The following is a 72089-nucleotide window of genomic DNA, read 5'->3' as shown; positions in this document are numbered from 1 at the left end:
TTTGAAATTTTCTTTTTGAAATATAGTGAGTATGATATTTAAATGACATGCGTTATTTTGTTTGGAGTAAAATAAACTGATCCATATTTGATAAACATGTTTGAGCTTAATACACGATATGATGACATGAAATAAAAATATAGTAATGTGCATATAATAGTAATGTATGGATACAATATTATACAAGTGAATAACAATGATATGAAAATACGGATGAACCAGTTACAACACACAATGGCAATAATCACATGGCATACGTCACTTAAATACCAACAATCATAATCAAAAGAATGAAATAAATAACAGGAAACCATTTAAAATAAATAATGAATCAATTTTAAATAAGTAATACATAAAAAAATGAGTTTAAAATAGATATTCTAAAAAAACAATTTAAAGTTAATAGTATAATTCAATCTAAAATAATTAACAGACAAAGTAATTTAAAACAATGCAATCTTAAAATAAATAATATGTAACAATTTAAAAGAACACATAGAAAGTCTAAAATAAATAATACATGAAAAATAAATTTAAAATAAATAATATATATAAACAATATAAAAACAGTTTAGTATAAGTAATGTATGAAATCTTAAAATAAATAATAATAAGAGGTTTACGATAAATAAAAGATTTTAAAATAGTTTGCGTATAAAGTAGTATAACAAAATAACATATAAGAAATTTTAAATTAAATAATATACACGTATAATAGTTTAAAATAAAAGATATATAAAAAAATTTCAAAATAAATAATATGTATAATATTTAAAATAAATAATATATGTAAAATATTTAAAATCTATAATAATTTAAAATACATAAGACGTAAAAAAAAGGTTAAAATAACTAATAATAAAATGGTTTAATATAAATAATATAAGAGAAACAAACTTAAAATAAATAATAGTAAAACAGTTCCTAAGAAGCTGAGATAATAAATAAATAAATTAATTAAATAGGCTAGGACTAGGTTGAAATTGAATTGAAATATAAGGTTCGAATTATAAATAAATAAAAGAAAAGGCCACTAAGGATCAAAGTGAAACGCGCATAAAGAACGAGGGATTGATTGGGAAAATATTCCTAGCCCTCTATGCGCAGCGTTTCAAAGCCTGACCCTTCAAATGGCCAAAGGACCAAAATGAAAAGGGACAAAATCTCATGGCAGAAGTTAAAAATGAAAAAAGGACTCTAGTGAGACACGCTGCAAAGATGGAGGACCTAATGCAAATAGATCAATGGTCAAAAAGGTGCAGATCCTCCCCTAGAGTGGGTCGGGTCGCACGGGTCTTGACCTTATACAGCGCCGTTTTGGGGCCACTAAAACAGGCCCTAAACGACGTCGTTTCACCTGTTATACAAGAGCCAAATTTTCCCTTCTTTTTCAATCTGCCTTTTTCCTTTTCTTCTAATTTTCAAAACAGGCTCTCACTCCCTCCCTTTTACTCCAGCCGATCGGGCTCCCTTGGAGATCTGTCACAGCCGTCGACCAACAATGGCGATGACCGCCGTGTATGGCAGAGGAGCACAACCTAGTTACACTTCCTTTAAACCCTTTTTTTTGCTTCTTTTAAGATAGATTTTTAAAAAAAGAAAATCCATGAATAAACATAAAAAAATCCATATAAACAGAAAAATGAAAGAAGAAAAAAGAGAAAAAGAACAAAACTCAACCTTTTAAACTTCGGTTCTATTTCCTTTTTTATTTTTGTGTGCGTGTAATACAATCTTTTTTTGTATTCAAAAACCCCCTCCTCCTTTTTTTTCTACATTCATTCGGTGATGGCTTTTATAGCCAAACGAAATACATTATTTTTATTGTTACTGTTTCGCTTCTCTACTTTCTTTTTGTTTGTTGTTTTCTTTGTCATGTTTGCAGGGTGGGGCAGAGGTCAACGAGGGAAAACCTTGATATTTCAGTGCAAGGAAGCAGCCCTTGGGTGGAAGGTACGCTGACGGAGGCACATGGAGTGCAGGGCGACTGAGGCTACAGCGCTGGGATTGGATAGAAACCCTAGGGTTTTTGAAAATTTTAAACATTTTGGGCCTGTCGGGCTTTGTATTTTTTTGGGCTTAGATTTGGACTTGGACTATTTGTTATTTGGTTTTTTTATGTTTTTAATTGTTTGGGCTGGTTAATGGTTCGGGCCTGGGCAAATTTGGGTACTTACAGCTGCCCCTTTTTGCTCATTGTTGTACAACAAGAATAGAGCAAAGACTATAAAAAGGGTTAAATTTGCTTATCATACAGAATCTTGACTTCTTGGTAGCTTCTCTTCTTATTCTATTGCACTGCATCTTCAAGGGGATAAGGTTTGTTTTGATCTGCTCTACTACAACTCTAGAGAGATAAGATCTGAATTTTAGCTTCAATCTGCCCCACTGCAACTTCATGGAGATAAGATTTGCTACCTTCAGCTTGCTCTATTGCAACTTTAGGGAGATAAGATTCGCCATCTTCAGTCTACTCCACTGCAACTTCAGGGAGATAAGACTTGTAACTTCAACCTGTTCCACTGCAACTTCAGGAAGATAAGGTTTGTGATTTGTAGCTTCAATCTGCCTCACTGCAATTTCAGGGAGATAAAATTGGTGTCTTCAATTGCTCTAATGCCATTTCAAGGAGAAGAGATTTGTAGCTTCGATATACTCTGTTGAACTTCAAGGAGATAAGAATTGTGGCTTCGAACTGCTCCAATGTCATTTCAGGGAGAAGAGATCTGTAGCTTCAATCTACTCTGCTGGAACTTCAAGGAGATAAGAATTGTGGCTTCGAACCGCTCCAATGCCATTTCAGAGAGAAGAGATTTGTAACTTCGATCTACTCCGCTGGAACTTTAAGGAGATAAGAATTGTGGCTTCGAGTCGCTCCCATGCTGCTTAGAGAGACAAGATTTGCCATATTTGATCTGCTCCACTACTGCTTAGGGAGACAAGATCTACAATCTTTAGCCTACTCCACTACTGCTTAGGGAGATAGGATTTGTGAATTTACTGATGTTGCTACACAATCCTCTAGGGATATGATCCGTAACATTGATTTCATGGGCCTTTTTATGCCAAATGGTTAGGATGTCATGATCAGAATGAATCAAATGATCCTAACTAGATGTACATGAATGATGTTTACATGAATGCAAAAAAGTTAATTTTAGTATGGTTCTTTTAATGTTTATGTTGACATTACTCATCATTCGTCGAGGTTTTATCATTGACGTATTATTTGGTCCTTTTTCTTCAGCTGGTATCTTTGACAGAAAACCCGGAGAATAAACACAATTCAGGGCTATCCTTTCCCTGACGTTTCCAACCTTTGAAATTGGGTTAGTTCTAACAAATGGTCCCGTTTCAAGTCCTTGCACTATTTAGAAGTATTTCAAAGTAATATGCTGAACTCCTTTTTTGAATATCATTAGTCCACTAATCATCATTTTAATGAGAAATGCTTGAAAAAGATTATCGCAATGGACAAGATGAAACTTTATTGAGAACAAAGATTGAAATGAATAAGATAATCAAGATAGAAAGTTTTGCTAAGATACAAAATGGATAAAATGATAATACGTGCCCCAGATATCGTAATATGAGCTTCTCTGCACAGAACTTATTAAGGACCCTTTGAACTTGACATATGTTTAGAAGACTAAGAGTACTTTGTTGATGCCCCAAGATGTCACATCCCTCCTTCTTGTTAATTCAGAGAAGACAAGACTACCACATGCCCTATCTTCAATCAAAATTTGAATTACCCATTCTTGGGTTTTCAACTCAAAACCCCTTTAGTCTTAAAGCGTCCTTTTGCGAGTTTTCGCCTTGACCTCTCTGATAATTTTTTTTATCTCAAAGCGTCCTTTATTGGTTTTCGCCTTGGCCTCTCCCTCTTTAGTTGAAACAATTTTTGACGGAATCCGAATTCACAAGATTGGGCAAGTCTTTACCATCCATTTCGGCTAGAATCAATGCTCCTTCAGAAAAGGCTTTCTTCACCACATAAGGTCCTTTCCAGTTTGGCATCCATTTCCCTCTGAAATCTTTTTGTATGGGAAGGATCTTTTTCAAAACCAAGTCCCCCTCATGGAATTCTCTAGGGCGCACCTTTTTATCATAGGCTCGCATCATCCGTTCTTGGTACATTTGTCCTTGACAGATAGCTCTTAACCTCTTTTCTTCAATTAAGTTCAACTGATCATATCGAGATTGGATCCACTCTACTTCATCTAATTTTAACTCCGAAAACACTCGAAGGGACGGGATCTCGACTTCGATAAGCAAAACTGCCTCCATTCTATAGACCATAAAGAAAGGTGTTGCCCCAGTAGAAGTTCTGATTGATGTTCGGTAGGCGTAAAGGGTGAATGGTAATTTCCCATGCCAGTCTTTATAAGTCTCAGTCATTTCTCCTACGATCTTCTTGATGTTCTTATTGGCCGCTTCCACCACGCCATTCATTTTTGGCCAATATGGTGGCGAGTTATGGTGTTTGTAACACCCCGAACCCGAGGCCGTCGCCGGAGTTGAACACGAGGTGTTAACAGACTTCAAACCACTTATTAAAATTTTTCCAGACAAGCTGTCAATCTGCGTACTAGTCGCTTTAAAAATCATATCTTGAGCTCTGGAACTCAAAATCCAGTTCCGTGAATTTTCCCTGAAACTAGACTCATATTCCCATTTACATATTTTTTTCTAGAATTTTTGGTTGGGCCAATTAGTACAGTTTATTAGTCAAAGTCTCCCATGTTACTGGGGTCGACTACACTGACCTTTGTGCATTACGACCTGGATATCTCCCTGTACAGAACTTCCATACTGATGCCGTTTGTTTCTATAGAAACTAGACTCAGAGAGGAATCTATACATATATGGTATGACTCCTAATTATCTCTGGTTAATATATAATGAATTTCCAAAGTCGGAGCAGGGAATCCAGAAACCGTTCTGGCCCTGTCCCACGAGAACCTGATTATCTCTTAACATACTGTCCATATGATCCTTTCGTTACTTCTATATGAAAATAGACTCATCGAACTTCGATTACATAATTTATTCATCAATTAATTCCACTCCTACTATTTTTAGTGATTTTTCAATCTCATGTCACTGCTGCTGCCAGCAACTGTTACGAAAGCAACTATGCCCACTTCGTGTTTACTCCTTGATCTAACTAATAATTCATCATGCATATCACAAATTATGATCATGACTAACCATGCCAAAGGCTAATCATTGTCAAACTTCCCCCTACTACACTATTGCCATATCATGAATTTTAACACCAAAATAATCAACCATGACGTATGGCATAAAAAGGTCGAATTATCAAGATTTGCGACATAACGTATGAATCCAAACCCAACCGAACATTTATGCCATTTTCGCATGGCTAAAAGGTTACATACCAAAGTTCAAACACAACATAATAGCCTATACATGCCGAAATGTTCTCCTAAGCCAACTAAGAAGAAAGTACCAAAACTTGCAATCCGGTGTGATGACTTCGATGACGGCCCGACCACGCAAAAAGAGACGAGTCCAAGAAACCTAGTATGGGTGACAAGGAAACACCGAGTGAGTTTATAACTCAGTAAGTCATAAGCAATACACTACCATCCATTAATAACATTATCACAAGAGGAAACAAAATGGAACGAGGCTAGTTACTCCATCCATACCGAACCATACCATAGTTCCTCCGACCTATCGGCTCAATCTCATACCAAATCATGCATTCACATTCCATATACTCATCAATAGGATATTCGAGGCATTTTCATAAATCATTTTATTTTCGTTACAATCATACAACTAAACGGCCTTTCACCCATTCCACGATAAATCTTATGTACGTGACTTCAAGTATATTCGTCACATGGGTTCAAACTTACCAAGCTCAACTCCAAATATAGACATAGCACCTATTAGCCATGAGCTCAAGATACTTACCCGATCCGCTGTCCGTGATCGACTTAATAGTGTCGCACACTTAGTGTCCATAATGATTCAAGAACATATTAAGTCCGCACACTTAGTGCTATATAATCAACTCGCACACTTAGTGCTACATAATCATACTCGCACACTTAGTGCTACATAGTCAACTCGCACACTTAGTGCTACATAGTCAAACTCGCACACTTAGTGCTACATATTCAATTCGCACACTTAGTGCTGCACAATTTAAACCCGCACACTTAGCGCCAATCTCATGGTCATAAATGTTTATACCCGCACATTTAGTGCCAAGATCAACAACTCAATACATCTCACATCTTTTCTTTTCATTCAACACTTTCATCACCACATACGTACATGCATATATATATTTATTCATTCCATTCAGCATCATTACATAAACGTTATGACCATTTGAATTAATACCAACTATATGCTTAATGACTTACTTTATGTTGGGTAAAATAATTCCGAGTCGGCTACTCGATGACCTTCGATTTCCCCTTGTTGGACGCCTCTCCTTTAGGTTCTTGAGCTTAAATAATACAAATAAGAGTATTCAATGTTTAACCCAATAACATGAATTTATTTATCACATTCGGCAATCACATATCATTAAATTTTCAAACCAAAATGTCATTATATGACCACATATACACATATCCATATACTTAAGCTCAATAATTATAATGTAATATCATGTACCCACTTTAAGTATATTGCCGAATATACTTAATCATACATACACCTAACCAAAACAATTTCCTAAAATCTTTATATCATTTATACACTAAGCCGAATACTCTCACCAAGTTCACCTATATTCTTCAACAATTCCTTCATTGATCAAACACATATTCGGCTAAAGAAATGGCAATTTTAGCAACCTTCGATTTAGTACTTAACTTTTACCACATATCAAATAACTCATTTCCTTACTCATGTGACCACGTATATTCAGTCATGCATACACACATAAAATCAATTTGGAGACTCTATCAATCCAAGATACATTCGGCACCTTCATCCACCATTCTACCAAGCATGTAATATTCAAACACAACCAAACTCACATTCGGCCCTAGCTCATAACAAGGTAGCCGATTCTTTTTATAGTTCAAACACTCCTCTATCATCATTCACCTAACTTTAACATGAAACAACAAAACTCACCATTTCTCATCCAAATAACATGAACAACAACCATTTCTTGAACACTTTCTCATGACCGATTGCTCATGTTACCAACAAGATTCAAGATTTGAACATGGGCTATTTAGAACTCAAGTCAATTACTAAAACATGCATGCATCTCAAGGACAACATCAAACATACCTTAGTCTAGCAAACCACCATAGCCGATTTTCTCAAGCTTTTCCCCTTCCTTTCTTTCCTCTATTCGGCCAAAGATGTTCAAGAATGAACACTTTTTTTTTTGTTTTCTTTCTTCAATTCACGGCAACAAGGGGGTATGGATGAGACCATATTATTTTTTTTTTCATCACCCTTCCTTTCATTATTTAATCACCATGCTCATTATTTTATTTTTCTTAACATACATCACTAGCATAACATGTTGGAGACATGTTTCCACCCATAGCATGGCCGGCCACTATGCTTTAGTTTGGCTAATTTGACATGCAAGGACAACACTTTCCCACTTTAATACTATTTGGTCCTTACTTATTTACCTATCATAATTTTCCAAGTCTTTCAACTAGATCCTTTCAAGCAAAATTCACATTCCTAATATAAAATTAAAACATCAAATTTTTGTACAAGTACTATCACACATATAAGATATGCAAATAAAATTTTAACTAAATTTTATGACTCGGTTTTGTGGTCCCGAAACCACATTCCGACTAGGGTCGAATTAGGGCTGTTACAACTCTCCCCCACTTAAGAAATTTTCGTCCCCGAAAATCTTACCGGTAAATAGGTTTGGGTATCGTTCTTTCATCGAGCTCTCGGTTTCCCAAGTAGCTTCCTCGATCCCATGTTTGAGCCATAACACCTTCACTAACGGAACCCTTTTGTTTCGCAACTCCTTCACTTCACGAGCTAGGATACGTATCGGTTCTTCTTCAAAACTCATATCGGCTTGAATTTCAACCTCTGATGGGCTAATTATGTGCGATGGATCAGATCGATAGCGTCGAAGCATCGAAACATGAAAGACGTTGTGAATCTTTTCAAGCTCAGGGGGCAAAATTAATCGGTATGCAACTGGTCCAACTCGTTCGGATACTTCGTACGGGCCGATGAATCTCGGACTCAATTTGCCCTTACGACCAAATCTAAGCACCTTCTTCAGGGTGAAACTTTGAGAAATACTTTATCTCCAACCTGATATTCAATGTCTTTTCTTTTCAAATCCGCATACGACTTTTGACGATCCGAAGCGGCTTTCAAACTTTCGCGAATTACTCGGACTTTCTGCTCGGCATCCTTAATCAAATCAACCCCAAAGATTTTACTTTCACTAAGTTCAGTCCAAAATAATGGGGTACGGCACTTGCGACCGTATAAAGCCTCGTAAGGTGCCATCTTAATGCTTGATTGAAAGCTATTGTTATAAGCAAATTCAATCAAAGGCAAATATCTTTCCCATGAACCACAGAACTCTAAGACGCAACATCTCAACATATCCTCGAGTATCTGAATTGTTCGTTCAGATTGACCATCGGTTTGGGGGTGAAAAGCAGTGCTAAAATGCAGCTTGGTACCCAAAGCTTCTTGCAATTTCTTCCAAAATCGCGATGTAAATCTTGGGTCTCTATCTGACACAATAGAAATAGGTACTCCATGTAATCTCACAATCTGAGAAACGTACAATTCAGCTAGTTTATCCAATGAAAAATCCGTACGCACGGGGATAAAGTGAGCCGACTTAGTCAGTCGATCGACAACAACCCAAATCGCATCCTTCTTACTTGCTGACAATGGCAGCCCGGACACAAAGTCAATTGTGACTCGATCCCATTTCCACTCGGGTATCATGATCGGCTGAAGTAATCCTGAAGGCACTTGATGTTCTGCTTTCACTTGTTGACATATTAAACATCTCGAAACAAAGTCAGAGATGTCTCGTTTCATACTATGCCACCAAAACTGACGTTTCAGATCGTTGTACATTTTAGTACTACCCGGGTGGATAGACATTCGGCCACTATGAGCCTCATTCAAAATCATCGAAATAAGTTCCGAATTCCTTGGAACACACAAACGACTTCTAAACCTCAAACAATCATCATCATCCATTCGAAACTCCGATTCCTTGTTCGGAACACACTCAGCCCGTTTTGTAACCAATTCATCATCAACTTTCTGGGCTTCACGAATTTGATGAATCAATAATGGTTTGGCTTTTAATTCAGCTACTAACACATTGTCGGGTAGAACAGACAAGTGCACATTCATTGCTCGTAAAGCAAACAGCGATTTCCGGCTTAAGGCGTCTGCAACCACATTAGCCTTTCCCGAGTGGTAATCAATGGCAAGCTCGTAATCTTTCAACAACTCAAGCCAACGTCTTTGTCGCAGATTTAGGTCTCTTTGAGTCATCAAATATTTGAGACTTTTGTGATCCGAAAATACATGGCACTTCTCACCAAATAAATAATGTCGCCATATTTTTAAAGCAAATACGATGGCAGCTAGTTCGAGGTCGTGGGTCGGATAATTTCTCTCGTGTGGCTTCAATTGTCTCGACGCATAGGCCACAACTCGACCTTCTTGCATCAACACGCAACCCAACCCAAGTAGGGATGCGTCACTATAAATGACAAACTCTTTGCCTGATTCGGGTTGCACTAAAATTGGTGCTTCAGTCAAATGAGTTTTCAGTTGATCGAAACTTTTCTGACATTTCTCTGTCCATTCGAACTTAACATCCTTTTGAAGTAGCTTCGTCATTGGTGTGGCTATCATCGAGAAACCTTTGACAAATCGTCGGTAATAACCGGCGAGTCCCAAAAAGCTCCGAACCTCAGTAATATTTCTCGGAGGTTTCCAGTTAAGTATGGCTGAGATTTTGTTCGGGTCAACTCGAATACCCGATGCGGATACCACATGACCCAAGAAGCTAACCTCTCTTAACCAGAACTCACACTTACTGAACTTAGCATATAACTGCTTATCCCGCAAAACTTGCAACATTAATCTCAAGTGTTCAGTATGTTCGATCTCATCTCTTGATTAGACCAAGATGTCATCAATGAACACAACTACGAACCGATCCAAATATGGTCTGAAGATCCGATTCATCAAATCCATAAATACTACAGGGGCATTAGTGAGCCCAAACGGCACCACTAAGAACTCGTAGTGACCGTACCTCGTTCTGAAAGCAGTTTTGGGTATGTCTGAATCTCGAATTCGCAACTGATAATAGCCCGATCTCAAATCTATTTTTGAGAACACTGAGGCTCCCTTCAGTTGGTCGAACAAATCATCGATGCGCGGCAACGGATATTTGTTCTTTATCGTCACTTTATTCAGTTGACGATAGTCAATGCACAACCTCATGGTTCCGTCCTTCTTTTTCACGAACAATACTGGTGCACCCCAAGGTGAGAAACTTGGTCGAGCGAAACCTCTATCCGTCAATTCTTGCAACTGAGCTTTCAACTCTTTTAACTCGGTTAGTGCCATACGATACGGAGCTATCAAATTGGCGTAGTTCCAGGTACAAGCTCAATACCAAACTCTATCTCCCGAACAGGTGGTAAACCCGGTAACTCTTCAGGAAAAACATCCGGGTATTCACAAACCACCGGCACAGATTCGGGTTTCTTTTCTAACTCTTTGTCATTAAGTACATACGCAAGGTATGCTTCGCACCCTTTTCCCACATATTTCTGGGCCAACATTGCTGATATTACAGCTGTCAACCCCCTTAAGTCCGCAGACTCAACTCGGATTATCTCGTTATTTGCGCACCTCAAATCAATAGTCTTGCTTTTGCAATTCACAACCGCATCATGCGCGGTCAACCAATCCAAACCAAGAATAACATCAAATTCGTCAAACGGCAAAAGCATCAAATCGGCCGGAAAACAGGATTCTCGGATTATTAGAGGGCATCTCTTACACACTTTATCAACAAATACGCATTGACCCAAAGGGTTTGACACTCGAATTACGAACTCAGTAGACTCAACAGGTAGAGTCTTACTGGATGCTAAGGTTTCGCATACATATGAATGAGTAGAGCCAGGGTCAATCAATGCAATCACATTAGTATCAAAGAGAGTGAAGGTACCAGCGATGACGTCAGGGGAGGATGCCTCCTCTCGTGCGCGGATGGCATAAGCTCTAGCAGGAGTACGGTTCTCGGCTCGAACAGCCGTATCAGAGGCCCCTCTCTAACTACCACCCCTACCTCCCAAAATTCTCGGTGGTCTACCTCTAGTTGTCACTCCACTAGGTCTTGCACCTTGAATCTTATTCTTCTCATCAAGCTCCGTGCAATCTCTAATGAAGTGGTCCTTCGAACCGCATCCGTAACAGGCCCTGTTAATAGACTTACCCCAACATTCACCTAGGTGTCGTCTTCCGCATTGGGGACATTCAGGTTTCTCTAGACGATTATTGCGCACACTAGCTACCGAAGTAGCTCGGGAATCCGTCGATGGTCTTGCTCTGATGGAAATTCCCGCAGTCGTCCTCGACTTATTAGTGTCCTCCCTGAACTTCTTTACGGCTGAGAACGGAGCTTTACCCGTCGATCTTTTACGATAGTCTCTAGCTTCAAATTCAGCCTTCTTCTTCTCCTTTCCAAGTTCTTCCGCCTTGCAGGCTCGTTCGACTAGTGTTACGAATTCTTTTATTTCCAAAATACCCATTAGTAGCTTTAAATCTTCATTCAATCCTTCTTCGAATCTTTTGCACATAGCAACCTCATCAGCTACACACTCCCGGGCATACCTACTGAGTCTTACGAATTCATGTTCGTATTCAGATACTGTCATACGGCCTTGCTTGAGTTCCAAGAATTCCTTACGCTTTTGATCAATGAACCGTTGACTAATATATTTCTTTCGAAATTCCGTCTGAAAGAAGTCCCAAGTTACTCGTTCGTTTGGGACTATGGAAATCAGGGTCCTCCACCAATAGTAGGCTGAGTCCCGCAACAAGGATATAGCACACTTTAGACATTCATCGGGTGTGCATGACAGTTCATCAAACACCCGAATGGTGTTATCAAGCCAGAACTCCGCCCTTTCAGCATCATCAGTAACTATGGCCCTGAACTCCTCAGCCCCGCGCTTCCTAATCAAGTCTACAGGTGGCTTACTCAGCCTCACAGGATCAGTAACTGATGGCATTACTGGCTCCGGGGTGGATTATTCAAATTCGGGAATTGTTGGACTGCCGGATTGGTTCGGGCATACTGCGCGACCCATTCATTCATCATGGTAAAGAAGGCTTGTTTAGCCCCCTCACCTTGATTATTCGCAGATGACTGAGGTTCAACAGGCGGCGTCCCTTGTGCAGGAGCAGCCGCTACGCTCTCAACGTCATCCGCTAAGGTTCCTTCTACACCGGGGTCCATTTACTAATCAAAACAAAAACATTTTAACCGTCAGAAGTCATCACACATTTAAACATTAACATTAAGGCATGTATAGCTAGACTCATACGCGCTATGGTAGTCCTAGAACCGACTAAACCATAGCTCTGATACCAATCAAATGTAACACCCCGAACCCGAGGCCGTCGCCGGAGTTGAACACGAGGTGTTAACAGACTTCAAACCACTTATTAAAATTTTTCCAGACAAGCTGTCAATCTGCGTACTAGTCGCTTTAAAAATCATATCTTGAGCTCTGGAACTCAAAATCCAGTTCCGTGAATTTTCCCTGAAACTAGACTCATATTCCCATCTACATATTTTTTTCTAGAATTTTTGGTTGGGCCAATTAGTACAGTTTATTAGTAAAAGTCTCCCATGTTACTGGGGTCGACTACACTGACCTTTGCGCATTACGACCTGGATATCTCCCTGTACAGAACTTCCATACTGATGCCGTTTGTTTCTATAGAAACTAGACTCAGAGAGGAATCTATACATATATGGTATGACTCCTAATTATCTCTGGTTAATTTATAATGAATTTCCAAATTCGGAGCAGGGAATCCAGAAACCGTTCTGGCCCTATCCCACGAGAACCTGATTATCTCTTAACATACTGTCCATATGATCCTTTCGTTGCTTCTATATGAAAATAGACTCATCGAACTTCGATTACATAATTTATTCATCAATTAATTCCACTCCTACTATTTTTAGTGATTTTTCAATCTCATGTCACTGCTGCTGCCAGCATCTGTTACGAAAGCAACTATGCCCACTTCGTGTTTACTCCTTGATCTAACTAATAATTCATCATGCATATCACAAATTATGATCATGACTAACCATGCCAAAGGCTAATCATTGTCAAACTTCCCCCTACTACACTATTGCCATATCATGAATTTTAACACCAAAATAATCAACCATGACGTATGGCATAAAAAGGTCGAATTATCAAGATTTGCGACCTAACGTATGAATCCAAACCCAACCGAACATTTATGCCATTTTCGCATGGCTAAAAGGTTACATACCAAAGTTCAAACACAACATAATAGCCTATACATGCCGAAATGTTCTCCTAAGCCAACTAAGAAGAAAGTACCAAAACTTGCTATCCGGTGTGATGACTTCGATGACGGCCCGACCACGCAAAAAGAGACGAGTCCAAGAAACCTAGTATGGGTGACAAGGAAACACCGAGTGAGTTTATAACTCAGTAAGTCATAAGCAATACACTACCATCCATTAATAACATTATCACAAGAGGAAACAAAATGGAACGAGGCTAGTTACTCCATCCATACCGAACCATACCATAGTTCCTCCGACCTATCGGTTCAATCTCATACCAAATCATGCATTCACATTCCATATACTCATCAATAGGATATTCGAGGCATTTTCATGAATCATTTTATTTTCGTTACAATCATACAACTAAACGGCCTTTCACCCATTCCACGATAAATCTTATGTACGTGACTTCAAGTATATTTGTCACATGGGTTCAAACTTACCAAGCTCAACTCCAAATATAGACATAGCACCTATTAGCCATGAGCTCAAGATACTTACCCGATCCGCTGTCCGTGATCGACTCAATAGTGTCGCACACTTAGTGTCCATAATGATTCAAGAACATATTAAGTCCGCACACTCAGTGCTATATAATCAACTCGCACACTTAGTGCTACATAATCATACTCGCACACTTAGTGCTACATAGTCAACTCGCACACTTAGTGCTACATAGTCAAACTCGCACACTTAGTGCTACATATTCAATTCGCACACTTAGTGCTGCACAATTTAAACCCGCACACTTAGCGCCAATCTCATGGTCATAAATGTTTATACCCGCACATTTAGTGCCAAGATCAACAACTCAATACATCTCACCTCTTTTCTTTTCATTCAACACTTTCATCACCACATACGTACATGTATATATATATTTATTCATTCCATTCAGCATCATTACATAAACGTTATGACCATTTGAATTAATACCAACTATATGCTTAATGACTTACTTTATGTTGGGTAAAATAATTCCGAGTCGGCTACTCGATGACCTTCGATTTCCCCTTGTTGGACGCCTCTCCTTTAGGTTCTTGAGCTTAAATAATACAAATAAGAGTATTCAATGTTTAACCCAATAACATGAATTTATTTATCACATTCGGCAATCACATATCATTAAATTTTCAAACCAAAATGTCATTATATGACCACATATACACATATCCATATACTTAAGCTCAATAATTATAATGTAATATCATGTACCCACTTTAAGTATATTGCCGAATATACTTAATCATACATACACCTAACCAAAACAATTTCCTAAAATCTTTATATCATTTATACACTAAGCCGAATACTCTCACCAAGTTCACCTATATTCTTCAACAATTCCTTCATTGGTCAAACACATATTCGGCTAAAGAAATGGCAATTTTAGCAACCTTCGATTTAGTACTTAACTTTTACCACATATCAAATAACTCATTTCCTTACTCATGTGACCACGTATATTCGGTCATGCATACACACATAAAATCAATTTGGAGACTCTATCAATCCAAGATACATTCGGCACCTTCATCCACCATTCTACCAAGCATGTAATATTCAAACACAACCAAACTCACATTCGGCCCTAGCTCATAACAAGGTAGCCGATTCTTTTTATAGTTCAAACACTCCTCTATCATCATTCACCTAACTTTAACATGAAACAACAAAACTCACCATTTCTCATCCAAATAACATGAACAACAACCATTTCTTGAACACTTTCTCATGACCGATTGCTCATGTTACCAACAAGATTCAAGATTTGAACATGGGCTATTTAGAACTCAAGTCAATTACTAAAACATGCATGCATCTCAAGGACAACATCAAACATACCTTAGTCTAGCAAACCACCATAGCCGATTTTCTCAAGCTTTTCCCCTTCCTTTCTTTCCTCTATTCGGCCAAAGATGTTCAAGAATGAACACTTTTTTTTTGTTTTCTTTCTTCAATTCACGGCAACAAGGGGGTATGGATGAGACCATATTATTTTTTTTTCATCACCCTTCCTTTCATTATTTAATCACCATGCTCATTATTTTATTTTTCTTAACATACATCATAGCATAACATGTTGGAGACATGTTTCCACCCATAGCATGGCCGGCCACTATGCTTTAGTTTGGCTAATTTGACATGCAAGGACAACACTTTCCCACTTTAATACTATTTGGTCCTTACTTATTTACCTATCATAATTTTCCAAGTCTTTCAACTAGATCCTTTCAAGCAAAATTCACATTCCTAATATAAAATTAAAACATCAAATTTTTGTACAAGTACTATCACACATATAAGATATGCAAATAAAATTTTAACTAAATTTTATGACTCGGTTTTGTGGTCCCGAAACCACATTCCGACTAGGGTCGAATTAGGGCTGTTACAGTGTTTGATTTTGAATTGGCTACAGACCTCCACTATCGTACTGCTGTTCAAGTTCAGCGTATTGTCTGATATGATCCTCTCAGGCATCCCATATCAACATATGATCTCTTTCTTTAAGAACTTGCTAACCGTTGATTTCATGACGTTGGCGTAAGAAGTGGCTTCTACCCACTTGGTGAAGTAATCGATGACCACAAAGTTGAATTGGTGCCCGTTAGATGCTTTTGGCGAGATCGGCCCAATAACATCCATGCCCCACATAGAAAAAGGCCATGGAGAAGTCATGACATGAAGAGGTGAAGGCGGTACATGAATCTTATCTCCATAAATTTGGCATTTATGGCACTTCTTGACATAATTGATGCTATCCCCCTCCATAGTGGAGCAATAATATCCGAATCTCATGATTTGTCTGGCCATTGTAAAACCGTTAGCATGTGTTTTGCAGACACCCTCATGGACCTCTTCCAAGATTTGCTTAGCCTTGACAGCGTCTACGCATCTTAAAAGTACCTGATTCTTCCTTCTTTTATATAGGATCTCTCCATCCAAGACATAGCCACTGGCTAGCCTTCTCAATGTCCTTTTATCATTCTCCATCGCTTGGTCTGGGTATTCACGATTCCTCACATATCGTAATATATCTTGATACCAAGGGTGATCATCCTTTTCTTCTTCTTCTTCTTCGATGTTGTAACAATGAGCCGGATTCTCATAGATACTCATATGGATAGGCATCACGTCCTCTTCCTTGTTTACTTTGATCATAGAAGATAAATTTGCCAAGGCGTCAGCCATCTGGTTTTCATCTCGTGGGAGGTAGCAGAAAATGACATCGTCAAACTCCTCCATTAACTTCAGAACCAGCCTTCGGTAATTGATCAACTTAGGGTCTCTTGTCTCCCATTCACCTTTGAGCTGATAGATCACTGATGCAGAATCCCCATATACTTCTAGCACCTTGATTTTGCGTTCAACGGCCGCATGGATACCCATGATGCATGTTTCGTACTCCGCCATATTATTCGTACAATCAAAATCCAATTTACTAGTAAATGGATAATTATCTCCATTTGGGGATACCAGAACTGCCTCGATTCCATTACCCACAGCATTTGAGGCTCCGTCAAAATTCAGTCTCCAATGATGATCTTCTTGAGAGTCTTCTTCAATGGTTGCAACATACATTAGATCTTCATTTAGGAAATCAAAGCTTAAAGGCTCATAATCTTCTAAAGCCCTACTGGCCAAAAAATATGCTATCGCACTCCCTTTTATATCCTTTTAGTTCACGTAGACTATGTCAAACTCAGAAAGCAAAATTTGCCAATGAGCCATTCTTCCGTTCAAAGCATTTGACTCCATCATGTACTTTAGAGGGTCTAGTTTTGAGATGATCCAAGTTGTGTGGTACAACATGTACTGCCTCAGTCTTTTGGTTGTCCAAATCAAAGCACAACACAGTTTCTCGATCGGCGAATATCTTGTCTCACATTTAGTGAATTTCTTACTGAGATAATATATCACTTTTTCTTTTCTTCCTGACTCATCATGTTGGCCTAACACGCATCCCATGGAGTTTTTGAACATTGTCAAATACAGTATCAGTGGATTATCTGGGCAAGGTGGCATTAGCACTGGGGCATTGAACAAGTAATGCTTGACCTTATCAAAAGTTCTCTGGCACTCCTCATCACATACACCTAGATTGTGTTTCCTATGGAGACAGAACATCGGGTCACATTTCTCTGTTAGCTGTGAAATAAACCGGGCAATGTAATTTAGTCTTCCTAGGAAACCCCGAACTTCTTTTTGAGTGCGTGGCGGAGTTAATTCTTGTATGACTTTGACTTTATCTGGGTTAATCTCAATCCATTTTTCACTGACTACGAATCTTACCAGCTTTCCTGACCTGGCACCGAAGGTACATCTTGCGGGGTTAAGCTTTAGCTGGAACTTTTTTAATCTTAAGAATAGTTTCCCCAACACTTACACACGCACTTTTTTCGTTCTAGATTTTGCAATCATATCATCGACGTAAACTTCGATCTCCTTGTGCATCATATCATGGAACAGAGTTACCATGGCTCTCTGATATGTTGCTCCTACATTTTTCAGTTCGAATGACATCACCTTATAACAAAACATTCCCCACATGGTCACGAATATGGTCTTTTCCATAACTTCAGGATGCATCTTTATCTGGTTGTATCTTGAGAAGACATCCATGAAGGAGGAGAAAAGTGAGTAACCTACTGTGTTATCCACTAATGTGTCAATGTGAGGCAACGTGAAATTGTCTTTTGGGCTGGCTTTGTTCAAATCCTAATAGTCCATACACATTCGTACTTTCCCGTCTTTCTTAGGAATGAGGACTATATTGGCTACCCATTCTGAGTACTTAACCACTTGTAAGAAGCCGGCATCGAATTGTTTCTTGACCTCTTTTTTTATTTTCAACAGAACATCGAGTCTCATCCTTCAGAGCTTCTGTTGAACTAGTTTGCACTCTTCCTTTATGGGGAGTCAGTGTACCACGATATTAGTATTCAAATCGGGCATGTCCTGATATGACCATACGAAGACATCTTCGTACTCTTGTAGTAACTCAATGAGGTCTCACTTTGTCTCTGCAGCGATACATGCTTCAATTTTCACCTTTTTTCCCTCTCCTAAGCTCACAATTTTCACTGTTCCTTGTGAGGTAGGATTTGTTTCTCTTCTTTTTCTACCATCCTCAACAGATCGGGAGATAGGTTACAATTTCGGTCATCTTCAAATTCCTGAGAATCCTCTATACACATATCTTACTCAAAAGGAGATTCTGAGTCAATAGCAGCGTTACTCATATCATTGATATCTCTGGAGATTTGTTATAGGGATGGAGAAAAGTCCAAAGAATAAAAGAATCTAAGAATATTTATTGGTGGTATGATTATGAATGAAATGGAAAGAATAAAAGAATATTTGCTCAAGATGATACGTAAAGATGCATTTTTATTGAAATAATGATATAGGATAAGAGCCTATTTCACAAAAAGATTCTTATTGCCTGTAGGCTTAGAGCAATAAGCTTGTTTTGGACATTACTCTGAATTAATTTTAAAAGTTACAGAGATCTCCTCCGTGGTCCAATTGTGCAAAACACTCCCAGGCACGTATATGGCGTTAATGCTCCAATTTTCCAACATTTCTTCGGTAGACCCCTTCCTTGTTGATCTTTCTTCAGAGTAAATAGTTCCTTCCGACACGAATGTTCTAGATATATGAGGAAAGGTCATTGGCTCCCATTTGACCTCTTCTCCACTTAAACGCGTTCTTCTCCTTTCTTGTTTCTTTTCTTGCTCCTTTTTCTTTTGCTCTGTATCTGGCTTGAATCCTAAACCAAAGCAGTCTCTTTTGTCCATGAGCATGGGTGCCTCGACCCTTCCTTGTAGACTTCTTCCAAGCCCCATCCCGGCAAAGCTCCTTTCCTAACCTTTAGTTGTAGGCCCATCCTTGTAGTTTTGGAGATTTTGGGCGTCAGGATCTTATTTCCTTCGATAATGAAGGTCGTATTCACAAATTCTAACCACCAAAAAGAACATTTTATGGCTTCATCATCTGTCCCTATATATGGTGCATCGCTGGTAAAGGATGCAATGATATCCTCTTCCGCGATTATGGTCACCAATCAGCCTTCCGTTATAAATTTGAGCTTTTGATGTAACGATGACGGCACTTCCCCCGCTGAGTGAATCCATGGCGTTTCTAATAAGCAATTGTAAAAGAGCTTGATGTCCATCACCAAGAAATCTACCTCGTATGTGCTTGGACCGATTAAAAAGGGTATTTCAATCCTTCCTATTACTTTTCTTTCGGTGTCGTCAAACGCCCTCATTACGTTATGGCATGTCTTCATATGGGAACTATCCACTGGTAACCTATTCAGTGTGGATAGGGGTAGGACGTTTAGCGTCAACCCATTATCAATCAATACCCCCGGTAATGTGTACCCTTTGCAATGGGTGGTGATGTGCAGGGCCTTTGTGGATCCCATACCTCCCAGTGGTATTTTGTCATCATTAAAGAAAATAAAATTTTCGACGCTAATATTGTTGACCAGACGATCAAGCTTGTTGACAGAGATATCATCCGCAACATATGTTTCGTTTAACACTTTCATTAACGCACTCCGATGTGTCTCCGAGATCAAGAGTAAGGCTAGCACTGAGATACGAGCCGGCTGCTTATGTAGTTATTCTACAACACTGTATTCGCTGTGCTTTAAGAATTTCAAGAATTCTCTAGCCTCTTTCTCAGTCACTGGCTCCTTAATTGGCGATTCAAGCCTAACCGTCTTCTCTTTCCATTGCTCGACGATTGGGGCCTTTTCTTTGACAATTTCGGTTCTTATACCTGCAAGATCATAACGTCTCCCACTGCATGTATAGTAACCTACATCTTGGCTCTCCCCTGAAGCACTAGTCGGATTCTCATCCCCCGGGATTGTCACGTTGTAGTCATAGTTCTAGGGAACCCTTTTGCTATCCTTGTAGGGAAAGGATACGGGTTTCTGAATTATGATCCTCAGCGCCATTTATATTCCTACTTCATTGATCCTAGGTCACGAAATGATCACCACAGGGTGATTAACTCTTTAGACCCCTTCTGTTGTTCCCTCTTTTGAGGCGTAAACCTCTCCTTCTTCTGATCCTTTAATTTCTTCATAAAATTCCATCTCTTTGTTGTCTGTCAAATTTTGCACTATAGACTTGAACTCATTGCACTCTTGAATGTCATGGCTCTCATTGGCATGAAACTTGCAGTATTTTCTCACTTCTCTGGGCCTTTCCCCTAAATGTTGTGCGATCAGACCTCCATCGATCATTCGTTTCCAGACCCAACTCAATGGGGTTTTTACTTTTGCCACGTCAGCCTTGATTCTTTTTCTCCCACTCTCGACTATCACGTTTACCCCTTTATTAGCATGATCGGGCGATGGATTTCATACTACATTAGGTCCTAGTGGGTCACCAAACTTTACGATACCCATTTTGATAAGTTTTTCTACCAACTTTTGGTAGCGTTCTCAATTGAGTGCCCCATTACCCCTGCGTGGTACTCACATTGGGTGTTTGTGTCATATTGTTTTGGTAACGGGGGTTGCATAGGCTTCAAGTAGAAAGGTGACACCATTTGGGCATCAAATAAGCTCTGGTACAACTCCCTGTAAGACATCGGGATAGGTGTGAACTGGACTTTCTCCGTGTTAGGCCTTGGGTTGGAATCTTATTTTGTGGAGCCCTGATGGCTAGTAGTCACTACCTTCGGTTGACTCACGGTGACTGGCTTGGAATAACTCTTATTGTAGACACTCGTGTTGTTCACCTTATTTTCTTTCCTTCTCAGGGCTAATTTCTTGAAACTTTCTCCTACTTCAATCTTCCCGCACCTTATTGCATTTTCTATCATTTCTCCAGACATTACTATGTCTGAGAAGCTCTTAGTAGCGCTTCCCAGCATGTTGTTAATGAATGGAGCCTTCAGATTATTGATAAAGAGCATAGTCGTTTCTTTCTCCAGAAGAGATGGTTGGACTTGCGTTGCCACCTCTCTCCATCTTTGGGCGTGTGCCTGAAGCTCTCATTTTGTTTCTTCTCCATGTTTTGTAACATGATTTGGTTCGAGACTATGTCTGTCACGTGGCCGTATTACTTCATGAATGCTTGTGCCAAGTCTTTCCATGAATGGATTTGAGCGCGGCTTAGTTGGTTATACCATTTGGCCACAGATCCGACCAAACTGTCTTGGAAGCAGTGGATCAACAGTTGATCGTTGTGAACGTACCCTACCATCCTTCGATAGAATATGGTGATGTGAGCTTCTAGACAGCTAGTTCCATTATATTTTTCAAAATCTGGGGTTTTGAACTTAGGAGGGAGTACTAAATCTGGGACCAAACTTAGGTCATTAGCGTCTATTCCGCAATGGTAATCAACATTCTCCATTGCTCTGAGGTTTTCTTCTAGCCATCGGTATCGATCATCCAGTTGTTTTGGCTGTTCCACTCTTGTTTTCTCCACCTCTGGTACATTATCGAGATCAGGAACAACGGGATTGGTTGGGTTATCCCTAGGATTAGAACCTGAGCTTGTTTAATAGTTCATCGGTGCTGAAGTATCGGTTTGGTGCTGTTGAGGCCTGATAGTAACGGGTATCCCTCATGGGTACATTTCTGGTGGTGTTTGGATGTTGATTGGAGTAAAGCCCAGGGGGTAGAAAGGATCCTCATTTTCGTTCGTAGTACTCTTCCCTTTTTCACGTTCTCTGACCAGCAATTGCGCCAATTGGCTCATCATATTATTTTGGGACTCTTGCATTTGTTCCCTCATATCTTGTTGTATTTTAGCTAACTGCTCTTGCATCTGCACTTGCAATTGCGCTTGCAATTGCTTTTGCATATCCCTTTGCATTTGTTCTAGTCTTTCTAATCTTTGATCTATCGCTTTAGTTTTGTGACGGGTATTGTAGCAGTATTTGGTTGGTTGACTCTTGTTGGTTTCCAGGTTAACTAAAATAATTTGGTTTAATTAGGGTCTTTTCGTGAAATTTAATGAATATGATGAAAGGTAATGCCAATGAATGAAATGAATGCAAAAAGAGGTGTTGATTCTGATTCAATTTCATTAGAACAACTTTACTAGAAGAAAATTTTCTTTACATAGAGCGAATGATTACATATACGACTTTGCTCTAATACCTAAAGCCTTAATTTTCCTAAGAAGCCAAGCTAAGTTTCAGCCTCGTTCTAATTCTGACTCGTACTTTAAGGTTAATACATCAGCCTAAACTGCCAAGGTTTGCAAATGATCGGCTACCTCTCGAACTTGGGTCACAGCTTCTCCCATGACATAATCTCTATCTCTGATCTGATCTTGAGAGTGGTGAAGTTGTTCTTTGTAATATTCATTATTTGCTTCAAGGAATTCCACTTGACTTTTGCTATCTTGCAGTGCAGTCTTGAGTTCCCCTATTTTCCCTTTCAACTCCTCGATCTTGTTTAGACTGGTCTTCAACTCAATTACGGAGTTACGGCTATGATGCTGATGTAGTGATTTTTCCAATTCGGCCACCCGAGCTTGTAACCTCTCTTTTTCGCTTTGGCTTTCCAACAAACTATCTTTCAAAGCATCTTCCCTCACTTAGACATCTTGAAACTTCTTCTCCCAATGATCAGCTTTAGTCTTTTCTTCTTTAATTTCTTGACGTCACTGTTCCGACATTTTACCCAGACCTGCAGTTCTTATCGACATACGCAGCTTCTTGTAATCATTTTTCAGACTATCCAAATCTTCATCGGCCTTGTTCTTTCCCTTCTTCAATTTTTCAGCCTCTAACTTGTGGATATCGGTGTCTAGTCCCAACTTTATCTTCTCCTCTTCTAACTACTCTATCTTCCTTCCCAATTCTGAGTTCCTTTTCTCAAAGTCTTGCTTGATGATCTCTAACTCGGACGGGATGACTGGTAAATGCTCTTCTATCAGTCGAGTGTTCCCTTGATCTAGTCTAAGGTTGATGTCGTTGACTCTCTTACCCCACCACTATTCATACTCGGGGGTCGTCATCGGGCCATGGTGAATTCTTTCATTCTTCGGGTTTGGTTCCAAGCATCTGATATCTCACAAACCTTCTTTTTATAATTGTTGTCTTTATAAGAGAACTCACATTGAGCTAACCCTTGTGTCATCGGTATAAACTGCCTTGATTGATATTGCCTTAACACAAATAGTGGAGCGTATCTAACGGCTCCCCATATTCCAGCTAGAGGGACCCAGTCAAAATCGCCGCACCGATATAAGATTTCATCAGGGATTAACCACGGAGTCCTCCATTCAACATCTTCGCCTTGTAAACTCTAGAGAATACCTATCCATTTTTCTTCTGAGATGTTGTCTCACCTCAGTGTAGCCACTAATTCTCTTAATAGGGAATAGTCCTTAGAGAAAATTTGATAGGAGACATTTTCTACTTTCCAAAAGTGGCTGTGGAACCAAGCCAACAATAACTGCAGACATCCTACGAACCTTCCTTCGCCCGCCCTCCGACAAGCATTCAAGGATCTGAAGGTTTCTACTGGGATTGCCGGGAAGGGTGTGGTCTCTTTATCAAGTCGATCAAATAAATCTGAGACGGCTTCATCTACATGTCCTAATGCCTTGGGAAAGACGATCAAACTGTAGAGGCTCAAGGCGAAAACGTCAACCCTCTTCATCATATCCGGGTGTGCCAGGATCAAGTCCCTCAAATTCCTCCAATGAATACACTTACTATCCCCTTTCTGCTTGATTCGGGCTGCAACCTATTGTTCACTCATCCTCGTGATATTCATCAATTTCTTCAAAAAGGGCGGGACGCTAACAGGTCTTGAATAGGCCCTATCGGCTTGAATCTTCGGGCAATTAAGTAAAGCCATGTATTCCTCCACAGTAGGTACCAAATCAACTCTCCCAAAAGTGAAGCAGCTGTAGGCGGTGTTCCAAAATTGGGTGAGAGCTCAGAATAAGCGTTTTTCCATTTTCACCTCGAGTAAATAGGGTAAGTCTCCATAATTATGATAAAATAACTGTTTGATCTCGTCGTTCCAACCGTTCCATATCTCTTTTAATTCTTGCAGGTCATTCTGAGCCACACTGATGCGAGTAAAATCCCATAATCTCGACTCGTATCCCTCAGTCAAACTATCACCTTTCTCTTGCTGCGTCTTTTCAGACCATATTCGGACGGCCGCATTTTCTTCCACTCTATCAAGAAGTCCTTTTTCCATGCTAAGCTTTTCTATCTAGTAACCAAAATGTGAATCAACACCTTTTTATAATGCAATGTCATGCAATAACGAGAAAACACAACAAGTCAGTATTATATACAAAAACAACAGAACTCAAAGTAAGCAGGAAATAATTAAGCACCTATTCAGGTAACCACTAGGGTTTGGTGTAGTTCTACCTAAGGCGAGTTCCTACGGCTCACTATATGCAGTTTGGTTCTAAAGTAAAGGTTCCTGAACCAGCAGATTCCTCGATCCTCACCCATTATAGGCTCATATAGACCGCGTTCAGTTCAGGGGGATACATTTCCTTACGGCTACACGGAGATGAAAATCTCACGCGTTCAGTTCAGTTCAGGCTCATATAGACATAGGTACAGATGTATCCCGAAAGTGACCCACTATCCTACACGGAGGTGAAAACCTCACGAAGGAATAGTTTCTCACTCTTACTTAAGAGGTGTGACCACAACGGTCATGCAATGCGATATACAAAACTATTTAAAGACTCGAACCAACGAAGCAAGTACTATGACATAAACCATAAAGATAACAGATGAAATGCAGTGAAAGGATCGTCTTTTAAATCAGATTTTCAATTTCGATGAAAAAACATAAATTAATCAATTTACAGCTTAACTCTCTTATTGTCCCCAGCGGAGTCGCCAAGCTGTCGAAACCATTTTTTTGAAAAAACGGGGTTGACTTTATATTTTTAAAAGAAAATAAAAATTAGGGGTCGCCACCGATCTTTATTAGGTGTGATCGGATCACCTTTGTTTTAATAAAATGTTTTACTTTACTAAAATAGTGTTTTCGATCTACGAAACTCAAGAAAACGGGTTCGGGAGTCGGTTACATGCGAGGAAGGATTAGCACCCTCGTCACGCCCAAAATTGGTATCGAATTGTTTAGTTAGTGTCTTAATGTCGAAAGTTGAAAATTGAGAACGGATTTAAAATACGATCCTTTTTTATTAATGTAAATTTTAAAGGCGCTTGAATGAGATCAAAATGATTGTTAAAGATTTCCTCGTCTCGAGATATCGGAGTATCACATCCCGTAAGTTAGGACACGATACCATGAACTCCCGAGCACAAGTTTATCTCTAATTTTAATTGAAATTTCATGTGTTTTGGAACTTAAAAGGATATTTGGCCATTTAGAATCAACGAGAAAACCAAAACCCCGTAAGTTAGGGCACAATTCCTCAATGTTTCAAAACGCGAAACATTACCTTATTTTGAAATTTTCTTTTTGAAATATAGTGAGTATGATATTTAAACGACGTGCGTTATTTTGTTTGGAGTAAAATAAAATGATCCATATTTGATAAACATGTTTGAGCTTTATACACGATATGATGACATGAAATAAAAATATAGTAATGTGCATAGAATAATAATGTGTGGATACAATATTATACAAGTGAATAACAATGATATGAAAATACAGATGAACGAATTATAACACACAATGGCAATAATCACATGGCGGACTTCACTTAAATACCAACAATCATAAACAAAAGAATGAAATAAATAACAGAAAACCATTTAAAATAAATAATGAAACAATTTTAAATAAGTAATACATAAAAAATGAGTTTAAAATAGATATTATAAAAACAATTTAAAGTTAATAGTATAATTCAATCTAAAATAATTAACACACAAAGTAATTTAAAAGCAATGCAATCTTAAAATAAATAATATATAACAATTTAAAATAACACATAGAAAGTCTAAAATAAATAATACGTGAAAAATAAATTTAAAATAAATAATATATATAAAAACAATATAAAAACAGTTTAATATAAGTAATGTATGAAGTCTTAAAATAAATAATAAGAGGAGGTTTCCGATAAATAAAAGATTTTAAAATAGTTTGCATATAAAGTAGTATAACAAAATAACATATAAGAAATTTTAAAATAAATAATATACACGTATAATAGTTTAAAATAAAAGAAATATAAAAAAATTCAAAATAAGTAATATGTATAATAGTTAAAATAAATAATATATGTAAAATATTTAAAATCTATAATAATTTAAAATACATAAGACATAAAAAAAAGGTTAAAATAACTAATAATAAAATGGTTTAATATAAATAATGTAAGATAAACAAACTTAAAATAAATAATAGTAAAACAGTTCCTAAGAAGCTGAGATAATAAATAAATAAATGAATTAAATAGGCTAGGACTAGGTTGAAATTGAATTGAAATATAAGGTTCGAAGTATAAATAAATAAAAGAAAAGGCCACTAAGGATCAAAGTGAAACACGCATAAAGAACGAGGGATTGATTGGGAAAATATTCCTAGCCCTCTATGCGCAGCGTTTCAAAGCCTGACCCTTCAAATGGCCAAAGGACCAAAATGAAAAGGGACAAAATCTCGTGGCAGAAGTTAAAAATGAAAAAAAGGACTCTAGTGAGACGCGCTGCAAAGATGGAGGACCTAATGCACAAATAGATCAATGGTCAAAAAGGTGCAGATCCTCCCCTAGAGTGGGTCGGGTCATACGGGTCTTGACCTTATACAGCGCCGTTTTGGGGCCACTAAAACAGGCCCTAAACGACGCCGTTTCACCTGTTATACAAGAGCCAAATTTTCCCTTCTTTTTCAATCTGCCTTTTCCCTTTTCTTCTAATTTTCAAAACAGGCTCTCACTCCCTCCCTTTTACTCCAGCCGATCGGGCTCCCTTGGAGATCTGTCGCAGCCGTCGACCAACAATGGCGATGACCGCCGTGTATGGCAGAGGAGCACAACCTAGTTACACTTCCTTTAAACCATTTTTTTTGCTTCTTTTAAGATAGATTTTTAAAAAAGAAAATCCATGAATAAACATAAAAAAATCCATATAAACAGAAAAATGAAATAAGAAAAAAGAGAAAAAGAACAAAACTCAACCTTTTAAACTTCGGTTCTATTTCCTTTTTATTTTGTGTGCGTGTAATACAATCTTTTTTTGTATTCAAAAACCCCCTCCTGCTTTTTTTCTACATTCATTCGGTGATGGCTTTTATAGCCAAACGAAATACATTATTTTTATTGTTACTGTTTCGCTTCTCTGCTTTCTTTTTGTTTGTTGTTTTCTTTGTCATGTTTGCAGGGTGGGCAGAGGTCAACGAGGGAAAACCTTGATATTTCAGTGCAAGGAAGCAGCCCTTGGGTGGAAGGTACGCTGACGGAGGCACATGGAGTGCAGGGCGACCGAGGCTACAGCGCTGGGATTGGATAGAAACCCTAGGGTTTTTGAAAATTTTAAACATTTTGGGCCTGTCGGGCTTTGTATTTTTTTTGGGCTTAGATTTGGACTTGGACTATTTGTTATTTGGTTTTTGTTTTTATGTTTTTAATTGTTTGGGCTAGTTAATGGTTTGGGCCCGGGAAAATTTGGGTACTTACACATACAATTTTCTAACATATCAATCATATAGAACATCCATGCAAGACCTTGCATTCATACTTACTGTTCCTACAATTCTTAACATCTTTACTTCTTCAAAAACTTAACATGCAGAGCTATAATACTTACCAGGAGGTAGAACAACCACTGATTAAATCAAGAACCTTAGTTTCCAGCTTATTGAGAAAATGATAACATTTAGATTTAAGTAAAAAGAAGTAGATAGTAATAATGAAGGAAGAAGAAAACTTCCTCAAAAACCCTTCTCACCCACATATATATAACCAAATTCTCTTGTTGGAACTTGACAAGTGTCAAATATATCCAGAATTTGTCCTTCTTAATAGCCTACAAGTTCTAAGAGAAACATAAATGAGCATATGATATAATTGATATTTAACTAGTCAATCTAGTTGGCTCTTAACCAGTTCACATTACGAACCAAACCAGCACAGTGCTCAGACAAACTAGGCTTACTATGCATATGTCAGTAACTCACCTGACTTATAATTTACTTAATATACCCTTCTCTTAGAGTGAGAATAACCTAAAACTTTTATTCATCTCTAAGGTGGTTAATATACGCCACATTCCCTCTCGCTAGAACACTGTAACATGGAGGATCACACTACACCAAATAGATAACTTCATAGCTCTACGCCTAAAACTCGGATCTGTCAAACTTAGGGTGTGACACTTGCTGCTAGTCGATTTAAAATTGTAGCCTTATACTTACAGGATTTTCTGAATCTTGTGATATTTTTATTTAAGATCGCAACCTAATCAGTTCACTGGTTTAAGATCACAACCTTGTAGTTATAAGATTTTTTGAATCTTACGAATTGTCGATTTAAGATTGCAACCTTATACTTACAACATTTTTCGAATCTTACGGCTTGCTGATTTAATATCGCGACCTTATACTTATAGGATTTTCTGTATCTTACGGTTTGCCAATTTAAGATCACAACCTTATACTTATAAGATTTTGTGAATCTCGCGGCTCACCAATTTAAGATCGCAGCCTTATACTTACAAGATTTTCTGAATATTGCGAGTATCCAATTTAAGATCGCAACCTAATACTTACAAGATTTTTTTAATCTTGTGGCTCAACAATTTAAGATCGCAACCTTATACTTACAAGATTTTCTGAATCTTGCGGCTCACCGATTTAAGATTGCAGCCTTATACTTACAAGATTTTTCGAATCTTGCAGCTCATTGATTTAAGATCCCAACCTTATACTTACAAGATTTCTAGAATCTTGTAGTTGTTGATTTAAGATCGTAACTTTCTCATGTAGTTGATTTCAATTTTAAAGTTGCAAAACCCTCAAAAAAATCGACGTAGTTTTTCAATACAATTTGTAGTATTTTTACAGGGCACTCCACAGTATTTTTGCAACACTATTCGCATTATTTTTACAATACAATTTATAGTATTTTCACAATAAAGCTTGTAGTATTTTACAGTACCAATTTCCATTTTTTTTAAAGCATAACTCGCTAAATTTTTGTTGTACAGCTCGTCGGATTTTGATATACAGTTCACCATATTTTCTCTATACTATAGATATTTTTGCCATACAATTCATTGTATTTTCTCTATGCTGCTCACTATTTACACTGCTATTATCCCTAGTGTTACATGCTAAATTAAATGGAATTATAATGTTAAGAAAAAAATAATATCAAAACCCAAATCAGCATCAGTGACACCGCTCAAAGAATCAAAGTTTACACACCATTGTCACGCAACAAAGTTTACTTAGTAAGTTTCAATTAAAATTTACATAACAAGCTCTCAATTACATGAGAAAGGTGTGTAAACCTATCTTAGAAGAGTCATTTTACAATTCTTCTTCGACAAAGTGGGAGAAAAATTGTTATATAATACCTCACAAACCCAAAATTTGGTCTGCCCAGGTGATCAGAAATCTGATCCAATCAAGGAAAGGATGTCAGCCAGCTCGCCACCTCCACTAGCTTTCCATTACACTAGTTTGCCACTCCCTAGCTTGCCATCTTCCTATTCGTATACCCGCAAGAATACCTCTCCAAGGAACCCCTCAGAGGATATGTGGCAGGTCTAGTGGGGAAAATGTGTCATCATGCATGACGCCTAGTTATCCCCTAACACGTCCCCATCAAAGAACCATGCCTTATAAATATGAGGAATAATTCCATGAGATGGGGGAAAAGGAACCATCAACATCCATATTTGTAAATGGCTAATCCAAGCTCATTTTAGGCTAGTCCATATTATTTTTTTGAAAAATTAAAAATATTTATATTTATATTATTTTTAATTTAATATTTAATAATTTAATTTTTTTATTTATTAAAATTTTATATATAGTCATCTTAACATTTTTTAATGTTTAAATTATAGTTATAGTATATACTACTATAGATTTAGTTTTTGTGTCTTATAAATTACATAATACAACACATTTCAAACTTTAAAAACAAGCCGGACTAGAGCTTTGAATGTTCAATTCCGAGCCCAACCCATATTTTAAATGGGCCAAACTTTTTTACTTTAACCCATTTTTGGGCCTAATATTTTTTCCCAAATCCTCCTAAATTTCGATCGACCCTTTGAGCTAAGCTATCATGAACAAGTCTAGCTCACTTACACTATAGATTAGTGTTAATTTCTTGATTATTTATATAAATTCTTTAAAATTTCTTCATTTAAATAAATTCATAAAGAAGAGTTATACTTTAAATTTATTTATATATAGTAATACATAAATTATATGAAAGAGAAACACTTATACTATAAAAAAGTATCAATTTACTCATTATTTACACAGTTGTTGAAATAGGGCTAAGTTATATATTATTTATATATATATTCGGGTTTTTTACATAAATAAATTAAAAAAATTATATACTGAAATAGATTGTCAGCTAGATTATTTACGAAAATGTTATGTTTTTTTAGTCGCATCTATCTGACAGGCGCAACTCCTTTTTCTAATATTAAAATATTTTTTATTTTTATTAAAAATATTTAAATTTATATACTGGTAAAAATACAAGTAAAAAAATACTCGAAACAGGTCACGCCTGTCAGATAGGCGCAACTAGTCGCGCTTGACAGGTAGGCGCAATGCTCCTGCCCCTCGCCTGCCCGCATAGTGTAAACCCCCTCACGCCGTCTGCTGCTGCATGTTGCTGCATGCTACTCAGTAGTACATGTATGTGTTGTCCCTTCAATGGGAAAAAGATTGCAAATGGGGGACCTTATAAGCATTGTCCCCCAAACCAAACACCCACCCACTGGAAGAGAGAAAGAAAAGAGAGAAAGAAGAAGAAAAAAAGAATAAGAAAGAAAAAAAAGGTAATGTATTATTTTAATAAATAATTTTGTTTGTAATTTAAAAAGTTTAATTAAGATGTTGTTTAATTTTTTTGTTATTAATTGTTAATTATAAATTATTTATGTTTAGTGTTTATGGTTTTAGGTTAATATTTGGTATGAACGTAATTTTTTTGTTTTTTTTATAATTAATTTAAAATTAAATTGTTAGTAATTTAGGATTATGTTATAAATTTTTGTGTTTGTAATTATTTTAAAATTAATTTATTATTAATTTAGGATTATTGTATAAATTGTTGTGTTTAGTTTAATATTTAGTGAATTTTTAGTAATGTAAAATAATTTTGTTAAATATTTTGTTCGTAGTTTAGGAGTATGTTATAAATTTTTGTGTTTGTAATTATTTTAAAATTAATGCATGAACATATCATTGTCATTGAATTAAACTGTACTTTTTAGAGGCACCATTTATTAGGATTACCATGATTAGAGAAATTAATTATACAATAATGAAATGAATCATATGTTTGTGTCATTGTCTTTTATGACAAGGAAGTCTTCAAACATTGTTTCAATCTATATAAATTGTTAGTGTTTAGTTATGTGTTTTGTGATTTTTTAGTACTATATTTTAAAAAAATAATTTTATAGTTATTTTATTAGTAATTTATGATTAGGTTATATGAATTATTAGTGTTTAGTATAGTGTTTTGTGATTTTTTAATGTAATTTTTATATAATGTAATTTTATTTGATTTTTTATTTATTTGACAATTTTTATTGATTTATTAAAATGTTGATTAAATTTGTTGTTATATAATTTTATAGGTTGTTTGAAAGAAACTAGTCAGGTATGTTTCTATTTCTATTTTTTTTTAATTCATATGTTTTTATGTTTAGATAGTTTATAATAATTTTAATTATATTATTATTGTAATCTAACATAAAAAATTTTCATTATAGGTAAATTATGGGAAATTATTAGATATTTATCGTGTTTCGTTTCTAAAATTTGAAATAATTTATTGTATTTTTTAAACAAATTAAATTAATTTATTTTTTAAATTGTAAATTTGCAACAAATGGGTTCTTTAATTAATAATAATAATAATAATCACATACCAAGTACTATTAATGAGATGGTAATAAAATTTTTATTTGATACTCATGTTATTTGCGGAATAAATTATATTGTATTAACTATTTTGCTAATTTAATAATGTCAGGGCCCGTATCGCATATTGAAGAGCCGTGTTAATAGTGTAGGGTTTCTGCCAGATGAACGCCTAATGTCATACTTGGAGTTAGCCAAGTTCGGATCAATGGCATTGATCCAAACTTTTGATCTGCGATACGACTTGATTTATGCTTTAGTCGAGCGATGGCGTCCGGAGGCCCACACATTTCATTTGACGTGTGAGGAGTGCACCATTACTCTAGAGGATGTTGCACTACAGCTAGGGCTTACCATTGACAGGAATGCGGTCACAGGTATAAGTTCGATCTCTAAGTCGGCTGCCCTTTGCTATGAATTACTTGGACGCTCGCCAAGTGAGGGAAAATTTTCCAATTTGATGTTTTCATGGCTAATGGCCAATTTAGAGTATTTGCTGAGTACTGCCAATGAATGGGAGGTGATGCAGGCCGTTCGAGCTTACATTATGCATCTTATAGGGGGTGTACTCATGTCGGATGCAAACGGCAGTACGGTCCACTTGATGTACTTACCCTTATTATCCAATTTGCATAACACCCGTTCATACAGTTGGGTGTCCACAGTGTTAGCTATGCTGTATCGCAAACTTTGTCGGACGACAGATCCTTCTGCAATAGACATAGGTGGATGCCTCATACTGCTACAGTCATGGGCACTTTACCGGATGTCATTCTTGGCATCCATTAGTCACCAATCATATATATTTCCACTCGTTAATAGGTGATGAAGTTTTACTCGTTATAACAGTTAGTTGACTTTTTTTCGGATTATATTATTCTAACAATTTATTTTTGTAGATGGAGCACTAATCTGGGTATCAGGAGATTATACACGGTTTCGATATATCTTATGATGATTGAGAATCATGCTGGAGAGAGGGTAAGTTTTTCCAATATAAACTTAATTTTATTATTTTATCTCACTCAACCCGCGTTAATAAAATAATGTTATTAACTGTGAAATTCATTTGAATGTCGTATTCTATTCCAGAAATTATGGCAGTTATTCCCTCATCTGCCCACATCCACTGAAACCTATAGTGCATTAGCGCACCCGTTATCAATTTTCAGATAGTAGAGTGGTATCATGGCGATCGAGTACTCCGGCAGTTCGGTTGCATACAATATATCTTGGTACTGCCAGTACAATTGGGCGAGATCCATTGGATGAACAGGAGGGGGAAGTATGAGAATGATCGGGGAGAAGTGCATGAAGAATATATTACGATGTGGAACTACTGGTTGAGGAGAGTACTTTAGATGGATCGTGCTTTGAATTTGCAGCCCTCGTTAGAGTACATACTAGTACTGTGAGATAAGGAAACCATTTTTGTTTGGTGGGCGGTCGATAGTAGTTCCTCTGCATACTGCATGAATTGGGAAACCCTTTCCAGATCCACATCATGCACTAGAGACAGAGCCGGAGGCAGAGCTGGAACTACACTCTAGGGATAGTTCTTATCATCCAGATTTGGGGGAGGGGCGATGACTATTTCCCAAGCTCGTCAGGCCACGAATATTATTTAAAGTTTGATATCTTTAGCCTACTCCCACTTCAGTTAAATTAGATTAACTAATACGAGTCACAAAAGCCCAAATTCTTGAAGGCGAGGCCCAATAAGCAAATTCCCAGCCCAATCAAGAAATCCATCCATACTTAGTTGAAAATCAGGCCAAATTGTCAAAGTGGCCCAAGTTGTAAAGTTTTATTTTTATTTTTATTTATTTATTTATTTATTTACTTAGTTTAAATTTTTATGTCAATATTCAGTCCAAGAGTCCCAGATAAAATGACCTTTGACCGAATTTCCATATTAAAATAATTAGGAGTTTTTTTTATTTTAGTTTTCTAATTAGATTAGGACTAGTTATAAGGCCTATTTAAAGGCATGGCTGTCCACCTTGTTAAACACTTATCATTATTATTAAAATTTCAGATTTGTTGAGAGCAGAATTTTCTTTGAGTTTTCTCCAAGATTTCTTTCTTGAGTTTTCTTTAGAAGTTGTTTTAACAATCTTGTGATTGTGGGAGCCATCTTCAACCTTCTTCTTGCCATTGATATTCTTTGGAGGGGAGATTAGAGCCGTTTGAAGGGAGTTGTGAGATCTTTCGAGATTTCAAGGCTTCTTAGGACTTATCTTTTAATTTCTTACTGTCAATTCTTTCTTTATTTCTACTTGTGCTGAATCATTATCTAATCTATTTTCTGTTCTTATTGTGTTTTCAGCCTTTTTCTATCTTAAGGAATCAGCCCAAAAATCCCCAATTTCTAGGGTTTTTCTATACTCTTTTTGGGTGAAATTAGATTGTCGAAATTTGGGGGAAAACTATCTTGGTGTTCAATTGGGCAGAATCACAATCTCCTTGAGGGTTTCAAGAACCCTAACACTTATTTCTATTCTCAATTTGATTCTTTGCTGATTTGGGGATTTTATTTCAGATCTGAAATTCAAAAATCTAATCTTTTAATTTTCTGTTTCGTTTCAGATCTAATTGTTTAGGGTTTTCGTAGGAGTTTCTCGTGACTTGGCAACTCGATCTTGGTCCGCGCGCAACCCCGTATCATTTGGTATCAGATTTTGGGCGTTTTGGGTGTTCTTGGTTGATTTCTAAACTGATCTCTATTTTTTAAATTACAAACACCAGTTTTACCCAGAAAAATTTTCGAAAAAAATTCATTTGAGTGGGTAAACGTTTTCTGATTGATCTGAAATTTTACATACATATTTTTGGCACTGTTATTGAATATACAAAAATATTTCCCGCAAAAAAATAAGTCGAAAAAGTCAAAAAATTGAAAAAAGACGAAATCCAATAAAAAAATTAAAAAAATATTCAGCGGGTTGAATTTGGTGCCCAAATTTTCCAGATCAAAAATTCAATATTTGAAGACATTCCAGATTTAATTTTGTGATTTTTGGAGATCGGGAACACCTCGAACGAAGTTGTCAAGTTACTCCGCAGTTTTTCGGGTTTTCTGTTTTCAGCAATTTTTATTGATTCTTAGCTGTAGGTTTTCATTTGTTTACCTTTATTCTTCCTTTACGTTATCTAACACCTTCTTGTTTCTTGTGTTAGTAGGATTTAAACGTGTGCACAACTTCTTCCTCGGTGCAACACGAATCAATTGGTGTCTCGTCAGTTTTTGGCATCCTAGTGCAAATTAGGATTCTTTGGTAGTTTGGTTCACACTCTCTAATTGGTTGATATAAACTCTGATAAAGAACTCACAATATTGAATTCGACCTCATTGAGAATTTGATTTTTTCTTTTTGAGTGATTAACGGTGAGGTTTGATAACTTTTATTTTTGAGTGTTGAGTGTTTTGCAGGTTTAAAAAAAAATGTCTACAGGTGATAATAATAGTGACATATTTAAAAAATTCCAACAACAGTTGGATGAACAGGCTGCTGCTCTTCGAGCTTTGACTGCTACCATCAATGAGGTGCAATTGAATCAAGAACCTCAATATCGAAATCCAATCAAAGAAGATAGGGATAACCAACCCCAGAGGCGCGGCCCTCGACGTGTCACTAAAATGGATGATGATTTTCATGATCGTGGACAATCATCTTTGGCAAAACCAAAGAGCGAGCAGCAACGAGAACATCTCTTTCATACTCGCTGCCACGTACAAGGTAAGCTTTGTAGAGTTATTATTGATGGTGAAAGTTGCTCGAACATAGTCAGCACGACGATGGTGGAAAAGCTTTGCTTAACCACTACCAAGCATCCACAACCTTATCAACTACAAGGGCTTAGCAACGAAGGCCAATTTAGGGTCACTCAACAAGTGCGCATCGCATTTTCTATCGGTAAGTATCAAGACGAAGTTGTGTGCGACGTAATGCCTATTCAAGCCTGCCATTTGTTGCTAGGAGAACCGTGGCAACTGGATCGAAAAGTCACTCACGATGGTCGTACCAATAGGTATTCCTTCAAGCATCAAGGAAAGAAACTTACCTTAGTGCCGCTCACTCCGGAACAAGTCCATGAGGACCAAATCAAACTGAGAAATTCTGTTAAAACAAGTGAGGAAAAAGAAAAAAAGAATGAAAAAGAGCAAAAAGAGATTGAGAGTGAAAAGGAATGTGAAACAGAAAATAAATTTGAAAAAGAAGTTGAAGAAAGAAGAGAAAATGAGTTAGAAAAAGAAACAAAAGAAAAAGACGAGGAAAGGCTAGTGAGGAATGTTTCCACTAACCAAGATATGAATTTTTCTTGTGTTGCTACTTTTCAGGTTCCTGAAAGATCGAAAGATAACTTTCAACTTCAATACCTCTCAAATGAAAGACGCTTTCATACGATCAACTTAGGCAAAGATGAAATCACACTACATGATCCCGAAGGTAAGCGAGGTAAGGAAATTTTAGAAACCGAGTCCAGTGCAGATTTGAAAATTATTGATAAAACTTTTGGTGACTTAGTTCTTAAAAGATCCCCTCATTTTGATCCGATTAATTGTTACTCTTCTATTGTGGTTGATAAAGTCATTACGAAAAGAAGCGTGATTTGTTATTCTCTTGATTTACCTTGTGTAAAATCCTCGAATTTGTCCAAATCTGTTTTGGAGAATAAGGTAACAAAATTTTCCAAATTTGTTTTCAATTTATATTCGTGTCTTAAACAGTTTATGTGGTTGTACATGAAGTTTGAGTTCCATTTGACAAAGGTTAACTCAACAACGGAGATTCGACTACACTATGCCCCCGATGAGCGAAGGTTTATTTTAAATGAAAAAGGTAAAATCGACCCTTATTCTTCTGCTTATCGAGGTAAGATGCTTGAAACCTTTGAAACACTTTTGTACTCCTCGGATAGTGATAAAGATCGTGTTGATGAACACTTAGATCGAAACGTGCTTGACTGTCCTATTTTATTTATTGATGATCTATCTGTTTTGATGGTTGATAAAAAGATTCTTGTTTTTGATAATGCATGTGTGAGTGAATCTATAGACCGTCGATTAATGCATGGTATGATTATGCAACTCTGTGAACCATGTGAATCTTTTCAAATACCTACTTGTGACGATTATGTTTACCATTTGATTTATTACTCGCAATTTATTCATGGTTTGTGGGAACAATGTGAGACGACTGAATGCCTTAAAACATGTCCATCTTTGTTTCAAATATTTGACGAGGCAGTGGTGAGTAAATTAGATTGTTTGCATGGTAATCTGAATCTGTCCATTCACATACGTTATACCTGTTCTGTTATGCTTATGATTGGACTACAAGCTTGTTTCCGTTGCTATTTACTATCTCATGGCTATTCTTTTCAGTGGACTCAATTGCCATTAGTCCCGTTCGATAGAGGAAAGTCGAGTTCATTTGATTTTTCAGATTCGAGGACGAATCTTTTTGAGGAAGGGGGGAATGATACGAGTCACAAAAGCCCAAATTCTTGAAGGCGAGGCCCAATAAGCAAATTCCCAGCCCAATCAAGAAATCCATCCATACTTAGTTGAAAATCAGGCCAAATTGTCAAAGTGGCCCAAGTTGTAAAGTTTTATTTTTATTTTTATTTATTTATTTATTTATTTACTTAGTTTAAATTTTTATGTCAATATTCAGTCCAAGAGTCCCAGATAAAATGACCTTTGACCGAATTTCCATATTAAAATAATTAGGAGTTTTTTTTATTTTAGTTTTCTAATTAGATTAGGACTAGTTATAAGGCCTATTTAAAGGCATGGCTGTCCACCTTGTTAAACACTTATCATTATTATTAAAATTTCAGATTTGTTGAGAGCAGAATTTTCTTTGAGTTTTCTCCAAGATTTCTCTCTTGAGTTTTCTTTAGAAGTTGTTTTAACAATCTTGTGATTGTGGGAGCCATCTTCAACCTTCTTCTTGCCATTGATATTCTTTGGAGGGGAGATTAGAGCCGTTTGAAGGGAGTTGTGAGATCTTTCGAGATTTCAAGGCTTCTTAGGACTTATCTTTTAATTTCTTACTGTCAATTCTTTCTTTATTTCTACTTGTGCTGAATCATTATCTAATCTATTTTCTGTTCTTATTGTGTTTTCAGCCTTTTTCTATCTTAAGGAATCAGCCCAAAAATCCCCAATTTCTAGGGTTTTTCTATACTCTTTTTGGGTGAAATTAGATTGTCGAAATTTGGGGGAAAACTATCTTGGTGTTCAATTGGGCAGAATCACAATCTCCTTGAGGGTTTCAAGAACCCTAACACTTATTTCTATTCTCAATTTGATTCTTTGCTGATTTGGGGATTTTATTTCAGATCTGAAAATTCAAAAATCTAATCTTTTAATTTTCTGTTTCGTTTCAGATCTAATTGTTTAGGGTTTTCGTAGGAGTTTCTCGTGACTTGGCAACTCGATCTTGGTCCGCGCGCAACCCCGTATCATTAACTGTAACAAATTTTAGACAAATTTTAGATTCAATCCTCTCAACATGTAATGAACAACATCTCAATTTCTATCCAATCGCGACGATTGTCTAATATGGTAGTTTCAGAGTAGGCATTTACTCCGATTATGACTAGCTAAACTGCATGCACCACACAGCTTCCTGTTAGATTTCTCCCTAATGTCAATTTCGTTATGGATTCTGGATGACTACAGACAACCTTTTGGGTTCCTACGCAACCCTTTGTCTGGGACAAGCTCGAAGGTTGTCGGAGGAACCTCCCAAGTAGATAGGTCAGGAAGCACGGGGAACTCGTTCTCCCATACACACAACTTGCGTTCGAGGGTGTACACTTTATCGATAAATTGTTCTACATTGAGCGAGACTTTAGAACAAGCTACCACAACATGTGCATAGGGATAACGAAGTGTTTGAAACCTTTTACAATCGCACTGTCTATTTCGAAAATCAACTCCGTAGGACCTAGGTGGTATACCGAGTCGACGACCAATGGTCTCTGTAACTTGAAACATTTCATTACATCGTGAATATACTTCTATAGTCATCGACCTCGTCATCCGACGGTTTGCAACCATTACATCCCTGACATCTTTGACAAGCACGTGTCTCACCTCCATCTGGTTGACTTGTTGACCCATTCTTGGCATCAAGGTAGCTAACTTGTAAAATGTAGCCGAGAAGATAGATGAAATCGAAATATGTCATGTTTTTAACAACACAGCATTGATCCCCTCCACCAAGTTTGTGGTCATTTGACCATATTGACAGCCCTCGTCAAAACTTTAAGCCTATTGCCACGGCTCTATGGTACCCAACCACTGTCGGAAAAATGTGTTTGTTTGACTCTTCATGTCACTCTCAAGTCGAGTCATTCTTTGGTGGAAAATGTGTGGCTCTAGCTCATGCGTTGTATATGTATTAAGAAAAGATAAGTTACAGTATTGCCCTAAAACATTAAAACTTATATTGAAAAGATAAGGTAATCCTTTACCCATTTTAACAACTTGTCTCTTCCAGTCTACATTCCTTTACCTATTTTCACAACTTATCTCTTTCAGTCAGCATTCTTATAATCTCGATGGAAGTTAGCCGTGATGTACCGGATGTAGTAAACGGATCTCTATGGCACACTAGAACGCCTAATGGTGGCAATTAATCATTTCCCTCTATCGAAGATGATGCAAATATTATCATTGCTAATAACATACCTCCGCAGGTTGGTAAGGAAGAATTTCTACGATTCCATGTTCTCCTTATCTATGATGGCAAATACTATTGAGAGCACGTTCATGTTGCCGTCTTGAGCAACCGCAAGAAGTAAGATCTTTGTATATTTTTCCATATAGCCATGTCCCATCTATTTGCACAAACGGCTTACAGTGGGGAAATGCATGCACACATAGATCAAACCTCCAAAACATCCGATGGAAATTTCTTTTTCCATATTGTAGTTGGTCATTCAAGCCATAATAAGGTCGTGTCTGCAACTCAATGACAGTCCCCGGCATGTACTCCTTCATGGCGGCTATCCATCCCTGTAACTCATTGTACGATGCATTGAAATCTATGTACAATTGCTCCATTACCATCTATTTAGCTATCCATGATTTCCTATATAACAATCGATATTGGAATGGTGCCTGTATTTCGGCAATCTGTATCGAAACTTTAATAGTTGGCATGTCTTTCACCATTGGCATGATACACGTACAAATAGTTTTGGCATCAAGTTTTTGATGATCTTCTGTCATACGTGTTGAACTGCATATGTGAGGCCCAACAAATTTTCATATCTTTCACGTCTGCGAATTCTGGATAAATGCAGCTCGTATCCGCCAATTGCAGCCTTCTGTCGACCTCCAACACTCTCCAATATATAATGTTGGTTTAGACACGACGACTTTGTAGTCTACTGATATATTCATACTATACCGTTTAATGGAAAATACGTATTCTTCTTTACTTTCAAATCTCTAGCCCACGAAAAACTCCTCAGGATCAGAATATACAGCCATCTGGTAAGTAGGTAGCATTTCAGGGTACTCCATGAACTCTATTGCGTGTGCCACATCGGGGTCTATCCAAGACATGTCTGCCCTAGGATTATTGTGTATCACAATACGACGAATCTGGTTCTCGACTAAAGACGCATTAATGTTTCCATCCTCATTCACGCCTTCGTCGTCAATATCATCCGGGACCTCGTCCACGTCGTGATCACTATCACTACTGACTTCATGATCAGAAGGATCACTACTATGGTATACATCATCACTAACTGGGTGCAGCATTAAGACCAATGTCGATCCCGTGTATAGTTGATTGACTATCAACGTACGATATCGGAACCACCATACCCGGCTCTTGGGCTCCATCTTTTTCACCTAATGAAGTGGGATCTTTAGTTGCCTCCACACCAGCTAACTCAGCAAATAATTGAATCGGTGCATTTTGGTTGCTTCGAGTCCCACAATAAAGAGCGACCATTGTCTCCACGTCTTCATCGTCTACAAGTTCCATTTTGGTGAATTTTATGGGATTCGTTGAAATTGGAAACTTGTAGAAATGTTTCAAGATCCTTCTCCTACAACGTCTATAAATTTTTTCAGTAATTTTTTTCCTTCATATCATCAAACGAGATATTTCTATTAAATCTCATTGCTACTTGTTTGCGGCATTCAAATATACATCCTACGGTTGTTTTCAAAATTTCTCCATTGAAATAAACGCATACGAAAAACTAATTCTCCGTCTTCAATACTAGATCTGTTAAAAAAATTCCAAAATTCTCAAAACAGTTTTGAATAGCAAAAAAGTTACATAAAATTTTTAATGTAAAATTTTTCATTTAGAAGCCAACAAAATTAATAACCTAACAAAATAACTTTCAAATAATAAAATTAGTAATAAAACTCTACATTCTATTTAAAAGGAAATAAACTAAAATACCTTATCATTCTTCTTGTTTTCCTTTCTTTCTTTTTTCTCCCTATCTTCTTACTTCCGTTCTGCTAAATTTTGTGACTGTTGCTCTACTAAATTTTGTGTTTGTTGCTCATTTGATTTTCGGTGGTATATATAAGGGAAAAATTAAGCACCAGATGCGCCTGTGGGTCCCACCAATCGCGCCTCTGAGATAGGCTCAACCAGTCGCGCCTGTCAAATAGGCTCAACCAGTCGCACCTGTCAGATAGGCTCAACTATTCACGCTTGTCAAATAGGCGCAAACAGTATACCATTTTTGCTTCTATATAAGGGTCATATACTGGTTCGGGAAAAAAATTAATAATATTTCAAACAAAAAAATATATATTTTAATATAAAAAAGGAGTTGCGCCTGTCAGATAGGCTCGATTAAAAAAAACATATCATTTTTATAAATAATCTAGCTGACAACCTATTTCAGTATATAAAATTTTTTTTAATTTATTTATGTAAAAAACCCTATATATTCATAGTAATATTAACATGCAAATTTGATAAGTTGAGTTAGGTGGCATAATTGCATGAACACCAGTTGTACGTTTAAATGAGGAAATTATCTTTGAAAAAGGCAACATTACAGATGTAATATTCTATTACTATATTGAATGTAATCAAGGAGATTTTGTTTTATATTAAGTAAGAATTGTTAATAATTGAATGTAACCTATCAATTTTAAATTCAATTATATTAAAAACAATACGTATTTCACTTTTAGAATCCTATAAAAATCACATATAATATGATTTAATTAAAAGTAAAAGTTAAAAATAAATAAAATTGATTTTCCTTAATTTCCTTTTGACCACATGTCCTTATTGTTTGTGCATATAGACCCTAATTACAACTCTATATAAAGCATTTAAACACAAATCTTTCTCCATCCTCATACAATCTTCATCCAGAAGATCAAGAATAATAGTAAAAAATAAACTTCATACCATATTATTTTTACATTACATTTCTTCATTACATCTCACATAATCTGTTGATGGTAATGCTGATAGAAAAAGACACTCAAATGGATTTAATTCAAAACATGTCAAATGTGTAGAAAAAGAAGCTTATTTATATATTTCAGATTTGATTATTATATATGTAAAAGTTATGCATTTTATTTTCTCATTTTCTTCAAATAATAATAAAAAAGTTAGCCCACTTAAATCTGTTTTTACTTACTAATATAATTAATATAACTATTTTCAATCACATAATTTTCAATTGTGTTTAAAATTGATATGTTTGTATTTTATTTTTATATTCAATTAAATAACAAAAATTTAAATATATATATTATCATAACATTTGAAAACACGTGCACAAGCCTAAAAAGTTATATATATTTTATAAAGTAAGATACAATAATTGTTTTGATAATTTTTAGTTGTTAATGACTTCTCCTGTAGTCTCAAATTAAGCATTTTTTTAAAGGTAAATTAATATATAAATTAGAGTAAATTAAGCATTTACTTTTGGGAATTTACAGTATATTTATATCCATTAGAAAGAGCATAAATGAAAATAGATTAATGTTTCATGCATAATTTACGAAATATATTTCTAATTGAGTATGATATTTCAAAATAATAAAACATAATTTAGAATAAAATAAACAATTAAATTAAGTCAAAACAAGAAAAAAGTTATGAATTAAACAATCAACTAATGAAACGTAAATAAGAACAAGATTACAGGATTAATTGAAAAATATTTCCAAATTTAAAATTCAATATCAACATGCGATGCATCAAATGGCATATCGAATCAAAGGAGTTATAAGTGAGAATATGTATTTATGATTGATTAAAACGATTTTATGAACACTTTTAAACCAAAATTATGGAGAGAATCCCAAATTTATGTCTTTTCCTCTATCTTATATAATGCCAATTTAACCAAAAAGAAAAACTCTACAAAAACTTTTCCAATTTGAAGGTATTTTTATTTTATTTTATTATGTAAATACGGTTTTCGTGCAAAAACAAACATTTTGTTTTTTTCTCAAATTATTTTTTACAACTACTTTTATATAAAAAATCCTCTTGATTTCAAGGTTTTTCTCGATTTTAATTTTTCTATAACTATTATAAACTAAATTGATATAATTTGATCTATAAGTTATTTTTTAATTGATTTATTATGTGTATTTATTTATTAATTTTATTATATGTATTTACTTATTAATTTTATTAAGAATTTTAATTATTAATGTTATTAACTTTTTCTAAAAACAAGTATTTCATAATATTAAAAATATTCTTTAAAAAATATAAAAATAATTTTAAATGTTTTAAAATAAAAAACAGAGAATAAAGAACAAAGAGGATGATAGAGTAAAGAGAGAGCATATTTTATTAATCAATCAAAATTCTTTACAATACTTCTCCAAAATTTATATTTATAGATATAAGGAGTATATATGAAATAAAACTCTACTTCTAATGACTATCAGAATTTAAAGTATATCAAAACTTATCCAGATCTTGATGGATATCCATTTAATAAAATATTCATAACACTCCCTCTTGTATGTTCATTTATAGATAATGTGTCTCATTAAAATCTTATTAAGATAAAAACTCTGTAAGAAAAAAGTTTCTTAGTAAAGAAAAAAGAGTATTGGCATGATATCGATCACATCATGTGACTAAATTAAAAAGTCGCAAAATTGAGCCAAGCTTGAATAGCCTAATGTAAGATGAAAACGTTTAGATCCATGCAACGTTTGCATCTAGACTTATAAGGCCTTAAAAACGTCCATTTTACTCTGATTTAAAATTCCATAGTCTTCTAATTTTATGTTCAGTTTAGATGTTTTGTTAATTAAGCTTATGAATGGTGCGTTTTAATATGTCTTAATCATATTTGATTTTGGTAGTTATAGTTAAGTTAGTTGGTAGATTATATAGTTACTTTTATTGCATTTTAATATGTCTTAAAACTAGTTGTTTAATTTGCCTCTTTTATTTCATCTTTAATGCTTGTGTGTTTAATTGTGCCTTAAGTAATTTAATTGTGTGTTTAATTGTGTCCTAGGAGAATCCAAATGACCAACCATCTAGTTAAGGCTTCAAAAGGGTTGTTCGTTTTTCAATGGGAATCAAGAGCTTTCACACCAAGTGGCTGTTCGGTTTGGGAAAAAAAAAGATGGCTATTGATCATTCTTGTACGTCATTTAATGCCACCTTCCATCATAGGAGATGAATGTGACTTTTAGAGTTTGCTTACCCTTAAGCATGCATAAATTCGGTGCAACACATTAATGAGTAGCCACCCACATTGATTTCAAGTGCATGGATGGTCATGGACTTAATGAACGAATTTATGAAGCTCTCTTGGCTGTTCGGTTGAAGAGAATATTTTAATGTCTTTGTGAAGTTCTAGAAACAATATTAATGTCTGATTTGTGGCCATTCATTTACCTTTGTGTTTGCCTATCAATATTCGATTTTAAGCATTGTAGAAGGTTAGACTTTTCTGATTATAAAACTACATTTGAGTTAATTTCTTTGTTCTTCAAGAACTTACTGAACTTATCAAGAATTCATTTTTTGTGGAGTTCACCAAAGCCGATCTTATCACTTTGTTCACCATCCCAAAGTGTGGCGATCAATCTTATACCTTTTTTTTATCTCATTATAAATAGCAAGTCAAGGTTCCATCTATCCTCGAACTTTTTGACTTTTAAACAGCCTTATAGAATTTGGGTCACGTTGTTATATAACATCGGTTCTTTTCTAGTTCATTTATAATCGAGAGTTATATCCAAATTTACTTTAGCAATATTCACTTCGTAATTCTACCAATATTCGAGCAAGAGCCTATTTAGACGATCGAGCACATAAAATCATGAATCAACTCATAGCTGGGTTCACGTCAAGTACACATATCTGTAATATGCATAACATGTTGCCTCATTAAAAATCTTACTAGGAAAACTCAATGGGATAAAGCCTTGATTAAGGAAAAAAGAGTACAGCGCGTATTTACTTCCCGTCATGAAAACATAACATACTTTCTCATATTCTATGTATTCAATCTAGAATACTAGCTTTTAAAATGACCATTTGAAAATATTTGCTAAGCATTTATATCAACATTCTTTTGAAAGTCATGAGTGAGGGAAATTTTGAGAAAATATATTTTAATCTCTTCAGGAGTTTCAACAATAATCATAGCAAACTTTAATCATGATTCTTCTATAAAAACAAAAATAGGTATTTTGGATCATTTCTCAATAGATTTATTTAAGATCCTTCTTTTATTTCATTATTTTAACTATAATATTGCATGCAAAACCATTATCGACCAGTTTTATTATCGGTTCCACATTTTTTCGAATTGACATAACTTATTGAGATATCTTATTTTCACTATTTTAATCTTCAGCTTCAAGTATTTGAATCTCTTCTGGAGTTTTTGTTATTAGTTATGTCTCGAGTCTCTTCTAGAGTACCCGCCACCACTATATGGCCATCTAAAAGAATTTTCATCTTTGGAACTGATCAATCTATTATTTATTCTAACTGATTGTCCTACTAGGACTTTGATTCAAAATATTAGATGGTATATAACACTTGGTTATATAACTTGTAATAAAGTAAGTTATTCTCATTAAGTTTGTGAATACATTTGACAATTAACTTGTAATAAAGTAAGTTATCCTTTTTGAACTTCTGGTTCAAATTACTCTCTATAAGGATCTAGATAATGATAACTCATTACAAGCAGTGATTTCATTCAATTATTATTTCTCTCCCCCTAATATCGGGAAAACTATCAAATCATGTCATAATTGAATCTCCAATATACATATAATAATACAAGGAGACTCGTAATTAATATAAATTCCCAACTTTCTTTAAGTATTAACTCATCTTTGTTGTGGTGGAGCAATTGGAACATATACGCACTTACAAAAATTCAAAGATGAGAAATATTTAGCTCTTGACTAAAAACAAATTGTAATGGGGAGTATTTATAACTTATTGGCTTGATGTGTACAACACGTAAATCAACACAATCTCATGTTAAAATAGAAAGTTTAGTTCTCATAAGTAATTGTTTAGATATTAATCAGATGCGTCCAATCAATAATTTCTCTAAACCATCATGTGCATAAATAACAAGTTGTTACAAAAGTTTTCCAAACTTAATCAATAAAAGACTAAAATATAAACTCACTAGCTTTAGCAATATGAATTGTCTTTGTAATACCCCTACCCGTATTCATTGCCGGAATAGGGTACGAGGCATTACCAGAGTTTACGAATTAATTTTTTTTTTATATTCAATATAGCCCTTTTATAAATATCTAACCTTCCCTGTAATATTAAATCGAGACCAATCCATATCAACCAAATCAATTCAACATATTTTCATGATAGATTCATGCATTTATATAAGATAACGTTATCACATATCTATAACCAGGTTTGTTAACCATACTAATGGCTAACTTTACATTCATTTCACGTTAACATTTACTTTGTTAGCTTATACATGCCATTGATTTCCAAAATAAAGTTTCTTATATACCGAAATCCTGAGGTTGACAGTGTGATGTGTCTCCGACCAAATCCGACCTCCGAGTTCTTAACACTACAAAACAGGGAAAAAGGAAACGGAGTAAACACTTTGTGCTTAGTAAGCTCATGTAACAAGAATTATACTTACCTAATATTTTCAATACAATACAATAAACATCCATATATCCATTCAATGCATTATTACCCTAATATGCACAAACTCAACATTCAAGTTAGTACAATAATTTCCATGTACCAATAATATATACCATGATTGATGAGCTCGTCAATACCATGATTTCCATTTCCTTGTTATTTTTCCATATTTATCCCGTTGAATTTCTTGGAATTTCTGATGGATTTTCAGAGATACACTTTTAGTGTACATTTTCGGGTCCGTCAATTCATATTCATGTGCGCACATTTCCATTTCAAAGAGCACACTCCCGCGAACCTCAACCTTGCAGCGGGATTACCAGTCCAGGCTAAATCCCCTGCAATATAAACTCATAGAGTATTGTCGGGATTGCCAGTCCAGGCTAAATCCCCTGCAACGACAATTACTCTAATGAGCTTGGATCTAAATTACCAGTCCAGGCTAAATTCAGACCCTAATTCGGATTACCCGTCCGGGCTAAATCCATTTTACACATATTCTTCGGGAGGGCTATATCAGGATAGGATCACCCGTCCGGGCTAGATCCTTTTTACCATCAATTCCTTTTCAGAGATCCATCGAATTTTCCTTTCATTCAACCGGGATTTCTTCCCATTTTATCAAATATATCAATGTTTCATAAATTTCCATATAATGAACACTCAAATCATATTCACATCAATAACATACAATTTCAAGCATTTCAGAATATAATTCAAGTTACACGAACTTACCTTGATACTTGTTTGTAAACTGTAAAAATCTACTAATCCCGAACTTTTTCCTTTCCTCGATCTAGCTTCGTATTTGAATCTTCTGGATCTAAATAAATAAATTTAATTATCAATTTAATACATTTCATGTTCATATGCAACATTCTCTATAATTCAACTATTATTTATAGTTCATTCAAAGCTGTCTACTTGAGTCATAGTCACTAAATTATTTATAACTTGAGCTACGGAACTCCAAATTAAGATCCGTTAATTTTTCCTGAAACTAGACTCATATATATTTTTACCATAAAATTTTAAGAATTTTTAGTTTAGCCAATCAGTACAGTTTATTCTTCAAAATCACCCATGTTCTGTTGTCTAACAGTTCTGACCCTTCTCCACTAAAAATAAATGATCTCTTTATACAGAATTCAAATGATGTTCTCATTTGTTTCTATTAAAAATAGACTCATTCAGAATTCTATAAATATAAATTTAAGTCCATAATTATTTTTATTCAATTTTTTTATAATTTTTCAAAGTCAGAACAGGGGAACCCAAATTCATTCTGACCTTGTCTCACAAAATTCATTATCTCTCAAAATTTACAAATTCATTGCTTACAATATTTCTTCTATGAGAAACTAGACTCAATAAGCTTTAATTCCATATTTTGTTCATCTTCTAATTCGATTCCTACAATATTTGGTGATTTTTCAAAGTTAGTCTACTGCTGCTGTCCAAACTGTTTTAGTGCAAGCTGTTTATTACCATTTTTCCCCTAAGCTTTTAATAAATGATAATTTCGTCCCTACTCAATTAGCCTCTCAATTGAGCTGATTTTTCTCAATTAACATTTTATTCTATCACCTTAAACTAGTTTACAACCTTTAGGAATCAGAATTTCAGCAATAGACTTTAATTCCAAATATTTTCACAATTAGGTCCTAAAAATCAATTTCCATTGAAATTGCCTAATAAAATCATCTCATAAACAAATTAAAGCTTTAATTTCATTCTATTTCATCATAAACTTACAACACTCAACCATGGTGACTTTCAATTTCATCCATGAAATCAAAAACTAATGAATTTAATAGTAGGACCTAGTTGTAAAAGTTTTAGAAACACAAAAATTACAAGAAAAAGGCAAGGATTAACTCACTTGGTGCAAAAATTATGAAATACCAGCTTATAGATCCCTCCTATGGCATTTTTAGCTGCTGGAATTGAAGAGAAATGAAGAGAAATCTAGATATTTCCTATTTAGTCCTAGTTTTATTTAGTTAATTTTACAATATTCCAATTTTACCCTTAATTTATCAAATTTTCTGCTGATTTCATACCCTTGCCGTCCAGCCCAAATAACTTTTGGGTCTAATTTCCTTTTAAATCCTTTCTCATTAGACTCTTAAGCTATTTAATCACTCTAGCAACTTTTACACCTATTACAATTCAGTCCTTTTCATTTAATTGACTACCCAAACATTAAAATTTCCTAACGAAATTTTAATACCACATTAATAACATTTCATAAATATTTATAAAATTATTTTCGACTCGGTTTTACGAGATAGAGGTCCCGATACCTTATTTTATCCAATTTCTTCAATAATTTCTTTTTCTAACTAATCACTAAATCGATAAAATTTTCCTATCAATATTTTCATACGATTTTCCTATCATATCAATTTTCAAGCAAAAATATTGAAATAAATTTCTCTTTAAATCAGATCTATGGTTACGAAACCATTGTTCCGATAACCTTGAATTTAGGCCATTACAGTCTTAATTGCATAATCTAAAATTAATCATTTAAACGAGCAATCTTGCAAACGACAGGTTGCAAGTTGATAACACATTTGCGATTATTTTGCAGATGCATCTACCAAAATCATATAATATCAAAACCATCTATATGGTGGATGAATGAGCCCATATTCATTTCAGAAATGCAAGACATTAAATCTCAACTTTAGCTAGTGAATTTCTAATAAGCAATTTTCATTGAGAACAAACAATAAATGAGAATTCTTTAAATTAAAGAATCTTTTGGTTCTTTAATGAATGCCCATATGAATTCTCAATTAAGTTTTGCATCATATATGATCTAGGATGGTCTAACTAGTCACACCAAGTAGTAAATGCATTTGTATCAGTGAACATTTGGTTTACTTTAACATGTATTTCAATTGTACTAATAATATCAATATAAATTGTGACAAATTAATAATTTTACTGCCATTCCTTTTACTTTGTATCTACATTTAAGTACCATTATGACATTTACTACTAGAAATGTCTAAATAAATGTGAAGTCTATAATACCACTAAGTCAACAAAATAAATATAAATTCCAAACAATTATATGCAAAATTCACTTCAGGAAATATGTTAAAATCTTCAAATGCAGGGCATTTGGTCTAGTGGTATAATTCTTGCTTAGGGTGCAAGAGATCCGAGTTTGATTCAAAATATAAATAACTCAATCCTCTTTTGATTCATATGAAATATAATATTTTCCTCATTCACAACCTAGATATGATGATATCCATTTAGAATATCTTTTAAAACTAATGGATTAGCCATCACAAGATATTATATATTAGCTCTTCTAGAGCTTTCGATTAATTTTGTACTACCAAATATTCGAATAATATTGATTTTTATTTTCTTTTATGCTTGCGTTCACTTCGGGGAATGTAATAGATTTATTAGGACAAACTTATAAATGTCCCAATAGTTTCTTTATTTCATAATCACCATCGCAGACATGCATGGATTTTAAATCAAAATCTATCTATTCATGTTGTCATAATTAGTTTCCAATTATAATAAACATGATATAATAAATAAATCATAGTAAAATATACCTGATATTCTTTAACATCATCGTTATCACCCTGACTATTATGACGAGCACATGTAAGGATTATATAAATTTATTTGCATAATGCATAATGATTACCCATAGTGCGTAGGCCTCAATTGAAGACTGAAATTGCAATGGCTTTAGAAGGCAATTGACAAAAACTTGAGCAGTAGATTTGGAGTGACCGTATTATAAAATAAAAGAGAATCGTGCTGATAACGTCTAATGACTACTAGAATTTAAAGTATATCAAAATTAATCTAGATCTTAACGAACATCCACTTAATAAAATATTCATAATATTAAAAAATTTCTTAAATTTTATTATTTTATTGTTTACAAATATAAAGCTATTTATTTTGCAACGACTAATAATTTTATTTAAGTGAACATATAATTTATAAACAATATTATATTCATTTCAATACAATTTGTTTAAATTTTAATTTGATGATTATTATATTTTAATTGTTAAATGAAACAATCAACGTTTGCATTGCATGAAATAAAAAAAAATTAATATATTATATATTACAAGGTTTTGCCTAAATAAGAAAATAAATAAATATCATGTTCACATTACAATTTTTATAAATCCTTCATTGATTACAGTGCACTTTCATAACCCACACTTACACTATAAATAAATAATTGTTAATTTCTTCACTATTTACAAAAGTTTTTTAAAGTTTCTTCTTTTCAAGAAATTCTTAAAAGAGGACTTGTAGTTTAAATTTATTTATATATTATTTATACATAATAATATAAATTATTTATTATTTTTATATATGATAATATATATTATTTATTTAATAATATATTATATGAAAGAGAGAAGTACTAATGTTAAAAAAAGATAGAAAGGACTTACTCACTTTGTTATGTTTATGCTCTATAACTTGAATGGTAATGATTCTAATATAATACCTAGGGGGAAGCTAGGATGAGCTAGCATGGGCCTGGTCCCCCTAAAATGTAAAATTATATTTTAGGTTTTTAAATTTTTTTAAATATTTTAAATTAATAAAGGTAAAGTTATACTTTGACTCCCTAAAATTATAAAAATTTGATTTAATTTTTTATAAATTATAAAGATATAAATTATAAAAAAAATTAAAATTTCATCTAACCCCTAAAAATTTTTTTTGGCTTCGCCCTGATAATACCCATTTTGATGTGTTTATGGAGTGCACGTAACCATTAAAAGATTTGATTTATTTATCAATTGTTAATATTATGTGTAAATCTTATTATTTTTAATTTTATGTAAGGGAGTTTTTAACATGAATGGCCAAAATAATCTTTAGAAGCAGTAAGGCCAGGCCTTGAAACAATAATGGCGAAGCCATGACTTCAAATTCTGGCAGTGTAAAACCCAGAAAGAAGCGAGAGAAGAGAAAGAATAAAATAAATAAATAAAATTATTTTAGATGGATTATAGAGAGCTTCCTAACTTTAATCAAAAGTAAAAAGAAAAATGTCACATGCCAATTATTTAATGGGCTAATGTACCATATGTCAATTACTTAATTAACTAATGTGTCACGTTAGAATCCATTAATAGATTAATAAAATTTTTAACAATAGTGATTAATTCAAACAATTATATTAATTAGGATGACTAAACTAAAAAAAAATTAAAGTGATCAAAATATGATAAACACTATTTTAGAGTTTCCATAAACATAATTTATTCTTAAATTAAATACGATAAAACCATGCATCTATCTATGTACTACTTTACAATAAACCTGCGCATCTCTATACTATTTTATATTATTATTAATTAAAGACACTTGAATTATTTTATAATTATACTTAATATTATCAATTACACACGTTAAATTATTTAAATTTATTTATTATAATTAATTTATACACATAAAAAAACTAGTATTATATATTACAAAATACACACAATGTGACAGCTATCCTATCTGAAGGCCTTATGTTTGTGACAAGTGGTGCTCTTTATGATTAAAATATTTTGACTACAAATGTGAAATGGGTCCTTTTCTAATTAAAATTTTTAATGTAATGTTTAAAATAAATTATTTTTCATACAGTTTGTCTATTACTATTGTAATAAAAATATTTATAATATTAAATTTTAACTTTGATATATTCAAGAAAAAAATATTAATTAATTTACATAAATCATCAGAAGATGTTACATTGCAGTTAATATTTTTAAATTAATTCATTACAAAATAAATAAATAAATAAATAACTATAATAATATATGTAAATTAGTTTGTTAAGAGCTTTGATTATTTGTCTTGTTCTACATCATGTTGAAATTGTAGATAGAACAATAGTAGTGGTTAGATTTGTTCATGGGTCGGGTCGGGAGCTCACTTGAAAAGTGAAAGGATTTAGGTAAAAATATAGGTTTGAAAAATGGGATTGGACAAAAAAATAAGGTCCATTTTCTAAATGGGTCGGGTCTTAGGTAAATTTTTTTAGCTTGAACTCGACCCGAATTTGCAAAAAGAACAATTGTTGCTATTTTTTACTGTTTTGCCATTGTTTTTTCATTGTTTTCCTATCATTTTGTTATTATATTGCTACTATTTTTTTGTATTTGTTTGAATATTGTATAACTCTTGTTTTATTATTAATTTTGCTACTATTTTAGAGGTATCTGATTGCTAAGTTACACTTATCTTAGTGCTATTTAAGTATATATATTTTCCATTTGTTAAGAAACATTTATTGTAATGTTTTTAGTGTATTTGATGTATTATATTTTAAAATTTATTTTTTTATAAAAATAATATAAACTTTTTAATACATGCAGGCAGGGCTGGGCTAGGCCTGAGCCTAGAAACATGTCTAATTTTTTTTACTTGTCCCTACTTGAACTCGATCCAGACTATGAATAACTCTAGCCATGGTGCAGTCAAAGTTTTTAGTGTTGGCATGTTTAACCTTTTAATTACATGACTTTTAATTTAATCTTATTAAGCAACAAATGAGGAGGTAAGGAAGTTTGAGATAGGATTAATGCTCGAATGAATTAGAAAAGAAGCAAAGAAGTTTGAGATAATTGAAGATACTTATCCTTGTCTATTGGAAGAGTTTTGAAACTGATGAGAAGTTGATTTATGAAGAGTTTTATTTGGATATTATTAAAGATAAATCTTATTCAAGTGGGAAAATTCTTAAAGAAATTAAACTTTAAGATGGATTCCTTGTTAAATGATTAGAAGATGATTTACTATAACACCCTAAATTTTTTATATAATAAATGATATTGTTCTAGAAAGATATACAGTGAAACTTTGACGGAAAATTTGAAATAAGTTATAGATTAAGTACTAATACAAACTCGCCTCGGTGATGATTCGAGTCGTTTAGGTTACCTAATCGTAAAATTAAGTAAGAACAGGTTGTTTCGAAAATGGCTAAGGAAGGGTTGATAGATAGGTTCAAAACAAAAGGGTTTAAGGATAGTTTGGTGATGGATGGATGAATTAAGCTAAGGGCTAAGACAGAACCAACAATATAGGAAATTTTTACCCGTGTCTTAAACAGCTCGTATGTGAATTCGGTTTTAGGGAATTATCAAGGAAACCTTGACCCGCTATCTAGCAAGATAGGAACCAAAGGAATGTTCGAACGTCACACTTGGAAGTGATAAGTTCGGGTTATTCAAGGAAGGAATAACGCCACAAGTTGAGCTTGATAAGTCGATTCAGTCCAAAAGAGAATAATGAGAGTTGAATTCTCATTTCAGGAACAAAAGTTCATAGATTTTGCAAAAAGTCCCTACAACCAGCTGAAAACAAAGTATTTATAGGCCTTAAGCCTAGCCGAATAGTCACATGCAATCAGCTTAATTAAGCTGATAATGAGCTTCTAGAATAATTACATGTCTTTTAACAAAATCTAGGCCTAGATGACACCATTGGTTAGCTCATTTAGTCTTCCAATTCAGCTAAATTAATGAGCTGATGAGTTGAGCTAAAATGTCCAATGATTAAGCAGCCAAGGAACTTTAATACATCCTTTAATTCATCCTTTGGCAACCGAATAAGCAGCAGCCAACATTGATGGCATTTTAGGTGCACGAACAGCCCTTGAATGTGAACACTTGAATACAATCAACCACAAGGTGTGAATGGATGGATTTGAGAAGCTACCAAGGTGTGAAAACGTTTGTGAGCTGAATGGACTTGTGTGAACAGCTCCTTGTCCATTGATCTTCACGAACAACCCCTAGGAGTAGAGAAATCAACAGCTGAATTTATTGTCATCCATGAACTAGCTAAGTGCATGCATTCTTTTTAATGCTGTCCCATGAATTTGACTAGTTAATCAGCTGGTGTGAACTCCTACAAGCAGAATTAACAATCGGTTTAAGACATATTCAAGACACTAATTAAGTTGTCTAAACTTTAGACACAATTAAAATGTTTGATCCTAGGGCATATTAAATAATTGTGCTAACTAAGGAATATTAAATAAACTTAATACATAATAAATTGCTGAACTAAATAAAACACATTAAATAAAATCAAACACATTAAATACATTCAGATTAATGCATATTTAAATCCTACCTAATTTATGACAGAACTTAAACACTACCTTAATTATTTGAGCTAATTAAACTAATTCAACTAAAACCAAATTAATTATTCTAGCAGCTTAAATGCATAAACTAAAGAAAGCTAAAATTGAGCTAAATCGAATTAGATATTCCAACAAATTGATGCACAAGCTAAAACCGAATAATGTTGAGCTTAATGAGCTAGGATGAGCTATAAATGAGCTTGTAGCAAGTTGCATGGAACACTTGAGTTGAACGTCCTTAATTATTCGATAAAGCCAACAATGGTTTCCACCCCACATTCGATCAATTAAGACCTGTACACAAATTAACTAACCAACATGCAAGTTGGCCTTGTATTGTTTCTTCTTTCCAAGTTTCTAGAGATTCAACTGACAAATTTCAACTTCAATACCTTCCTAATGAGAGACAATTTCAATTGATTGAGAAAGGTAAGGTTGAAAGTGAAATCCAACCACAAGTGCTTAAAGGTAAGCAAGGTAGGGAGTCTTTATCCATTGAATCACGACAAACCAATTTGAATATTGATGAGAAAATTACTGATGACTTAGAAATCCAAGCCGCATCATGTTATGACTCAAAGTGACGACACCGGGAATGGCCTAAACACGAGGGGCCCAAGTGTAAAATGAAATTTAATTTTGGTTTGTTAATTTGTGTGCAGGTCTTAATTGATTGAGTATGGGGTGGAAACCATTGTTGGCTTTATCAAATAATCAAGGACGTTCAACTCAAGTGTTCTATGCAACTTGCTACAAGCTCATTTAGCTTATTTATATCTCATCCTAGCTCATTTAGCTCAACATTATTTGGTCTTAGCTTGTGCATCAATTTTCTGGAATATCTAATTCAGTTTAGCTCAATTTTAGCTTTCTTTAGTTTATGCGTTTAAGCTGCTGGAATAATTAATTTGGGTTTAGTTAAATTAGTTTAATTAGCTCAAATAATTAAGGTAGTGTTTAAGTTCTGTCATAAATTAAGTAGGATTTAAATATGCATTAATCTGAACGTATTTAATGTGTTTTACTTAGTTCAGCAATTTATTATGTCTTAAGTTTATTTAATATTCCTTAGTTAGCACAACTATTTAATATGTCCTAGGATCAAACATTTTAATTGTGTCTAAAGTTTAGACAACTTAATTGGTGTCTTGAATATGTCCTAAATCGATTGTTAATTTTGCTTGTAAGAGCTCACAACAGCTGATTAGCTAGTCAAATTCATGGGATAGCATTAAAAAGAATACCCAGCTAGTTCATGGATGACAATAAATTCAACTATTAATTTCTCTTCTCCAAGGGGCTGTTCGTGAAGATCAATAGACAAGGAGCTGTTCACACAAGTCCATTCAGCTCACAAATGTTTTCACACCTTGGTAGCTGCTCAAATTCATCCATTCACACCTTGTGGCTGATTGTATTCAAGTGTTCACATTCAAGGGCTGTTCATGCACCTAAAATGCCATCAATGTTGGCTGCTTCTTATTCGATTGCCCAATGATGAATTAAAGGATGTATTAAAGTTCCTTGGCTGCTCAATCATTGGACATTTCAGCTTAACTCATCAGCTCATTAATTTAGCTGAATTGGAAGACTAAATGAGCTGACCATTGGCGTCATCTAGGTCTAGATTTTGTTAAAAGACATGTAATTATTCTAGAAGCTCATTAATAGCTTAATTAAGCTGATTGCATGTGACCGTTCGGCTAGGCTTAACTTAGGCCTATAAATACTTTGTTTTCAGCTGGTTGTAGGGATTTTCTGCAAAATCTATCAACTTTTGTTCCTTAAATGAGAATTCAACTCTCATTATTCTCTCTTGGACTAAATTGACTTATCAAGCTCATCTTGTGGCATCATTCCTTCCTTGATTAACCCGAATTTATCACTTCTAAGTATGGTATTCGAACATTCCTTTGGTTCCTATCTTGCTAGATAGCGGGTCAAGGTTTCCTTGATAATTCCCTAAAACCAAATTCACCTAAGAGCTGTTTAAGACACGGGTCAACAATTTCCTATATTGTTGGTTCTATCTTAGCCCTTAGCCTAATTTATCTGTCCATCACCGAACTATCCTTAAACCGTTTGTTTTGAACCTATCTATCAACCCTTCCTTAGCCATTTTTAAAACAACCTGTTCTTACTTAATTTTACGATCGAACAACCTAAACGGCTTGAATCATCATTGAGGCTAGTTCGTATCATTTGGTATCAGAGCTAGTTAAAATCGAGGAGTACGGACGTTCGAGCATCCCCGAAGTAAGTTTTTGAAAAACAATTTGAAAAAAAATTCATAAAAAATTGTATATAAAAAAGTACAAATACAAAGAGCGTGCTGAATATATATGTAAAAAAAAAGAGGCTAGTTGTGAAAGTGAATAATTTTTCCCGAATTCTTAAGAAGTTTCAGCCACAACCCATTTTGTTTGCCACACTCCAACACCTTTTCTTTTCTTTCAGCCCACCCTACACCAATATTGTTTCCAATTATTTGTAACACCTTTTGAAGCCGACCCCACAAGATTTGCTGTAAGTCTAAGTAGTCACTTGAGAACATGGAGAGGCGAATTCGAGTGGTAAAAGGCAAGGGATTGGTGAGAGCAATAGAGTGAAGAAAAAAAGCCAAGAGTTTGAGTGAAACATTAGTGGAGTGTTCATTTATTTTCTTCTTTCTTTTTGAGGGGATTGGTAAGGTTTGTAGTGAGGATTTAAAAAAAATACTGTGTCAAAGTTCTAAAAAGATTGTTGATGATGGTGATGTTTTGTCCGACCCAACATATCAAGCACTTATTCACGAGGTGGGTCGAATGTTCCAAAGACATCTAAAACTAATGGGAGAGCGATTGGACCGATGGATAGAATGAGACCAAAGGGAGCAAATTTCACCAAGTCAAAGGATGGGAACAAGATCATCACGGAGACAAACGTCCAATGATTATTCGAGAAGAGATCCATATCGTGATTCTTGTATGACGAAGAATTCAAGACGAAGTAAATTAAGCTTCGAGTTTGAAACCTTTCAAGGTGACAAATGAGAAGGTAGAAATATCTTTTCAAGTATATCAAAGTATTCATATACGGAGATTCAATCATGAAGAGGTGATCATATCTCATATATAGATGCTTTCCCTTCTTTTTAACAAAAAGCTTGTCGTTTTGATTCTTATATGTTATCTTCTTCTTGTAACAAAAGAATGAGACAAAAAGAAATTAAATGAAAAGAGAGGCAAGAAATGTTAATGCGAGAAAATGAGCGAATCCTAAACGAAATGGAGAGAAGAAAAAGAGAGATGAGGGAAAAAAAATTTGAAAAAGGAAAGAGAGTGAAAGAAAGAAAAAAGCAATTGAGATTGCAAAAGAATGTGAGCAAGAAAAGAAAATTGAAAAAGAGATTGAGAAAGAGAGTTTGAAAAAGAAACAAGTGAAAAAGATGAAAGTGAACAAGAAAAAGCAAGGAATGTTTTTACTAACCTACATGCAAGTTGTCCTCGTATTATTTCTTCTTTTCAAGTTTCTAGAGATTCAATTGATAAGTTTCAACTTCATTACCTTCTTGATGAGAGATGATTTCTATTGATCGAGAAAGGCAAGGTTGAAGGTGAAATTATTCCACAAGTGCTTAAAGGTAAGCAAGGTAAGGAAACTTTAGCCATTGAATCACGACAATCAAATTGGAATGCTGTTGAGAAAATTGCTGGTGACTTAGTTTTCGAAAGATATTCTCACTTTGATTTGGTTAATTGTCATTCTATGATTAGTGTTGATGATTTCGTTCCAACTAATGCCATGAAGAATTTTTCTTATGAAAAGTTTTGCGACGGTAAGTCTGTTGATGAAGTTAGGCTAAATCAGCATATATAAAAATTGACTATGTGTGAGTTGTTGATGAAAGAAAAGTCTTTGCTGTTTTTGAAAATGAGTGATTAAAATCGTGTGTTCAAACTCGGAGAAAGTTATCCTAAGTTGTTGTTAAGAAAAGGTGAGCATTGTAATTTTATTTTGAACAAATCTGTTGAACCCTTTCATCTGCTCTGAATTTTATCCTTATTTTTTAAAACAAAACATGTAAATTCTGATGGCTTGCAAAGTCAAAATAAAATCTTTGATTCTAGAAATTGTTCTATATTGTGGTTTAAAAGATTCGAGAATGTTTTGCATGATAATGACTTTAAATTGTTTCATGTTTTTTCTATGATGCTGGTCACGAAATTGGCAAGTCAAATTGAAATGGCAAGAGAAAACCTTGTTTTTGGTCCTGGAGAATAGCGTTCTATAACATTGTTCAAAGGACTGGAGCCATGGATTTTTGCTGTCCAAAATTATACCTCTCGAATGCTTTGTGATTCTGGTATATTACCATCGAAGAAATTTTTGATTCATCATGAAACAGTAAGGCCAACTCATATTTTTTATCCTGACATTGGTTTATATGTTCAATTTTTGAATAAGATTCTGAAAAGTTATTTTGTGTTTATAATTCAAAGTGTCACTAATTTATTTCATTCTTGTGTAGGTGACACTTTGAGATGGTTCCCTCCTAAAGAGGGAGGGCATGCGATTAACATACTTCCCTTTCAAACCATTAGTGATTCTCACATTTTTGGAAGCGACTTTGTCAGGTTTAAGAATAAAGGGGGTTGTGATCTAGAAAGGTTTTTCACGAGCAAATGACCCGATTTGAGGACAAATCATTTTTCAAGAGGGAGAGTATGATGCGATCCTGGCCGAATCATGCGATGATACAATTTGACAACATCGAAATTGGCCCAAGCACTAGGGGCCCAAGTGCAAAATGAAGCTTTTAATTTCAGTTTGTTAATTTGGCTGCTGGAAAATAAGGACTTTGATTCATTTATTTTTAGTTATTTTAGTTACTATAATTTAAGTCTTTAATTTGTGTCATAAATTATTTTGGGCTTAAATATGCATTAATCTGAACATCTTTAATTTTTCATAAGTTTACTAATTGTGTCTTATTTAGTATAGCATTTTAATGTGTCTTAAGTCTATTAATTATGTTTTACTTAGTATAGCATTTTAAAGTGTCTTTCTTCAGACATCATAAATTGTGTCTAAAGTTTAGACAAATTAAATGATGTTAAATCATGTCTTATTAATGAATTTAAGCTGACTTTAAATGCGTCTAGTAGGTTGGCTGGATAGCAAGCTTGTTCAAGGAACAACAATAAAATGTCAGCTACACATTTGGCTTCCCAAGGTGGAATCAATCCATGTCCACACCTCAATTTGACCAATCAGCTTCTATACATGCAATGATAAAGTTATGAACGTCCAAAGGGGGGAAATGACACATAAATTCAGCTCATTGAATTAACAACATGCATGCACAATGGAGGAATGAATTTACAAGATACATGCTACAATTCATGAGCCAGACCATCATTAATGTGTCCAATTAATTGAAGGTGCATGTTCCATGCAAGAAATATGGAGTTTTCTTCCATGCTAAGCATACATGCACGTCCAATGAAGGAGAAGCTACATTAATTCTACACATTGAACAACAATGCTCATGCATCAGCTTAGGGAATGAATTTGAAGAATCATTTACTCATCCATGCATCTACAATGTCATTAATGCAAGAATTAAGGGACATGCATGGCACCTTCACATTCATGTATGGTTAAGGGGAGTGAAGGAAGATATAGGGCTGATCATTCATCGAATTTAAGCTTTCTTCTTGACTAAGCATTCATGAACAGATTTGGGGAAAGAATGTGTCTATTCGGATTTTGGGAAGCATTCAAGAACCAAATTTATTATTTAAGTGCGAACATTTTAATTGTCTATGAACACCATAGATTTCGAATTTCAATAGGCATCTTAGAGCCTATAAATAGTTGTTTTTGTAAACATTTGAAGGTTACAACTTTTGACTCTTTTTATGAACATTATCCCAATTGTGAGTTATTCAACTCCCTTTGTTCTTTTGTGACTCAATTGACTTATCAAGTTATTCTTGTGGTATTAATCTGATTCATTTGAACTTATCACTCTAACAAGTGTGGCGTTCACCTTTATACCAATTAGTTCCTATCTCCATATAGATAGTGGGTCACGGTTTACCTATCTTTCTATCCACCTTAAGTGTTGTTATAAGTTTCGGGTCAATACTATCCTATAGTATTGGTTCATTCTTCAACCTTAAGCCTAAACTATTCCATCCGAATTACCAACTTCAAAATATCCCTATCTTTGTTATTAGCCAAACCTTAGCATTTACTATATTTAAAATACTAGAAATCCTTTGTTTTAAACTTATACTTAGCCAATTTCAGCCTTAACTCCAAGTAGAACGATACTTCTCCATTTTACAATCGGGAACATTCGCGACTCGAATCCATCAACAAGTACGAGTTTGCATCAAGTACTCATGTGGAATTTAGTTGATATTTGGAGAGGAAACTATGGTTGAGGACTGTGGATATGAAAGTTTGGTAAAAAGGATCAAATTACAATTTTTTAAAAGTTCAAGGACTAATAAAGAAATTTTCATAAAATGAAGAAGTGAGCCAGAAGGTATTAATTAAGAAAAAAATTATGATTTTGTGAGTGAGTGAGCATGAAGAAATTCAAGTTTGGATTAAATTGAATGAAATTACAAAGTTTAGGGACTAAATGGTCATTTTTTCATTTTTACTGAAAAAGAGTATAAGTGTAGTTTTGGGCCCAATAATTATATATTTGAGTATAAAAGAGATTTATGAAGCTAAAATAAGTTTTTGGACAAGTGTTGGTGAAAAAAAAAGTGATAAAAGATAAGAGGCTAAAGCGTAAATTTTCTGTAAAAAGACATTTTGGTAATTCCACATGAAATTTATATTGGAAATATTATATTGTGAGATATTAAAATGTTGAGAATAATTTTGAGCACTTAGATTAGTTTTTAACATGAGGTTCAAATGTGGGCTACACATTTTAAATGCATTTTGACTTTTTGACTTTGACCAAATTCTAATGGGGAAGGGGGAAGGAGAACCTCTACTCCATGGCTATTTCTTCTCCTTCTCTTTTCTAACCAAAACCTCACTCAAAGCTCAAGTTATTTTCATTAAAATCTTGTAGAGAACTCTCTCTTAAGCTTGATTCCATCTTTAAATCCACCATTTTCAATTTAGGGCTTATTAGTTTAAAGAGAAAGGAAGTCATGACTAGAGAGAGAAAGCTTCCTCAACATCTCCTCAGTTATTATTTGAGATTATTTGCATGAGAGAGCTTCTAAAGCTCTTATATTGGTATTCTTGTTCATGGTTGAGTGTTGAGAAAAGAATGGATATGGTGAAGAGAAAGCTTCCAAGCTTGTGAAAGTAAGGATTTTAAGTGTGAAAAGCTTGATTTGTATTTTGGCTCATCCAAGGTAAGTGCCTTTAATAATCATGAGAACCTAAGTTAAATAATTAGTGAAATAAATAGTATAATGAAGGTAATAAATTATGCTTATTGAGTGTATTGGTAACTAATAGTAAAAATTAAGAACCAAAATTTATATTTTGAGATAAATATGTTTTAGTGAAGAAAGGTCGAAACTGTTGATAATATCCCCTACATTCACTTTGAAATATTGTTAAAAATAGTATAAAATTAATTAGAGGATTAACTTTATATTTTAAAATATATTATTGAGTTTATTTTTTAAATGAAATAAACAATTAATTTATTTCATTTATAAAATAAGAGAAAATTATTTTTGAGTGAAGAGAGGTCAAAGTTGTTTAGCAGTAGCTCTGTCCTAGCTTTGAAAATTTGTTGGTATGTTTGTGCAAGAGCATAAATTCTAGAAAATGTGTATTTGAAAGTTTCACAAGTCTAGTTTCTAAAACATCAAACATATTTTGACTTTGAATTTTGTGGGTTGAGAAATAAATAATTTAGTGACTATTACGCAATTAGACAACCATGTTTTTAAAGACTAAATGCTTAAAATTAATTACTTACATAATTTTGAGTTGAATGATCTTAAAAGCTAAATTTTATATAAGTGTGAAAATGAAATTATGTATATGTATAAGGTTACGTGGATTTTAATATGAAAATCCATGTTAACAGCACTTAGGGTTTGATCATTTAATTAAGTGAACATACGGAATAAATGAAAAGTGCATATTGAAATTTGCTTTTGGAGCCTATAACACCTCAAACATGGCCTAAAAGTTATGGCCAGTTCTAGAGAAATTATTATGATTCATTTTTGAAAATTTAGAAATCATTTGAGACTTGTAAAAATAACACTAGCTTTTGATAAATAAAATTCTAGTTTATTTGGGAAAAACACATTTCTTAACTAATTCAGTAAATTAGTCGATAATTTATATTTATAAAACACTTAAGTTTGCAGCAGAACCCTTAGTTAAATTTAGTTTTGGAAAACGTAATTTTTTATTTAAAATCCAACATTTTGCTGATAGAATTTGTAACATCTCTAACCAGTCTCCGCCGTCGGATTAGGGTTATGGAGTATTACTATACCATTGGAAACATTTAAACATTATATCATTCAATAATTTAATCATATCATTAACCATTCATAAGCATGCATATTGTCCCTAAATCGAGCCCTGGAGGCCCTAAAAAAAACTTAGAAGCAATTCAGGACCAATTTCAAATAATTTGGAAAGTCTAGGAAAAAGATGTAAAATTTACAAAACAGGGGTCACACGCCCGTGTGGCCAGGTTGTGTGTCTCACATGGCTGAGACACATGCCCGTATCTCAGGCCGTGTAACTTTTGAACAAGGGACACACGGCTGTGTCCCAGCCCGTGCCCTCACCAGTGCAACTCTCTAAGTAGGGTCACACAGCCGTGTCACACACTTGTCTGCCAGATCATGTAACTCACTATCTTGTACCCTAAAGAAATCATCAGATGACACACGACCGTGTTGCTAGGCTATGTATCTCACACGGATGAGTCATACGCCCATGTCTCAGGTTGTGTGGACCCAAATTTACCTAAAATCAACCCATTTCTAAGATCATTTCATGCACAATCTTTCAACCCATTTAGCACACTTTAAAGAGACTTAAATATCACCAAAACACACATCAAAATGCCATTTCAAGACCCTAATTCAACTAACCAATATGCCATTCAAAGGTACCACAATATACCAAGACATTAATCATCAAAACATATCAATATTATACCAATTCATACATGATAACCTATTCAATTTCTTACCTAAAACATACAACATATTGACCATTCTCAAACCAACAAATTTTACCAATATGCCATAGACATGCATTATCAAAAAATGACCAAAAGTATTTACCCAAAACAAGCATTATAACTCCATCAAGCGTACATGAACATCAAAGCACAAACATATCAAGCTACCATTTACATATTCATCAAGAACACCATTATAAACCACCCTATACATGTTAATATTGCCATTTCCAAACATAATAACCTAGTTCAAATATGAACTAAAACATGTCACAAGTAACCATTTTCAAACCACCGTCAACATGCCAAGAGAACCATATCACAAGCACTTTAAAGTAACCAAAATCACATAACTTGGTAAGGCATCAAGGTGTACCAAACCAACATAGATTTCCAAAGCTTATACATACCAAAATACCATCAAAACATACACCATAATACCATTACAAATCATCCTATACATGCTATTATAAATCTTATCCAAAATATTCAACAACTACTGAGTTGTCCACTAGATAGTGTGATAGATCTCCAACGAACTTCCAACCGATCGAGCTTCTAATATCTGTAAAGAAAAGGAAAATAACTACTTAGTAAGCCAGTATAAACTATAAACTTAACATACCATTTCAATTATGAACTTTATAGAATAAGTGTAAACCTTTACCAATGTCATCAACTTAATAAAAGCCTAAATAACACCATCAAACTCACAAGTTAGTATACTTATTCATGATACATAAGAAATCAACCATGTATAAACATAACATTTAATTAATCATCGTTACCATACCATCATGGTTCATTCCATTTGCTACTTACCATTTTCAATACCATGAGTTTAATACAAACCTATTCAAGTATCATCAAGCTCACATGTCAACAGACTCATTAACAATCATATAATCTCCTTTATAACATAAATAGATTTTATACGATACATTACTTAAGCATCAACCTTTTCAAATAGTTATGAACCTTTCCATTAAGTCACTTACTGTTCCATTCCTTTTCTTACCTGTTGAACCATCTAGAATTACATTAGTTACTTAAGAAAGCTCACACGAATGTGCCTTTACAAATAACCGTAACCTTTCCTTTACATTAATGCTCACACAAGCTATGAAATGGGCCTACTCACACGAGCTGTAGGTCAAAATGTAAGCAACACGATGTCACTCACATGAGCAATGGAGAATCCACAACAAATGTAGGACCTCAGCCATCGGTAGGACATTCAAGACCAGCACCCGAAACATGAAATCCCTAATAACATCTCATTCCTATCTTAAGGTTCAACCGGGATTTGATATCTTTCAATTCACCATATTGTGGATACATTCTCATATATATTGATTCATTTACATTAAAAACAACATAGTAAATGTAACACCTTAGAATTTAGAGTTAGAAGTTTTGAGGTTTGTGTTTAGGGTCAATGAGTAGGTTAAAAAATTGTGTTTGTTTCCACGTTTTAATGTCAGAATTAGTCTGCTGGTTCGGTGGTTGGATGTGTATTAGTTTACCTTTGGGTTTTGGGTTTGAACCCTCATGGGTGTCTTGAAAATTTATTTTATTTTATTTTAGATTTGTTTTTGAGTTTTAAAATATCTATTTATTTTTAATTTTATTTGAAAAAGGCCAAAAATCTTTTCTCAAGTTCTCTTCTCCCTCTCTCACACGTTCGTTTCCTCTCTTTTGATGTTCTTCTTCTTCTTCTTCTTTTGTTTTCCTAATTTCCATTTTTCTTTTCTTTTTGAGGGGTCTAATTGTTGCTTCATTTTAAAATTCTTTTCTTTTAATATTTGATTTTCTTCTTCTGCTCTATTTCTGTGGTTGGTTTTCGTCTCGATTGAAATTCTGTTCTTTTGTTTCTACTCCATTTCTTTTACTTTGTTTTACAATTTCATCGATAGAAGTTTCCGGTAAGTATTAGCATTATTTTATTAATTATTCTCTGAATTTTAGATTGGTTGCTTAAGGTTTTATGTTGATTAACAAGGTTTTCAGAATTGGTGGATTTGAGGCATAGATCATTCTTGAGTGTTTAAATCATTAAATTAGGTGTGTATTTGGAAACTCTTCAATTTCAGTGTTGAATTTTTTAGTGGGTTTTGTAGAAATCGACAATTTCTGTGGAATTTAGAAATTAGTTAATTGATGTACTGTGTTGATGTTGAATTGAATGGAATTCATTATATTTTGGTGTTTTTTCGAGTTATCAAGGATTGAGGTTTGTTTTGGTAGTAATTGCATGATCTGTAACCTATTTTGGTGTGATTTAGTGACCACACGGATGGTCACACGAGCGTGTGCCACACATAGGCGGTTCACATGGCCGTGTGAAATTGGGAATTAGGGTTTTTGGGCGAACTTGCGTGCCACGGCCAGGCCACACGGCCATGTGACTTTGATTTGGGGATTTTTAGTTGATTTTCACACAAGCATGTACCTTGATCACACGGCCGTGTCGTTTAGCCACATGGGAATGTGAGATTTCCACACGACCATGTCTGCTCTGCACCCTATTTTATAAATTTTAGACAGAGAGTTACATGGGCTACTCACATGGCCATGTAACTAGGTTACACGGGCATGTTGACCTTCACACGGCCTAGGCAGCTCCACACGACTGGGGCGCACGGCCGTGTGGCCCTGTTTCACAAATTTTTGCTGAAAGTCATAAACTAAACCGTTTAATGTGTTTGTGTACCTGACTCTCGATTAGACCTCTATAAGTTTGTTGGGACTCTATCTCAGCTTGGATTTGTACGTTTGTTTGTAATTATAACATTAATTTAATAGTTTGTACAAATGTTATGTGATGTTACCTAGTAAATAAATACAGACATATCTGATTTTGAGTCTGATCGATTGAATATATGCACTTTTGTTTTCATATGACTATTTTACGATTATTTGTAAGCGGTGTGCATTATGCATCTGCATGAAAATCTAGGATTTGGTTGTAAAGAGAAGGAAGTCTGATTCGACAGTTTAACTGCAATACCGAATAGCAATGATACCACAATATAAACGTATGACAGCTCAACTGCATATTGTTATTATTTATAGTGGCTTAGTTCCACATATGTGGTGTGTAGGGTGGATGGTGTAACGCCCCCGTACCCGATACCGTCGCCAGAGTCGAGCACGAGGTGTTAACGGACTTAATTCATTAATTAAATAGCTCAAACAATTTATTTTAGAATTTTCAGACAAGCTGGCTAACTGCGTCATAGTCGCTAAAAAATCCATATCTCGATTTATAAAACTCAAAATAAAATTCTGTAAATTTTTCCTGAAACTAACTCATATATCTACTTACTAATTTTTTTCAAGAATTTTTGGTCAGGCCAATTAGTACAGTTTATTGGTTAAAGTCTCCCCTGTTTTAGGGTTCGGCTACTCTGACCCTTGTGTATTACGAATCAGATATATACCTTTACATAGTTTCAATGACTATACCGTTTGTTTCTAATAAAACTAGACTCAATAAGTATTTCATACATGTAAGGTTTAACTCCTAATTGTTTTTTTAAAATTTATGGTGAATTTTTAAATTCAAAACAGGGGATTCAGAGATTGCTCTGACCTTATTCCACAAAAACTTAAATATATCATAAAATATAACTAATTTACCTATTTTGTTTCTTCCATATGAAAATAGACTCATCAAGCTTCGATTCCATAACTTATTAATTATTTAATTCCATTTATACTATTTTTAGTGATTTTTCAAATTCACATCACTACTGCTGTCTGATTCTGTTCTGTGGCAAATTTTACCTTTCCAAGGATTTTCATGGTTTAGTTAAGACATAAAGCATACATGTTATCATATATAAACTTGATTAGCCATTCTAATAGCTAACCATTCTCAAACATTTCCATTCCATCCATGGGCCATATCGTAAGATTATTCACACAAAATGATTGGAATGCTATACATGCCATATTTCCAAAAATTACAAGTCATTATACCGCGATTGTCCAGTGATAGTGTGAGAGTGTCTCCGACCGTCCCGATCTCCAAATTGACTTGTCAAAACTACAAAGAATGAAAAGGAGGGAGTAAGCATAGATGCTTAGTAAGTCCACATGCAAATAACAAATAACTTAACAAAGAAATTATACCAACCAACATTAGCATAATATCAACAAAACATATATCACATTTCTATTCATCATTCATCATCTTACCATATTATTGTTGTCGTATCAAGTCTCAACCCGAGGGTTAAGTACATACCTATCCAATGTGCCCATTCCACAACACTTACCAATGCGTCACTTGAATCTTGAGTATTCTTCCATTTCACTAGAATTTTACCCATTGAACACATCGGAATATAACCCGGATATATGGAAAGTTTGCTCATAAGTGCCACATATGTAGCCAAGCTACCATGTAACTTGCCCATAAGCGAACTCAGACTCAACTCAACGAGCTCGGGCGTTCGCATCCATAAGTGAACTCGAACTCAACTCAACGAGCTCGGATGCCTAATTACATCTCACGAACTCGGACTCAACTCAACAAGCTCAGACATTCGCATTCGTAAGTGAACTCAGACTCTACTCAACAACTCGGATGCCCAAATATCCTAATCTATTCCTAAGGTTCAACGAGACTTTCCTCATTCGTACTCCTTTACCATTCTCCTTGGAATACTAATGACGATACTTCGGTAGTCTTTCACATTTTTCACATAATTCATAAAATTTTTGCATGTTGTCCAACAATGACCACAAAGTATAGAATTGCATGATAACAATCATAATATCGTATAAATAGCATTAAATGATTTAAAATAACGGTTATATTACAACATTTACATATGAACTTACCTCGATACAAAATGAGAATAGTCGAGCCTATTCCTTGTAAACTTTATTTTTCCCCCGATCTCGACTCGAATCTCTTTTCTATTGATCTATAATACCAAATTAATTTATTTAATACACACAATCATCAAAACAACCTCTAGTACGAACTTTGGCAAAATTACCATTTTGCCCCTAAACTTTCACATATTTACACTTTTGTCCCAAGGCTCGTAAATTAAACCTCATCCTATTTTCTTATGTTTTATGACATGCTGTTCATTTTTCCCTTCTATAGCAACATCAAATTCATACTCTAACATGTACTTATGAATATTAGGTATTTTTATTGATTATGTCATTTTACTCGTTTTTACGAAAAATCACTTAGCAAAAGTTGTTTAACACAATCTCAAACTTTATATTCTACCATAAAACATCAAAATTCATACATATCATCGATGGGAAAAATTTTAAATATAAACCCTAGCTCAAAATATTGGTAGAAATAGGTAAATCGAGCTACGAGGATTTTAAAAATGTAAAGAACATTAAAAACGGGTATAGAAATCACTTACAATCAAGGCTTAAAAGTGTTGAAACCCTAGCTATGGTGGAGAGCAAAATTCAGCAGCAACTTATGGAGAAGATGATCATTTTTGTGTTATTTTTCCCATTTTATTTCATTTTATATCCAAATAACCAAAATGCCCTTCCTTACTAAACTTTCAAAACTTCCATCCATGTCCAATTTTTTTCCATAAACTTAGAAATTTTGGTAAAATTGCTATTTAAGACCTTCTAATTAATATGTCAAAGCAATTTCATACTAGAAACTTCTAGAATGCAAGTTTTGCAACTTATTCAATTTAGTCCCTAACTTCAAATTAAGCACTTTATGCATAGAATTTCTTCACGAAATTTTCACACAATCATGCAATCATATCATAGACCTCAAAATAATCATAAAATAATTATTTATATCTCAAATTTTGTGGTCCCGACACCACTATTCCGATTAGGCCCTAATTCAGGTTATCATAGATGGGCCTTTCAAGGTCCTATGTGGTGTGCAGGGTTGGTTAAGCTTTCTATAGCTCATTCGTGGTGTGCAGGGGGTTGGATAGGCGTTTGGTTGGTTGGGAGGGATTGTATTTGGATGCATTCATCTTATAGTTAAGCCTCTGTTTCTGTGGCTATATAATTTGATTATGTGTTCGAGGTTTTAGGTTCAAGTCTAAAATGTCTTAAGTAACTTGTATGTTTGTTATAATATAAATGTGTCATGTTTGATACGTGAGTCCACACGTATGGTCGATTACTATTATGAGTTATGTTTAGCATAAGGAATGTGTTCACCCTGAATGGCTTATGGAAATGTGTTCGTAATTTTGACCATCAGTTCTAAATTTTCATTCTTTGAATATCTACTCTGATTTTGGTCGTTTGCCTCGTAACTTCGTCTTTTGTTTTCATTTGTTTGTTCTCAGACTCACACTGAGCTTGCATAGCTCACCCCCTCTTAGCTTTCTTACTTTCAGGTATTTTGCGAGACCATGCTTCGGACTAGGCACACCGGAGGTCTGAGAATGCTTGGTTTGATTCGGCTTCGATAAAAAGTTTCATAAGTTTTATACGTTTGGTTTTAAGGATAATTGTAAGGCGATTATAAGAACTGTGGTATAGGTTTTGGTTTGGACTTTTTGTCAAATTACGTGATTCAGGTTTGAACATCATTTTAGAAGTTTCGCGCACGTTTTTGTTTTCCAAATAGGTTTCTACTATTGTTTTGACGATCCTACTTATTTGAGAAATTCACATATTTTCCGTACAATAATTAGATGAAATTTTGAGTTACAATTTAGGTTTTGGCACATTTTGAAATTATACAAGAATTATTGTTTTAAAGCGAAAATTGTTAAATGACCTAGTTTGATTTTAGGAAATTGTATTCGAGATAAGTTTTAAACATTTCTTTCGTAAATTGCTTTTCGATCACTTCGGTGGTCAATGTAACCTCCGAGATTCGATCTAAATTTCTAGGATGGGTTTTG

At 34.5% G+C, this 72089-nt stretch overlaps 1 protein-coding gene across 1 annotated transcript; it reads right to left on the bottom strand.

The window, feature by feature from the left end:
* Positions 1–39375: 39375 nt before the first annotated feature.
* LOC107887528 (uncharacterized) lies at positions 39376–39825 on the bottom strand. The gene has a single exon (XM_016811788.1). It carries the CDS (start codon positions 39823–39825, stop codon positions 39376–39378), a length of 450 nt encoding a protein of 149 aa, XP_016667277.1.
* Between the last annotated feature and the right edge of the window lie 32264 nt (positions 39826–72089).

Source organism: Gossypium hirsutum, chromosome A10 (assembly GCF_007990345.1).
Source record: "Gossypium hirsutum isolate 1008001.06 chromosome A10, Gossypium_hirsutum_v2.1, whole genome shotgun sequence".
Classification (NCBI taxonomy): Eukaryota; Viridiplantae; Streptophyta; class Magnoliopsida; order Malvales; family Malvaceae; genus Gossypium; species Gossypium hirsutum.
Note: the sequence above shows the minus strand (reverse complement) of the source record. Positions and strands in the feature narration are given on the sequence as shown.

Coding starts and splice junctions, on each gene's coding strand:
- LOC107887528 (XM_016811788.1), bottom strand. CDS start 39,825: ATGGGTCAACAAGTCAACCAGATGGAGGTGAGACACGTGCTTGTCAAA.